At 51.5% G+C, this 52,432-nt stretch overlaps 2 protein-coding genes across 2 annotated transcripts; one reads left to right on the forward strand and one right to left on the reverse strand.

The window, feature by feature from the left end:
• The first annotated feature begins 5,438 nt into the window (after positions 1–5,438).
• Positions 5,439–12,709, forward strand: S100B (S100 calcium binding protein B). The gene is made up of 3 exons (XM_051998376.1): positions 5,439–5,906; positions 9,517–9,672; positions 11,917–12,709. The coding sequence occupies exons 2-3, from the start codon at positions 9,535–9,537 to the stop codon at positions 12,055–12,057; spliced, it is 279 nt and encodes a 92-aa protein (XP_051854336.1). The 5' UTR covers positions 5,439–5,906; positions 9,517–9,534; the 3' UTR covers positions 12,058–12,709.
• A 9,578-nt stretch (positions 12,710–22,287) lies between these two features.
• SPP2 (secreted phosphoprotein 2) lies at positions 22,288–33,854 on the reverse strand. The gene is made up of 8 exons (XM_051998378.1): positions 33,683–33,854; positions 33,475–33,599; positions 30,664–30,786; positions 29,459–29,569; positions 28,762–28,813; positions 27,894–27,944; positions 24,974–25,053; positions 22,288–22,422 (listed from the first exon to the last, which is right to left on the reverse strand). The coding sequence occupies exons 1-8, from the start codon at positions 33,732–33,734 to the stop codon at positions 22,420–22,422; spliced, it is 597 nt and encodes a 198-aa protein (XP_051854338.1). The 5' UTR covers positions 33,735–33,854; the 3' UTR covers positions 22,288–22,419.
• Between the last annotated feature and the right edge of the window lie 18,578 nt (positions 33,855–52,432).

Raw genomic sequence — 52,432 nt, forward strand, 5'->3', positions numbered from 1 at the left:
CCTTTTCACCCCGCAGTATTTCGGTCTCCAGTTGCTGCGACATTGGATACTCGTCCAATGCCAGGAGAGCGGGGACGCCGTGGGCTCTGAGCGAGCGCCGAGCGCGCTGCGGGGCTTCTCTCACACTCTCCCAGTCCTGGGACGTCTCGGCCTCCCTGCGCCGCCGGGAGGGATGAGGACCCAGGGCCGCCTCCTTCTGGGCCAAGTTCAGTAAGTTCCGATGGCCCGGCTCCCCCATGACCAATGATACGGGCGTACGGCCCGTGGAGCTTTGGTGTTCGGGCAAGAATCACAGAGAACTCACGTGAAAACTCATGGAAGGGACCCGGGACCTGTCCCCGCTGGGCTAATTAGTGTTTGGGAACAACGCGGAACAAAGGAGGGACAGCTGGAGGTTTGCACAAAACCCTTCCTGAGAGTTGGAGGGCCCTGATTTAGGGAACAAATTGGAGGTGGAGCTAAGAGCTAATTGACTAATTGATGATAGAAATAATGTATTTCTATGAATTTATTAATACTAGAACATGGCCTCTTATTTCCTTAGAACTCAAGAGAATTAAAAAAAAAACGAGCCATTAGCAATGAACTCTCCATCTCGTTATACATGCGAATAATGAGCTCCTAAAACTTGCCTCCTATGAACTAAACAATTTACTGCAGCTGAAATAAAGCGCGGTCCTCCCTGACATTCCCTCTCAAAATTAATTTGTATAGTTTTGTGGAGCCCTGCTAGCGCCCATGGCGGTGCCCCCTGTTGTAGGATGTCAGTTCCACGGGGGCAGACATTTGAGCCCTTGTGTCTGCAGAGCCTCCCTCGGGCACTTTAAAAAGATTTATTGAAGAAACCATTAAATGGAAACAGGGCCTGGAAGTCATTCTAAAGTTTTATTGAAACAAGGAAAAAATACACAATTATAGGTCGTCTCATTTAAAGACAGATCGCTGATTGAAAGGTGACGGGAGCCTCGATTTCCAGTGGGAAAGGGCCTGCTCCTTTGATCTTAGGTCATTGATGGGGACGGTGGTAAGCAGCAGAGTCAGAATTCGCCCCTGACTCCCGCCCCAGGGTTCCTCACCCTCTGCCCCTTGGTCTCATGGGACTTCATCTTCTCCTAGAGAGAGAGCTGGGAGGGGACTAGAAGCTGTCTGCGTCACCCCTTCCCCCATTTTACAAATGAGAAAACAGAGGCCCAGAGGATGAAGTGATACCTTAAGGTCTCAGAGGTAGAGGGCAGAGCCCAGATCTGAACCTTGGTTACTCCTAACCTAGTCTGAGTCTGGGAGGCTTTCCCCTGCCCCGATGGTGAGGTATGGCCGAAGGGCTGCACGTCTGGGGGACTTTGCGACCATAATAAAATAAAAGTAACATGGATATTGTCGTAACATACCCTAAAGTCGCTACGAAGAGAAATCCGTCTGCCTGGGGACGTGACAGTCCTGTAATAACAAAGTGCATCCAAAATGGGGGAAAATTAGGTATGGGGTCGCTTCTTACCCTGTTACAAATAAAAGTGAAAGAAATGACTAAGAAACCCTTTTACTCTCTCTTAACCGGTGATTCTCAAGAAAGAATAGCTTTAATTAGAAGGGAAGTTTTTTAAAAGCTTAGGAATGGAACCCAATGTACACGACTTGAACTCAGAAGATGACAAGATTTCTCGCTTCCCCTTCCCTCTCCCCTTCCCTTCCCTTCCCTCTCCCCTTCCCTTCCCTTCCCTCTCCCCTTCCCTTCCCTTCCCTCTCCCCTTCCCTTCCCTTCCCTCTCCCCTTCCCTTCCCTTCCCTTCCCTTCCCTCTCCCCTTCCCTCTCCCCTTCCCTTCCTTCCCTTCCCTTCCCTTCCCTCTCCCCTTCCCTTCCCTTCCCTCTCCCCTTCCCTTCCCTTCCCTTCCCTTCCCTTCCCTCTCCTTCCCTTCCCTTCCCTTCCCTCCCTTCCCTTCCCTTCCCTCCCTTCCCTTCCCTTCCCTTCCCTTCCCTTCCCTTCCCTCCCTTCCCTTCCCTTCCCTTCCCTTCCCTTCCCTTCCCTTCCCTTCCCTTCCTTTCCCTTCCCTTCCCTCTCCCCTTCCCTTCCCTCTCCCCTTCCCTTCCCTTCCCTTCCCTTCCCTTCCTTTCCCTTCCCTTCCCTTCCCTTCCCTTCCTTCCCTTCCCTTCCCTTCCCTTCCCTTCCCTTCCCTTCCCTTCCCTTCCCTTCCCTTCCCTTCCCTTCCTTTCCCTCTCCCCTTCCCTCTCTCCTTCCCTTCCCTTCCCTCTCCTCCCCTCATCTTCTCTCCTCTGCCCCCTTCTCTGTCCCTCCCTCTTTCCCCTCTCTCAGAAGAAAAGACATTCAGGCAGGACACACCTCCTCGCTGGCGCGAGTCCCTGTGGTTTGTTGGTCTCCGGCGGCCACTGACCAACAACACGCAGTCTCTTTTGCAATTTGTTTTTCCAGCTTTTTTTTTTTTTTTTTAATACTATTTTTGTCCCTTTGCTCTGGGTTTTTCCACTTGAGCTGGGCTGAATGTGAAGGGGCTGAAACTAAACGCAACTTTATATTCCCAAGAGACCATGGGACATTTTGAATTGAGGGGACTGGAGCAGCAAGTGGAGAACTGTGGGAAGTGAGCGAACGCCACGACTCCATCTGTGCCTCAGTTGTGGAGCGAAGTCCCCTTTCTGTCCAGCTCTGGTCTAGTGCAATTTCTTCCTGTGAGAAAACTCCATTCATTTGGGGAGATGGGGAGAGAATTTTGCCGTGTTGTTTGAACTATCCCTGCGCAGCTGGGAAGCTGGACCCGTCCTCCCCACTGCTTAGAGCCCCCCCCCCCCCCCCCCCGACCAAAGACCTGGGTTATAGGTCAGAGATTGAAACAAGGCAATTTCTCACAGTCCCGTGCGTCTTATCTGAAAGCCGCCCATCCCAGTCAGTCAGTTATTGTTTCTATGTCCCTTTGCCGTTCTTTTTTCTGGATCCAAGGAATCCTATCCATTCCCTTTCCCCCTCCCAACTCAGAAAGCCCCCGGTCTTTCCTCCGACCAGAAATCGGGAACCTGATTTTGTGTTCTTGCTGTTTTAATCCTGTCTATGCAAACCTCCCTCCCTGGTATTCGAGTCCAGTGCCAAAGCTGGGGAAGGAGAGTGATCCCGGTCTGTTAGGAACGTGGCGGAACAAGCTGAAAAGATCTGAAGCGATGCTCTTGCTGGGATGCCCTGTGAGTCTGGGATGAGGAGGTGGGCCCAGAAGAAAGACACCCCCCCCCGCAGGTACCCAGAAAATAAAGTCGGGACCCGGAAGACTTCTTGTCCCCGCTCTTTAGGGGGCCGGGACCTGGGGATCTGACCAGCTCACTTGGAGGCCTGCCTGAGCGCCAGCTTTAGTGGGCAGCCATCTTTGTGGGCGCCTTGGTGAAAGACGGGTGACACAACGGGCGAGCATTTACCCAGTGCCTGGAGCGGGGCCAGAGACGCAAAGGCAGGAAAAAGTTCTTACTCATGGGATGCAGAAGCTCTGGGCGTGAGGTCCCGATGGACGCCGCGAGGACGCGCGTGGAGAGGTCCCGATGGCCTGGATGGGGAAGGCGCTTGGAACTTGCAGGATCTGGAGCAGGTCGTGCCTTACCTTTTCCCCACCTCCCCCAGAATTTCTGGTTGGCACAGGACGGGCCTTATCGTGAGTTCTTGGTGCCCTCGGAGGAGAGACGCGGATCAAGCCTGAGGATCCAAAGCTAGCCAAATTTAACTAGGGGTGGGAGGTCAGGCTCTCGTCTCAGGGGGTAGAAGGCACAAAAAACATTTAAGAGAATGATTTTGAAAATTCTTACATTGGCTGTGCATTGTAACATAATCAAACTCCTTAAATGTATAAAATTCAGGAATAGTTAAATTGGGGAACTATGGATTGTGTACCTTCTCCTCCCCAAAGGAGCTGTACCCCTTAGGAGCAGCTCTTTGATTCTACTCCCCATCTTCCTTCCTCCCCGGCAGGAAGCTCCCAAACCCTGGAGCCTGTCGGACATGACGCTAGCGTCCAAGATCTCTTCCCCAAGATGCAGCGTCCTGACGTCTCCCTTCTGCTTCTTGGGGACCTGCCTCAATCGCGTCTAAAATGAACAACTAACACTTAGAGAGCACTTGGGGATGTGCAAAAAACTTAGAAATGCCATCGCGGCCCTAAGGACAACCATGCGGGGGAGGCGCTGCCGGGACCCCCATTGATAGATGAGAGAACGGGCCGGCCCAGGGTGACCAGCCAGGGCCCCGCACTTAGGATGGGCCCGAGGCTGCTCCGTGGCTGCGTTCTATTGAGTCCCCACCCGGTGACTGGATTGGGAAGTGGGGGTGGAAGTGCTCCCTTCCCTGGGCTCCCCCATGTCTGCCTGGGGTCACAAGCAGGGCCAAGCTGGCTCCCCGAATGACCCACAGTTTGGCCAGATTGGGAATGAGAGCAGCGGGCTCCCGCCGAGACGAACGACAGCCCCGGCCCCTGCCGGCTCCGCCTAAGCTAAGAGTTAGGGGGCGTCAGTGGAGCTGCCTTCGTGACTGGGTCCCCCCAAAGCTGACCCAGTGAGGGGGGTGCTTTCAGGCAGCTTGCGTCAACTAGATTTCCTTCCCTCCTTTCCCAGGCCTGGTCCTTCCCAGAAGCCAATCCAGACGTTCTCCTTTGTTGGGGATATTAAAGTGACCCTCCAATCAGCAAGCTGGCAGGGGGGCAACTGATCTACGAGGCTTCCCAGGATGGGAAGAGACCTCGGAAACCACCTGGCCCAAGCCCATCTTCCAGCTGAAGGAACCGAGGCCCAGAGAAAGCGACTGATGGGCCCCAGATCACTCAGGTGGCAGTGGAGGAGGCCAGGTGGAAACACAGATTCTGGGGCCCCAAACCTGGTGCTCTTCCCTGGCGCTTTCTGATTGTTTGCGGTGTGGTTAGAAGCCGTTACCTGATCATACACAGTGTTTTATTCCTGACAGCTCAGAAATCATTGACTTTTTTATTTACCAAACATTGCCCTGGGCTCAAACAGCTTCTCCACCGAGTCAGGTCTGGGCTCAGAGCTAGAACAGGTCCCGAGGAGCACTAGTGTCTCAAGAGCCCTTTGGGGGCTCAAGTGGGGAGCGGGGAGCAAGTAACTGTCAGAGCCTTTGTCACAGGGAGCACTGAACTCTGAGATTCTGGTCAAGATTCCATTGCAATTGGATTTCCTTCCTTCCTTCCTTCCTTCCTTCCTTCCTTCCTTCCTTCCTTCCTTCCTTCCTTCCTTCCTTCCTTCCTTCCTTCCTTCCTCCCTCCCTCCCTCCCTCCCTCTCTCCCTCCCTCCCTCCCTCCCTCCCTTTCTCCCTTCCTCCCTTCCTCCCTTCCTTCCTCCCTCCCTCCCTCCCTCCCTCTCTCCCTCCCTCCCTCCCTTCCTCCCTTTCTCCCTTCCTCCCTTCCTTCCTCCTTCCCTCCCTCCCTCCCTTCTTCCCTTCCTCCCTCCCTCTCTCCCTCTCTCCCTTCCTCCCTTCCTCCCTCCCTCCCCACTTTCCTCTTTCTTCCTCCCTTTTTCTCCTTCCCCCTCTCCCCCTCTCTCCGGCCCTGCTTCCCCAGGGGCTGCTTTTCAGTTCTCATGGGGGGCACACACTGCACACACTGCACCCGCTCCCCGCGGCCGGACCCCAGAGCCTCCCGCCTTCCTTCCCAGGTAGTGGCTCAGTCCAGAGCCCCCGCAGCCTCCCCTGTGGCCCCCCTTCCCCCCACCTCTGTCAATGCTCTCTTGTGTGCCGGCCGCCCCCAGCTGGGCCCGGGAGCCGGGGGCGGCCTCCTCTTCGGGCCCTCATTGGCTGGCTCCGTCGGCGCTCATTGTGTCCGCGAGCCCTCTCCACCCCAGGCCAGGAATAAGAAGCGGGGGAGCGGCCGGCCCCGGAGACCAGTGAGAGGCCCGGGCTGCGGCGCAGGGAGGTGAGTGGGGGAGGCTGCGGGGGAGGTGAGTGGGGGAGGCTGCGGGGGAGGTGAGTGGGGGAGGCTGCGGGGATGCGGCGGAGGGCTCGGAGCTGTCCTGGCCGGGGCTCCTTTTCTTGCGGGGCGAGGCTGGCTCCGGGCCGCTCCCTCTCCCCGGACGGGCTGGCGACGCCCAGAGCCGCCCGGGGAACTTGCCCAGCGGGGCTTGGCCGTCTTTTGCATCCTGACTCGCGAACCGGGCTCCTTTCCTTTGAAACTTCCCGGGAGCCCTTTCTCTGCTCCTGTGCCCGGAGGGACTTGGGCGCTCCCGGGGTTTTAGGGCTTTGGCCCGAGCCCAGGGTCTCCCAGAAAGATTCTTTGGCGCGGAGGGAGCTGGGGGGCCTCGGGGTCCAGTCTCTCCCCGTCTGCTGGAGGAGGAAGCCGCGGCCCCACGGAGCCCCTGGGACACACAGCCCGTGATCAAGGACAGGTTCCAGCTCCCTTTTCTTGGGTCCCTGGCTGCGGGCTCTGCCCGAGCCTGACACCGCCGCCGGCCGGGCCCCGGGCTCAGTGCCCGGGTCCTGCCCAGGAGCCTCCGCGGCCCTCAGGACTCTCCGCAGGGCGGGAGAGCGGGGCGCTCCGGCTGGGCGCCCCCCCCCCCTCCCCGGGGAAGTCCAGCCTCTGGCCCACAGGCGGGCAGACGGTCCCTTCTCCCGCTGCAGAGGTCGGAAAGGGCCGCGGCCGCTCCGAAAAGTTCTGCCCCCCTCCCCATGCCCGGGGCCAGGTCCCCTTTTGGCCCTCGTGGAATATTTACTAGAGAAAAGGGCCTGGGGGGGGTTGGGGGGGCGGCAGCTCCTCTTCTAGGCTTGCATTTGTGGGCCAGGAAGACTCGGAGAACAGGCTGCGTGGGGGAGGGGGTCTAGGGACCGGTTCGCTGGGCCTGGAAAGGGATGTGAGATAGCACAAAAAGTGGGCAGGGCAGAGAAGGGCAGACAGGACTGGGCTGTGCGAGGCTGGGCGGGCAGGGCTCTGGGCAGAGAGGGCTGGATTGGGCAGGTAGGACTAGGCTGGGCTGTGCTCTGCTGGGCAGGACAGGGTTCTAGGCTGAGCTGGGCCAGGCAGGACAGGGTTCTAGGCTGAGCTGGGCCTGGCAGGACAGGGTTCTAGGCTGGGCTGGGCAGGACAGGGTTCTAGGCTGAGCTGGGCTGGGCAGGACAGGGTTCTAGGCTGAGCTGGGCTGGGCAGGACAGGGTTCTAGGCTGAGCTGGGCTGGGTGGGCAGGGCTCTGGGCAGGACTAGTTGGGCAGGACAGGGCAGAACCTCTGGCTGGTTCACACTGTGACTATGAAGACCACGAAGAGCCCTGCCAGACCAGGAATTGGGCGGAAGCTTTTCGGAGTGGGGGCCCACGGGGAACCTTCCCCTGTTGCCGGCCGTTCCTTGGGTGTTTCTCCAGGCATCGGGCGGCCCTGTCGTGGGTTTTTGCCATTTTATTTTTCCAAATCCATGCAGGGACAGTTTCCAACGTTCACCCTCGCCAAGCCTTGCGCCGCCCTTCCCCCTCCTCAGACAGCACGGGATCCGGTGCAGGTTAAGCACGTGCACTTCTTCTACACATGTTCCCACAGTGATCCCCCTGCCCCAAAATAATTAGATCAAAAAGAAACTATAAGAAAAAACAAGCAAACAGACGCCAGGGGCAAATGCGCCGTGCTCCCGCTCAGCCCCGGGGGCTCGGGGGCTCTCCCATCACGAGGCCCGAACTGGCCTGAGCCATCTCCTGTTGGGAGAAGCCGCCAGGATGGATCAGTCTTGTTGCCGCCGTGTACGTGATCCCGGGTCCCGCTCACCTCCCTCCGCCTCAGTCCCTGTCAGTGTCTCCGCCTCTGAAATCCGCCTGTGATATTCCTTACAGACAATGTTACTCCATCACTTACTGAGCCCTGACGGGCGCCCACGGGCGTCTCCACGTCGCACGTGCCGGGCCTTTCCCCCTTTGGGGATTTCTCCGGGACCGGCCCCAGGAGCCCCCGATGGCTCACAGTGGGAGCCCTTTGGGCTCCGTCCCAGACTGAGTGACCCGTTTTCCAGAACAGTAGCTGACCGCGGCCCCAAAGGTCTCCGGGGGCTTCACACATGTTAGCACCTGGGAGCCCGCAGCAGCCAAAGGCTCTCGTGGTTCCCCGGGCGTCCCACAGCTAGGACGCCTCTGATGCTAGATTCGAACCCAGCACCCTGGCGGTCCGGCTCTCTATCCACTGAGGCTCCCTGCCTCTTGGCTGAGTTTGAAGAGCACATGAAAGACTGGGCCTTGGGGGGCAGGGGCTGGGCCGGCAGCCCTTCTCCTAGGCCCGCATTTACGGTCCAGGAAGACTCGGAGAAGGGGCCGCGTGGGATGTCTAGGGGCGGACCTGAGGGGGATTCAGTGGTTTTAGAGAGTCCCCGTCCTTTGGTTTCTGCTGGCTCAGGCTGTCCAGGAGTGGGCGCCCACTGGCCAGGAAGCAGATCCCCCAGATCCCCCAGAGCTGCAGCAGCGACCAGTGACCAGCCTGTTGGCAGCCGCGTGCGAATCTCCAAGGTCCAGCTGGACATAGCAGAGGGGCCGGGGCGGGGGCTCATGGGTGGGTCGCACGCGGTGTCAGTCAGCCTGAGTTGATGGTGGATAATTTTGCTGAAGTGAAGGGGCCGGGAGGAAATGTAGCTAAGCAGGCAAAGCTTTGTGGGCGCCAGTTCCCCGTGATCCAGAGGCCCCTCAGCAGGAGTCTCGGCGACCACTCTGTCCCCCTCCCCGCAAAGGTCCATGGGTAAAGTCAGAGGCCAGCTCGAATGGCCGGTTCCTGGGGCTGTGGGATAAAGCCTGCGCTTGGGCTTCTGGGAACAGGCAGAGCCCGGGCGGGCGGAGGGGGCGGGGGTCTGGGCCCCTCCCTGTGGGACAGGGCCTGTGCTCGGGGCTTCTGGGAACAGGCAGAGCCCGGGCGGGCGGAGGGGGCGGGGGTCTGGGCCCCTCCCTGTGGGACAGGGCCTGTGCTCGGGGCTTCTGGGAACGGGCAGAGCCGGGGAGGGGGGAGGGGGGGTCTGGGCCCCTCTCCAGAGATGGGTGTGGGGGGGGGGCTGTTTCCAAGGGGACACTTTGGGGAGTTTCCCATTTCAATTCTGACCCTGAGAAGAGTAACTTCATTTTTGTCATAAAGGAAGACAATTTTCTCTAGGAAAACAGCGAATCTCTGGAGCCCACAGGCAGGACGTGGATTCTGTCCTTTGGGGCCTGGGGCATTTTCCCTTTTTCTTTCCTTTCCCTCCCTTTTTCACGAGGATTTGGTTATTCCCTGGATACTGGTGCAGTGAGAAGTCCCGGGTGCGAGTCCTGCTCCTTTTTTCTGTCACCCCCTTGGGGCACACGGGAAGGTTTGGGGCCCTGAGTTCTAAAGGTGGCTGGAAGGCTGGAAGCTCCCACGGGTTGGCGAGCTCTAGAGCACCCCTCCCCCCCCAAGGAGGACTTGGGCTCTCTGCGAGGGCCACGTGGCCCATTCAGAGACTGGGGCTGTGAGAGGGGCAGGTCAGGAAGGCCATCTGTGCGGGCGGGGCCGGCGGGGCCCTGACCAGTCGGGCCGTTCTCTCCCCTCGTGGGCAGGAGCGTCTGATCTTCACCATGTCGGACCTGGAGAAAGCCATGATGGCCATCATCAAGACGTTCCACCAGTATTCTGTGAAGGAGGGGGACAAGCACAAGCTGAAGAAGTCGGAGCTGAAAGAGCTCATCAATAATGAACTCAAGCACTTCTTGAAGGTGAGTGTTACCTCCCGGCCCCCCCAGAACCAGCGGGAGGGGCTCACGGGGCTCCAGGGAACGCGGCGGCTCCATAGGATGGGGCTGGCGCTTCTGGAATGGAGTGCCTGACATGAACACACATCCTCGAGGCTTTCCAAGAACTCTATCCCGGGTTCTATTCTTGGGCCCATTTTCCTGATGAGGAAGCTGAGGCTCTGTGCTCTCCCGCAGCTAGCTTGTGTCACCAAGCCCAGCTCTCCCAAGGAAATCCAGATTCAAACCCAAACATAGAGCTTGGGAGGGACGTGGGAGGGTGCTCTGTGCCCTTTGCCGCGGGCCCTGGGAGCCTTTCAGGCCCTTTCCTGCTGCCCGGGATGCGCCTGGTCACGCCCCTGCGCCCCTGGGGCACTTTCATTAGCCGCCCTCAGTCATCCTCGCCAGCTCAGGAGGAGCCGAGTGCTCCCTGCGCCCGCCGGTCCCTTCAGAGAGTTTGCATTGGCTGTTGCACAGACTGAGGGGAGGGGCTCTTCCCGGGGCTGGGGCAGATGCGCCTGTATCCGGCTGGAGCCTGAGAGGTCTCCTGGGCAGCGCCGGGGTCACCTCTGGGGGGAGAACGGACTGAGCTGTGGAGGCGCTTGGGACGCGGCCAGCAGAGCAGTTATGCAGTGGGGAAGCCTGCTGGGAGGGGGCTTCCTCCTCCACCGGGGGGGCCACAAAGGGAAACTGCAGCAAGTACTCCTGGGGGTCACTGGGGCCTGGGGGTCACCGGGGCCTGGAGGTCATCGGGGCCTGGGGGTCACCGGGGCCTGGGGGTCACCGGGGCCTGGGGGTCACTGGAGCCTGGGGGTCATCAGGGCCTGGGGGTCACCGGGGCCTGGGGGTCACTGGGGCCTGGGAGTCACCGCTTCTTCCCAGGTTACACTCAGGGAAGCAGAAAGACTTCAGGCGTCCTTCCTCCCACCAGCACAAGCTCCCTGAGCACGCCCGGGCCTCGAATGGCCGGGCATTCGCTGCCCGCTGAGGCCGGCTGTCCGGTCTGCGAGGGTCCCGTCCCCCCCGCAGCAGACTCGGGTTTCCTGGGCCAGAAGCGGAAGCGCAGGGGGCAGACTCCGGAGAAGGGGAGGACGCCTGGACAAGGACTCTTCCCGTTTATTTGGAGAACAATGGAGCGTGCACGAGGGGGGGGCCGGCCCCGGTTCAGGAGGTTGGGGGCTCCGGCCTGCTCTGGGGGGCTCTCGCCGGCTCCATCTCTCACTGGTCCCGGAGGATGAAGGAGCTCCCTATAGTCTGTAGGATGGAGAGGTGTAGACAGACAGAATAACAATGACAGGTGTAGACAGAACAACATCTCTAGGGCTTTGAGGTCCCCAAGGGCTTCACTATCTCGATTCCATTCACTTCTTAGTGTCCCTGGGAAGCTACGTTACCCCCGTGTGGCGGAGGCTGAGAGGGGGCAGACGGCTCGCCCGAGGTGACCCAGCTAAGTTAATGTCAAAGGCAGGACTTGGACCCAGCCTTCAATGGCTCCGCCACCAGCTGCGGGTCATAAATGAAGAGATCAGACGAGGAGAGAGTCCCTTCCATCTGGCGGCTGGGGACGGAGGGAGGAGGGGCCCCCTGGGAGCGGGGGCCGGGCTCGTGTCCGCGGTGGGCGCGTGCATCAGTGCAGGCTCTCAGGAACCTAGTCTGGGCCCGGGACCTGGCAGGGAGCCCCCAGGGGTGGGACCGCTCTCTCCCGGGCAGGGAGGTCTGAGGCTAGCCCTCTCTCGCTCAGTCACGGAGCCTCTGCGAGTGTGCGACCGTGGGAGAAGGTGAGCGAGGATGGGACGAGGGGCCCGGGGACTCCCAGAATAGCTTTAAAGACCCCGGAGGAAGGCGGTTCTGTGTCAGACGGGACAGGTCATGGGGGCCACTGGCCGGAGTCCTGCTTGCTGACAAGAGTCCAGCATCTGGCCCCGTGGCGGGTGTGCCGTGGCTGCCGGGTCAGGCCCGCAGCGAAAAGGGCTTCAGAGGCCGTGTGTTCGACCCCCTCCCCGTGGGAGGAAGCCGAGAAGCTCTAGGGCCGTCCTTCTGCGCTGACAGGGACGTCCCGGAGCCGCTCCCCCCGCTCACTTTACAGAGGAGGAAACCGAGACCCGAGCCGACTTCGGAGGCAGCAGAGCTGGGGCCGGGCCCGGGGCTCCCTGACTGGAGGGGCCCCTCCTCCATGAGGGAAGTGGGATCGGGGCTGATCTCTGCTTTTGCTAACCTTGTTTCCCTCAGGAGATCAAGGACCAGGAGACGGTGGACAGAGTCATGGAGACCCTGGACACGGACGGGGACGCCGAGTGCGACTTCCAGGAATTCGTGGCTTTCGTGGCCACGATCACCTCTGGGTGCCATGAGTTTTTCGAGCTCGAGTGAAACCCTAAGAAGTCCCATCGTCACGGAGGTCGAGCGAAGACCCCGTTGATGTTTTAAGCAAAGCAGCAAAGCAGAGCTTGGGGTCTGGTAGGACCCCAGCTGGCCAGCCCCCTAGGTAGCTTACTGAGTAGGAAGTTGATGCGCTTTGTGACTAGAAACAGGAGAGCTTCTGCCAGGGCCGAGAGTCGCCTTCATTCTCCTCGAAGCATTTCTTTGTAATCCCTGCCCGCAGAGGACCCAGGCTCTGCCCGCTGTGCCATCAGACCCCTGCCCAACTGCCAACTAGAACCCGCAGAAAGATCTCCCCTCCTTTTGTGAGTGCCGAGAAAAGGCAAGACACTTGAGCCTCCCGGGGGCACGGGGCCTGGACGGTGCTGAGCCAGGGCAGCGCTCCTGAAGACCACCAAGGTCCCCTTGAGGTTGCCATGGCTCCCTCTAAGCCGCCATCTTTATTTTATTTTAAAATATAGATTGTTGCTCTGGGGCAGCCAATGACTCACCTCTCTTCCCCCCCCCCCCAATTGCTTTAGCTGGGAAGGGAAAGCAGAGAAAGCAGAGAATCTCCCCTCGCAATGACATGGGCGGGTGAGAGTGGATTTTTCCATAACAAGAAATTAGTAATCAACTGAAAAATACAAAGTCTAAGGAAGCAGATCCAACTAAACATGCCTTATAAACTCCCACAGTGCTGGAGGGATGAACTTGAATCTGTCATAAGAATCCCCAGTCCTATATTCTTTCACTCACTCATTCATTCATTCACTCACTCATTCATTCATTCACTCACTCATTCATTCATTCATTCATTCACTCACTCATTTATTCATTCATTCACTCATTCATTCATTCATTCATTCACTCCCTTACTCATTCATTCAACAACCGTTCTTTTCGGGTGAGTCACTTGACTCGGGCTATCTCAGCGCTTTTTGGTGTTGAGAGCAGCCGGGCCGAGGCGGGGAGGAGGGCGGCGTATTACGGGGAACGTGCCCCTGCAGGGGTCAGAGGGGTCCCCTTCCCCTCGCCATGCTGTGTGACCGGGCGAGCCTCTTCCCTGGGAAGTGACCCCCGTCGGCCCCCGCTCCAAGCTTCCATCAACATCGGGTCTAGCTCTTGAAAAAAATAGAAAGGAACCAAAAACATGCAACGGAAGAAACCCCAATTTGTTCCGATTTCCCTCCCCATCGAAGCCTGAACCTCCATGGCTCCCCAGAGGCGGCGGGACCAAGGCGGAGTTGGGGCAGACGACCCGCCCGTTGCCGGAAGTCTTCACGCTTCAGTAGTTTCCCGCCCGGCAGGAGGATGTGCTGCCCTTTCTCCTTAGAAAGTAGCTTCCAGGCCCAGTTGTGGGAGCCGCTCCTTCAGCCTCGGGGACTCGCCCTCTGTGGGCTCAGCCACGCGGCTGAGTAAGTCGAGGCGAGGAGAGAGAGGCTCTCCTGTGGCCCCCGCTCCCCCCCACCCCAGAGGATCCCGGTCGGACGCCTCCTCCGGCAGCTTGCTTCCGACGGGGCCGTTTTGCCGTCCCAGCCGCAAGGAAGGAGTGATGGGAAAAGGGACGCAGGCGTGTCCTCAGTTGTTTGGGGTTTTGTAAAGGGGGGCGCCTTGGGAAGGCTCGGGGGGCTGACGATGGATGCTGTGCTCTCGCCCCATAAAGACGCCATTCCTCCATCTCTGCTCTCCGGCTCTTTTGAAGCTCCTGGAATAGGGAGTGTGTGTGTGTGTGTGTGCGCGTGTATGTATGTATGTATGAGTGTGTGTCTGTATATTTGTGTGTGCGTGTATAAATCAGTCGACAAGCATTTATGAAGCTCCTACTGTGTGCTGCAATAAGGAGAGAAAGGCAGTGGTGAAAAGGGTGAATCTCCGCAGGGCCTCCGTGGGAAGGGGCCCAGTTGCTTGCAGCAGCTCGCCGATTAAGACGGAGATCAGCTGAACATGACAGGAAGGCAGATTTGGGCTGAGTTCAAGGAAGAATCCTTTAATCATCACCCTGGTGGGACAAAGAAATGGGCTGAGTTTACAGGGAGTGAGATCCCCGTCCCCTGGAACATTCACGGAGCAATCACACGCCTCCCCGCCCCGCAGAGGCTGTGGAGGGAAGGGTGCGAGGCCTAGAGCTTGGGCTGTGCTCTCCGTGCCGCTCCCGGAGCCCAGGGTGAGGGGATGTGGGGACTGAGCCCTGTCGTTACTTGTGCTTGGAGGAGACATGAGCCTGGGAGGCGTTCAGGGTGATTGATCTCCAAGAGAAGTGAACCCCATTGACACGGGAGCCGTCCCCCCCTTGGTGCCTGCTGGGCAGCCCTCGGGACTCAAGGGAAGGAGCTTGCGGGGTTCTGCGGGCCAAGGGCCACTCCCGGGAGGAGCCGGCCGTGGGCCCCGGGACAGCCCACTTCGTGTCTGAGCCTCCTGCGTGGCTGTTCCGAGGCAGGCCCTGCCGATTTCCACGGAAGCTGCTGAACGTGCAGTCCGGCAGTCACGAGTTCAAATCTTGCCTGTGACCCTGGCAGGTCATTTAAGGGCTCTGAGCCTCCCTGAGGCGGTGACATTTATAGCGCTCATCTCCCGGGATCCAGGAAGCTCAAACGAGCTAATGCTTGGAAAGGCTCTGCCCACCTTGAAGGGCCCCACACACGCAGGGTGGTCTCTCTCTCTGACCAATGAGGAAACTGAGGCCTTGAGTATTTAAATGACTTGGCCATATCTGCATAGATAATTTGGGAAGGGGATTCAGTCCTGGACAGGTTTCCCTTTAGATGCTTTCTGGGCTGGGGAGGATCTCAGGGACTGGGGAGGATCTCAGGGGTTGGGGAGGACCTCAGGGGCTGGGGAGGATCTCAGAGGCTGGAGAGGACTTCAGGGGCTGGGGAGTCCAGCCTTCTCCTACAGAGGAGGCCCAGGGAGGCCACTCTGAGATTTAGGACAGGTCAGAGGTGGAGGCTGGGACCGGGGTCTCTCCCTGCTCTAAATCATCTCCAAAGTGAAGCTGCAGGGCCACGTGGCTGGATTTGTCTGAGACTGGCCTTGGGGCCATAGGGAGCAGGAGGTCGGCTGGGGGGGCTGGGGAGGTTGGGAACAACCCATGTAACCTCAGTCTCCTGCAGAAGTTCTAGAAGGCTCTGGCACAGGCTGGGGGGGAAGGGGGTGGGAGAGGGGCTGGGAACGCCCCATGTGACCTCAGTCTCCTGCAGAGGTCTCAGACGACTCCGGGGCAGCTGTGGGAGGGGGACTTGAGGGGGGGAGGGCGGGAACGCCTGTGTGACCTCAGCTCCCACAGAAGTCCCAGAAGGCTCTGGCAGAAGCTGCGAGGGGAGGAAGGCTGGGAACGCCCCGTGACCTCACTCTCCCACAGAGGTCCCGGGAGGTCCCGCGAGGCTCCGGGGCAGCAGCGGGGCCGGAGCTGGGCCTTTCACTCCGGGGCCTCCCAGGCCACGGGGCTGTCGTCGCTCCAGTGTCTGCCGGTCCTCCTCTTCCTGTTCCTCTCGGCCATGACGACGGCGGCCACCACGGTGACGCAGACGGTGAAGGAGACCACGAGCACGGTGACGGTCTCGGCGGCGCAGAGCTGCGAGTCCCCCAGGGCCAGGGCCGCGCCCCGCAGCACGGGGGGCTCCCGGCAGCTCACGTTGCCGTAGGCGTCCACGCTCAGCCAGGGCACGGCGCGCAGCTTGCCGAAGGCCCTCTGCAGGTCGCAGTCGCACACCCAGGGGTTGTGGGCCAGCAGCACGTGCGTGGCGGGCGCGCGGATGGCCAGGAAGCTGCGGAAGCGGAGGCGGCCCAGGGCGTTGCGCGCCAGGTTGAGGAGCGTCAGGCTCCGGAGCGCCGCGAAGACCCCGGGCGCGAGGCTCTCGATGCGGTTGCCCTCGAGGTCCAGGACCTCCAGGTGCTGCAGCGCGGAGAAGAGGCCGTCGGGGAGGCTGCGGAGCCGGTTGTTCTGGAGCTGGAGCCGCCGCAGGCGCGTCAGGCTCTGGAAGGCGCCGGGGGCGATGGCGGCGATGGCGTTGTCCCGCAGGCTCAGCGTGCGCAGGTCCTCGCAGTGGCGGAGGCCGCGGGGCCCGAGCGCGCGCAGCCGGTTGGAGGCCAGGCTGAGCTCCCGCAGCGCGCCCAGCCCCGCCGAGAAGCCGCCGCCCAGCGCCGCCAGCCGGTTGCGCCGCAGGTCCAGCCTGCGCAGGCTCTCCAGCGCGCCGAAGGCCCCCTCGCCCACGCCCGCGATGCCGTTGTCCCCCAGGAGCAGCACCTGCAGCCGCCACAGGGACCTCAGGGAGGAGCTCGGCACTCGCAGCAGCTGCGCCCCCGACAGGTCCAGGCGCTCGGTGTCCGGGGGGAAGAGGAGCGGGCCGGTCAGGTTGGCCCCGGAGCAGTTCACGGCCCGGGCCCTTTCCTGGCAGAGGCAGGCTCGGGGGCACGGCTGGGCAGAGCCGGCGTCCAGGGGCCAGAGCAGCGCGAACGCCCAGCACAGGGAGAGGCCGGGCATCTTCGGCCGTGCGCCCGTCCCGGGAAACTGAGGCGCGGAGAGCCCCTGCACCTGAAACAGTGCGCGGGAGTTAGCGCAGGGCCCTTTATTGTAGCTTCTGCCAGCTCTCGCGCGAAACTCACTGTTTCTCTTCCCTCCCTCCCTCCCTCTCTTCCTCCCTCCCTTCCTCTTTCTTTTCTTTTCTTTCTTTCTTTCTTTCTTTCTTTCTTTTTCTTTCTTTCTTTCTTTCTTTCTTTCTTTCTTTCTTTCTTTCTTTCTTCTTTCTTTCTTTCTTCTTTCTTTCTTTCTTTCTTTCTTTCTTCTTTCTTTCTTCTTTCTTTCTTTCTTTCTTTCTTTCTTTCTTTCTTTCTTTCTTTCTTTCTTTCTTTCTTTCTTTCTTTCTTTCTTTCTTTTTCTTTCTTTCTTTCTTTCTTTTTCTTTCTTTTTCTTTCTTTTTTCTTCCTTCCTTCCCTCCTTTCTTTTTTCCTTCCCTCCTCTCCTCTCTCACTTCCTTCTTTCCTTCTTTACTTCTTTCCTTCCTCCCTCCCTCCCTCCTTCCTTCCTTCTAGCACAAGCGAAATTTAACATGAATATAACCTCATTTATCGCTTTATTCCTTTGCAACTATAAAATGTAGCAAGCAAGCTGGCAGCCAGACCGAAAAACTGGAACTTCAGCTAGAAAGCCAAGAGCAACGTGTGAAAGGGAGAATTGTCACCAGAATCCGGAAGGCTGCACACTGCTTGGAAAGAACACGGGGTGTGGGGGGGTTGGGGGAGGGTCTGAGTAAGTCTTGTAGGAAGTCAGGAAGCCAGGAGAAGGAGGGAAGATATTTCAGGCATGGGACAAAGCCAGGAGCGATGCGAGGACCTGGGTGTTGTGCAGAGGAGCAGCAGGGAGGCTGCTGGAGCCAGATGGTAGAATGAGGGGAGGGGAATAAAGATAAGGAGACCAGAAAAATAAGATGGGGGAGAGCGGATTGACACACCCTATCCAGGAACAATGGCGGAGGTCATCTGAGCTAGCTTCGTGTTCCTGAAAGCTGGGCTGAGCAGGAGGAGGAGGAGGAGATGTCTGGGGAGTCAGGAGGGAGGGAAAACATACTGGGGTTTACCCAGAACTAGTGTTTCCGGAGAGGGGGTCCCCAGTCTGGGGGCCCCAGGGCAGCAGCAGGAGAGGGAGGCGTGGCTGGGAGCTGGGTGGGGCCTTTCCCCCTCCTCCTCAGCCAATCAGTTGCCACATTTGGAAGTTCTCATCTTCCACTCACCCTCGTACCAGGTTCCGGACCTCGGCGCCTCCCCCCGGTTATTGACTTCCCTGGCGCAGATCTTTATCCGCTACAGAGCATCACACACACACACACACACACACACACACACACACACACACACACACATTTCCCCCCACCCCCCCACCCCCTCCCCACCCTCAGGCTGCCAGCGATTCTCCGGAAGTGCCGCGGTCACCATATCATCCCCCCCCAGTTCCTCTGTCCAGTGCCGAACCCTCCGCCACCTGCCGCGTCTGCAGCCTTGCTGCTGGTCCCGCGTGCTGCCCCATCTCTCCTCTCCAGGCTGTTGCCCCGGCAGTACCTCCTGCCTGGGACGCCCTCCCTGCCCACCTTTTCCTTGAAGACGCAAGAATTCTTTCCTGACTCCTCCCTGGCCGCGCCCCGGCGCCCCCTCGCTTTCACACCTGCTTTGTCCTTTTCCTTTACTCGGAGGCTGTATTTACTTGATACCTGTCCCTGTTGTCTCCCTTTTTGACTTTGAGCTCCTCATGCCTTGTATCCTCGGAGCCCAGAGTGGTGGCTGGTACACCGTAGGTGCTTAATAAATGCTCATTGAAAGCTTACTTGGCCACCTCAGCTCCAGTATATAGGTCAGTGACTCCCTCCCTCTCTATCTCCCTCGGGTGAAGGCAGACTTGGCTCCAAGGATCTATGGGCTCCTCTGGGGAGTTCTTCCCACAATGGGGAGTGCTGAATTTGGAATCCGAGGAGCTGGATTCAAATCCTGCCTCAGCCGCTCACTCCAAGGACCGGGGTGGGTGAGGGGGCTGGCTAAATGGCCCCAGGTCCCTGTCTGTCTGTGATGCATTTCCTACCCAAACAAGTGTCAGGCACAGGAACAGCAGTGGGAGTGTTGGAGGCGGGTGGAGAGGTCTCCAAGCCTCCTTACCTTAGTTGAGTCCTGCAGGATTCGAGCTCTTCCTGGAACTGCAGAGATGGGAAGGAGACCGGTGGGAGCTGGCCGAGGGCCGGTGCTGAAAGAGCCGCTGACACCGGTGAGTGATCGCCCTGGAAAGTGTGAATAATTTAGAGAGCAGAGGCGGGAGGGCAGGTGGGAGCCGGCACCTGCAGGCACCTGGGAGCGGGCTGTGCCGTCACCTGTGGCATCGTGTGGAAAAGGAAGCATCTGGAGGGCGGCCATCCTCTGCAGGGCTGGGCTTCACGGGGGTCTGCAGACCGCTCTCCTAGAGCCCAGCTCCTGAGCTCTGAGGCCGGCTGGAGTCCAGACAAGGTCCAAAGCTGGGTCCTGCTGAGATCCAAAGCTGGGTCCTGCTGAGATCCAAAGCTGGGTCCTGCTGAGATCCAAAGCTGGGTCCTGCTGGGATCCAAAGCTGGGTCCAGCTGGGGTCCAAAGCTGGGTCCTGCTGAGATCCAAAGCTGGGTCCTGCTGAGATCCAAAGCTGGGTCCAGCTGGGATCCAAAGCTGGGTCCAGCTGGGATCCAAAGCTGGGTCCTGCTGAGATCCAAAGCTGGGTCCTGCTGAGATCCAAAGCTGGGTCCTGCTGAGATCCAAAGCTGGGTCCTGCTGAGATCCAAAGCTGGGTCCTGCTGGGATCCAAAGCTGGGTCCTGCTGGGATCCAAAGCTGAGATCCAGCTGAGGGGCATCCAGAGCTGGCAGGTGATTACAGAGAAGGGTCTCCGGAGCCCAGGCTCCGCTGCCTGTCAGATATTACTGTGGATCCTTGGGGAGAGAAAAAGAACTTGGTTGTGGGAGCAGCTAGCTCCGCTCCCTCACTGTGACCTTGGACCTCAGGTCCCTCACATGAAGGCGTCCTCTTCTGTTACAGAGGAGCCCTCGGTTCCGTCCATCCCCAGTCCCAGGTGGGGCAGCCTGGGAAACGTCAGACTGACTCTCTCCAGTCCGGGCCGCCAGCTCCTGGGTCTCTGTAGGCCCGAGTCCAGGCCCGGCCGCTCCTGGCTGTCCCACGGCCTTGTGTAGGGCTCCCTGCGCTGTCCCACGGCCTTGTGTCCCTTCAGCCTCTCCTCGAGTCTATCCCGGGGAGAGTTCGGAGCGCCCTGACCCTCCTGAAGACTAGGCCGCCGTCCTTGCGGCTCAGAGCTCGCCCGCGCCGCCCACTCCTCCCCGCGTGTCCCTGCCATGGCTCCGGGTCCGGCTGAGCTTCGGGCCGGGAAGGCGGCAGCCGCGGGGCAGCGTCTCTGTCCTCCGAGCCCGGCTCTTTCGGGGGAAACCGCGCAGGGTTGTGTAATTGTCGCCATTTGCAGGCTGGGAGTCACCGGGGAATTGCCTACGGTCACATGGCTGAGGGAATGTGTGAGGCAAGATTCGAATCCGGGCTTTCTGAGCGGAAGCCAAGGGATAATCGGACGGGAAGAGTTCGGGGAGAGGGGCGCTAAGGCGAAGGGGGCGCGTCTGTGAATCAGTGCAATGGGAGACTGACCCGAGGGGAGCCAGGAGTCAGCACAGACCGGGCAGGAAAGATCGGGGGGCGCCCGGCAGGGGGCGTAGTGCCTCGGACCGTAACTCGGGAGAGAGGCATTGCCTTGTGGGCGGTGCCCGCTATGCCCGGTAGCTGCCTTGCACATAGTAAGCGCTTAATAAGTGCCTGCTGCACAGCGGAGAGTGCCTGCTTTCCACCCCGTCACAAATCCCACCAATTGGCGGATTTAGGCGGGATCCCAGCCAAAGTTCTGGCCAATCAGCTGGTCCCGTGGCCAGCGCCGAGCGGCAGGGGGAGCACGGTCCCATTCTGGCTGATGGGGAAACTGAGCTCTAACAAGGCTCCCGACAATGCCGGGGCTTATTCCTTCTGCGGGGCCTGATTCAGTCCCCGTGTTTGGCCGGGAGGGGGCGGCCCTGGGGCCGCTTTGCCTCCTCCCGTCAGCAGCGGCACCTTTGGGAAAAAGGACCCGATGAAAAAGAGGAAAGGCTAGGGAAGAGCTTTGTGAGTGTCGGGGAGCAATGTGGGCGCACATTCTGTGGCCCTCAGGGGCACGTGACGCACTTGACCCTCCCGACCACCCTGGGAGCGTTTTACTGAGGAAGAAACGGAGGAAGATGGAGGTAAAGGGAGACAGGCAGAGGCCTGGGGCTCAGCCTTCACCACTAGGGGGAGCCAGGAGAGGAGGGAAGGAAAGGGCCTGGGGCTCAGCCTTCACCACTAGGGGGAGCCAGGAGAGGAGCGAAGGAAAAGGTCTGGGACTCAGCCTTCACCACTAGGGGGAGCCAGGAGAGGAGCGAAGGAAAGGGCCTGGCACTCAGCCTTCACCACTAGGGGGAGCCAGGAGAGGAGGGAAGGAAAGGGCCTGGGGCTCAGCCTTCACCACTAGGGGGTGCCAGGAGAGGAGCGAAGGAAAGGGCCTGGCACTCAGCCTTCACCACTAGGGGGAGCCAGGAGAGGAGGGAAGGAAAGGGCCTGGGACTCAGCCGTCACCACTAGGGGGAGCCAGGAGAGGAGGGAAGGAAAGGGCCTGGCACTCAGCCTTCACCACTAGGGGGAGCCAGGAGAGGAGGGAAGGAAAGGGCCTGGGGCTCAGCCTTCACCACTAGGGGGTGCCAGGAGAGGAGCGAAGGAAAGGGCCTGGGACTCAGCCTTCACCACTAGGGGGAGCCAGGAGAGGAGGGAAGGAAAGGGCCTGGGACTCAGCCGTCACCACTAGGGGGAGCCAGGAGAGGAGGGAAGGAAAGGGCCTGGCACTCAGCCTTCACCACTAGGGGGAGCCAGGAGAGGAGGGAAGGAAAGGGCCTGGGGCTCAGCCTTCACCACTAGGGGGTGCCAGGAGAGGAGCGAAGGAAAGGGCCTGGGACTCAGCTGTCACCACTAGGGGGAGCCAGGAGAGGAGGGAAGGAAAGGGCCTGGGGGAGATCGGGTATTGAGGGAAAGGTATCGCATCTGTCTCTGAGAGGGCTTCTCTGGGAACTGCAAAGGCGCGGACTCCAGAGACCAACAGGGTGACCCGCGGGGGCCGGGCTGGGCCTGGAGAGGGGCTCTTTTAGGGAAGGAGGACATTGCGGAGCCCATCATCCACATGACACACAAGGGCCTAGTGACTGGGGGCAGAGCGCGTCAAATGGAGCACGGCTTCTCTCTCTACCCATCCATCCATCCGTCCATCTGTCCATCCGTCTGTCTGCCTACCCATCCATCCATCCATTCAGCTATATGTCTGTCTGTCCGTCCATCCATCCATTTAAGTTATTTTGTCTCCCCGGCACTTAGCATAGTGTCTAGCACATAGTAGGTACTAAGTAAATGCTCATAGGGTCACTCACTGCCACACGCATAAAGCGCAGTTGCCTTAGAAGGGAGAGGCCTTGCACCCATTTCTTTACTTTCCCTTTCCCCCTCTCCCTGTAAGTCTTCAACCAGGGCTGCAGCAGCTTGTAAGGAGCCTGTAGAAGGGCTTCCAATCTAGCTTTAAGCTAAGGAGCCGTGAATGGCGCTCCAGTAATTCTAATGAAGTTCAAGTTTCATTTATTTTAAGCACAGTGTGTAATATCTAAAGACCATTTTAAACAAAGTCCATAGAAACAATGGAGGAGGAGGCCTTTATTGTGGAAGGGAGGTGACAAAACCCACAAGAACCCGGCAGGCCTGAACTTCGGGGTCAGGGCCTTGTACCGCCTCCGCGCTCCTTGGCACCCGTCCCGCTGCCGCCATTTCACTGGGAATAAAGACAGAGAAGAATGAGAGCGGGGAGAGGTGGGGGTGGGCATTCTGTAACTCGTCACTCAGTGACGGATTTGTTCCTTCCTGCGCGGACATCCTGTGGGCACACGGGATCCCCCCGTCAAGTCCCGGTCTCCGGGCGACCACCACAGACAGGCCCGGTGGCCCGCCCCGCGGGACCGCTAACGGCCGTTCGGATTGGCCCGGCCCTCACCCTGTGGTGCCAGCCCCGGGCCCGCGCCTGGGTGGGGCACGTGAGGCCGGGTATGTTGCAGTGTGTGCGCACGTGTAGACAGAGAATCACTTTGGGCATCCCGGGCACGGGCCGAAGGCCGTCCAACCTCCGAGTCCTTTCTTTTACCGTGTGTATGACCGTGTGCATTTACATTTCAGTATATCACGGCCGCCATCATCGCCGTGTCTCTGTACATCCATGTACAAATATGTGTCATAGACATCGAGGGGGAGAGGGCGCGCCCCGAGGGAGGACGAATGCGACCTAGACTTTAATCCTCGTTCCCCGTTTTATTAACTATGGGCTATTGAGCAGATTACTAACACTCTTTGAACCTCAGTTTCCTCATCTGGAAAAGGGGGCTATGTTTGTCTCATAGGATCCGTATGATTCGGAGCTAAGGAGGAGCATGGAGAACATCTGTCCGTCCCTCCTCATTGTACAGATGATGAAACTGAGGGCCAGTGGTTTCAAGTCCAAGGTGACTTAGGTCATGAGTTACAGAGATGAAACTCAGCTTCAAACCAGGGCTCTCTGTGCCAGGTTCAGTTACCACGGAGATCAGCTGGGTTGGCTGGTCTATGTGAAAGCACCTAGTGTGTGCCAGGTGGTGTGCTGAGCACTGGGGCTACAAAGGAAGGTAAAGGACAGTGCCTGCCCTCAGAGAGCTCCCGGGCTAATGGGCCAAATGAGCAAAAAAAGGAGCACAAATCGCTCTAGTTGGGATAAGTAGGAAATAATGATAACGGACCAGGATAAGGGAGAGTGGGGAAGGCTTCCTGGAGGAGATGGGCTTTTAGCTGCGACTTAAAGGCAGCCTGGGGAGCCAGGAGGAAGAGATGAGGAGAGAGAGCCTTCCAAGCGTGGGCGAGGGAGGGGCAGAGTCACCTCGATGGTGTGAAGAATAGGGAAGACTGGCCAGGGCATGTTGGGCAGGAAGGTGTATGAGAACTGGGAAGGCGGAGGGAGCAGCTTGGGGAGGACTACGAATGCCAGAGGTGCTCTATTTGATCTTCAAGAGGACGGGCAGAGCGTGGGGGTGATAAGGTCAGACGGGCATTTAGGTAGGTCATTTTGACAGCTGAATGGAGAGCAGAGTGCAGTGGGGAGAAAGCTGAGGCAGGGAGGTCGCCTTGCAAGAGTCCAAACCTTTTCCAGGGTCAGAGAGAAGAGGAAGCCCAGAAGAGAGGCTACAGATGGAAAACTGGCTGCCCTCAGCAACAGAGCACGTATGAGGTGAGAATGGTGCTTCCCGGGTGACTCCCGGGGTGCAAGGGCCAGTGACTGCAGGATGTCGGAAGAAGGGAAAAGACAATGAGCTCAGTTTGGGGCGAGTCAAGTTTAAGAGGTAGGCGGGGCAGCCACGCGGAGATTTATGAGTCTGCAGGTTGGGAGAAAGATGAATTCTGGATTAAATACTCTGGATGAACTCTGGATTCTCGATCTGAGAATCATCAGCGTAGAGATGACAATTGAATCCATGGGAAGTGATGAGATCATGAAATGAATTAGGAAAGAGGAAGAAGAGAAGAGGGCCCAGGAGAGTGTTGGGGGATGTCTGCAGTGAGGGGACGCAGCACAGGAGACTGAGAAAGAATGGCCAGAGAAGTAGAAGGAGAACCAGAAGAGTCACCGAACCCTGGAGAGAGCATTGTACCGCAAAGACTGCAGGGAGCGTTTAGGTAACGAGAAAGAGTCATCACCAGGAAAACCTGTTTTGGGGGCCCGGTCTTCCTTCCTGTGCCCCTCAGCTCCTTACCAGACTTTGCCTTTACTGACTTTGCTGTCTTGCTCAACGGGGGGTGATGGCAGAGTAGGGACCGGTAGAAGACATAGTGGTTGGAGTAGGCGGCCTCTTCCCCCACCTCTAGGGTTATTACAGTAAACCAATCCCCTCAACTTGGATCGACTTTGCTCTTCTCAGCAAAACAATGGTCTAAGACAATTCTACAAGACTGATGGAAAACCCCTTCCACACCCGGAGAAAGAACTATGGAGTCTGTCACTTTTTGTCTTTCTCACGGTTTTTCTCTTTTGTTCTGCTTATTCTTTCACAACACGACAAATATAGGCATGTGCTTATTAAGTCTGGACATATGTAATCTCTATCAGATTGATTGCCGTCTTGGGGAGGGTGAGGTGAGGTGAGGGAGGGAGAAAATGGAAATCAAAATCTCATCTAAGTAAATGGCAAAAATTAATACATTTTTTTAAATATAAAAAAGGAATGAATCCGAAAATTGACATGAACTATTTCTCCCAGGCTACAAACAGAGACTAAACCCCAAGATATTCCACCAAGGTCACTTACCTCATTATGGCCATTTAACCGATTTCGATAATTCTGGCGTCTTCTGCTTCGAGGAGGAACTATATACACGTCCCTGATACCTTAACGGAGAACGGAGACATTTAAGTCCTGGCAACTCCCAGGCTGTAAGCATTTAGCATGCTTTGTAAATGAAATTTATGTCTTCTAAGGGAACAGCTTGAGAAAGAGTGGGACTCATGAGGAGGGCTGTTCGGATCAGATTTTTTTTTTGAGATTTATGTTGCTTCTTAGTCATAATTTCTATAATCTTGCTTAAAAATGTGAGCTACAATCTTGGGTAAGATGATTGAATTTGTATTACTTTATTTTGGGAGATAAATATATGGCCCCAGAAAGTTCAGTATCTTTGGTGAAAAAGAACTGATCTTGAAACTAGAGAATGAGGTTCTGAAGTATTTTTAAGATGTCTGCCTGGTTCTGAAGTATTTTTAAGATGTCTGCCTGGTACACCAAAGGATTTTCTGTTTTATGAAACCCCAGTGCATTTTGTTAATGTCAAAGCCTATTATAGTTCAAGCGAATGAGAAGTGTACCTTTCCGAGTTCTCACTTACACCCTCTAAGAAAAGAACAAATTGGGTAGAACATACACCCTTGCAGAAAACTTTGGAAATGGAAAGTCATGAGCTTTCAGAGAGAAACAAGTTTCTTTGTATGGACACATTTCTGAGCATTTTGATGATTTTGATCATTTCATTCTTGGTGTAAAGCATCGGGATCATTTTAGACACACGTGTTTACCTGAAGATAGCAACTTTCTTCTAAATTTACGACTTTAGCAGTTCCCAAATGGAAATGCCATTTTACCATCATCGTGCCTGCTTTGGTTATATTTTTAATTTAGCCCATAGACAGGGCTGTGACTCCGCAGATAAAATGTCACCGAAATTTGAAGAATGCTGTTTATTATCTAAGCAAGCACGTGCAGGGCTTTTCACTCTTATAAAAGATGAATTTTTAAATGTTGCTTGTGCCTCGAGCTGCTAAATAGTAAAACGTGAAAGGGCTTGGAGCAAGAAATAAAAATGATTGAATTTGGAGTCAAGTGGCTCGGTTTCTAATCCTGACTCTGGGCAAGTTAATCATGCTGTAGGGTTCTGTTTGTGAAAGGGAAGGGTTGGGTTCAATGGCCTCCATGTAAAATTTATGACTCTATCATCGTTATTGTCGCAGTGAAAATAATCCTACGTGTCTGAGTCATCAGAGGAGAAAGCCAAGGATCAGGTGGTGGATCTACCAGATACCAGATATTGTCCTGTTCTTCCACATGGAACAGTTTGTGCCCGAGTTAAGCTTGTATTGACCAGAATTCTAAGAGAAATTGTTATTCTGGGTCATGGAATTGAAAGGGGGATGATCTTGAAGGGGGACAAGCTGTGGAGCGATACGGGCACTAGAACAGTTTGATGGTTAAGGCATGAATTTATCTGAACCATAAGCTCAGGTGGGGCCCAGATTCCGAATCCAAAAAGATAGGAGAGAAAAGAGTCAAAGGAGAGATTTCTAAGTTTGAAACTGGGAGTGATGGAAACTATAGTTGCTGTTGAAGAGTAATACAGCACAGAGCAACCCAGCAATGGAAGCATTTGTTTGGTCCAAAAGTTACATTCACCAAGGAACTGCTGTGAGGAGAAAAAGAACACTGAAACTTACAGTTCTAGACTTGTGACAGTTCTAGACTCTAGACACTCTAAGCACATGGGTTTTCTTCTATTGGGCTTCTCTGTCTGACCCTTTTTTCTTACAGTCATTGAACTGATTGGTGGAGAATATGGGTTGGGTTTAGATGTGGATTTTGTTACATTTATTTTTACCACATGAATTTGAATATATTTAATATGTAACATTAATAATATATATTTCTTTTACTTTATTGTTAAGTAAATGGTTATGTTCTAAAAGTGTCATCACTGTAAGTGGTCGATTTGTATAAATAAAACCACATCGGTGGGGCCCCCCCACAGACCCTGAGGGAGTTTGGGCGTGACCGTGGCCCTTTTCTGGAAACCCTGAAATGCCGGTGTGAGGGGAGGTGAGAGCGGGCAACCCCGACTTGGGGGTGAGAACAGGCATCTACGTACCCGTGTGTGAATGCCCGCCCATGACGTCGGGCCGGAACTAACGACTATATTCTCTATAATTATAACTCTAATTGGGAAATTGAACACATGCAGCTACACTTCACGAGGTTCATTATTCTCACTGATTGAGACTTAAATGAAGCATCATTATTCATGTAGATTTGGGTTCCCTGTTTGTTTGCAATGATTTACAGAGGAATCTGCCAATGGGAATAATGGCAACCAAGTGGTCTAGAGGAGGGAGACGAACCAGGAGTCGGAGAGGAGCAACTGAAGGTATTTCTTGGGATCCTGGAGCTAGGAGGGTTTTTAGAGGACATCGAGTCACCCCTCACCCCATTTGACAGAATGGAAACTGAGGCTCAGAAATGGTAAGTAACTGCCCAAGATCCCACAGCACTGAGCTGTAATTTGGACAAAGTCCTGTGAACTCTTGGCCTTTGACCCCAAGGTCAGTTGTCTTTGCACCATATCACACAAGACATGTCTAATTTGGGTAGAGCTGGGGGAGTGAATTAATTTACTTACTTGTTTATTTATTTGCAAGGCAATAGGGGTTAAGTGACTCACCCCACTAGTAGGTGTTAAGTGTGAGACCAGCTTGGAACTCGGGTCCTCCTGCCCACTGTGCAGCCCCTCAAAGCAGATTTAAACAAGTGACCTGCAAAGCCAAGCTGGCTCCCCTTCCTCTCCCATCAGTCGGCAGATCGCGGGCGGGCACCAGGGCTTCTCCCTCTCGTTCCCCCCAGAGTTCCGGCCATCAGGAGGACAAACATTCCCCCAGGTGTTTGTCACAGAGCGGAGCGTGCAGTGACTTACCCAGTGACCTCTGATAGAGGGGCTCACTGCTGGACTCATCGCTGTCCATATCTGCAAAACAAGGACACGCAGCCACCCAGGCTTCTCAGAGACTCCCGTCTCCTCCCCCGGCTCCCTACACCTCGGGCAGAGATCCTTCTACAGCCTCAGGAGGTCTGGGCTGGGAACTGAGGCAGCGAAGGCAAAGGTGAAAGGGTCCTTGCCTTCAGGAAGGTCACGTTTAAAAGAATCATCACCCGAGAGGTGATCCCTGGAGCACTCCCAAGGGCAGGATCAGGAGGAATGAGTGCTCACTGTTGTTCAGCTCATTTTTGACTCATCGTGACCCCATTTGGGGTTTTCTGGGCAAAGAAGCCAGAGTGCTTGGCCATTCCCTTCTCCAGCCCATTTTACAGATGAGGAAACTGAGGCATACAGAGTTAAGGGACTTGCCCAGGCTCACCCAGCTAGTAAGTATCTGAGGCTGGAGTTGAACTCACCTGGTGCTAAGTGAATTATGGCGCCACCTAGCTGCCCCTAGAGACATTGAAGACATTGGGAATGGACACTGGCTATCACCTAACCTCTCAGTCTTAGTTGCCCCATCTGTAAAATGGGGATAATAAGAGAAGCTATTTCCCCTGAGAAGCAAATTAGAAAAAATACTGTATGTAAAGTGCCTCATGAGCCTCCAGGGGCTACATAAACGTGAGGGAAGATGACCATGAGGTTGTAGAGGAGATAGGAGTGGACGGGCCTGCGGGACTTGTGACTTCCCTTCCGACCCCCGCGCCCTGGCACTGGGGGATTTTGAGTCACAGACACATAAGGCACAAAGGAGGCTCCTGCCAGAAGGTCGCCCCGGGAACGCCCCCCGCTCCCCGCTGACCTCTCACGTGGTAGCTTCTCCAGTTGTACGATCCCAGCCGGCTCCCAAAAATCTAGATGAAGGCAGAGATGGGACAGAGGCACAGGCGTTCAGCCAGCAGCGCCCGCCCGGGTTCTGGCAGAGCCATCATCCAGCATTTTGTCCCAGGGATCAGAGAGGGCGCTGGGGGTCCCCTCCTCCTCCCAAGGACCTGCAGAGGGCTGCGAGCACCCACTTGGAAGGACGGCGGGCAGAGGCTGGCGGGGACCAGGACCCGAGGTGCCTGAGCACAGGAGGACGGCACCCTGGATGATGGAGGCAAGCACTCTGCCAGACTTGGGCTGCGCCCATGAGTGCCGAGGGCATTCGTTGCAGAGGGCAAAGGCTCCAAAAGAAACCAGGCCTTTTTGTCTGAGGGACCTTGGGGAGGAGGGGTGAAGGCCCAAGCAACATGGGGCTAGGAGGGAGGAGGGTGCCCTGGGAAGTCCTGGGGGTTGGCAGAGGGCCACGAGCTTGTTCTCTCTCCGCTGTCTCAGAGTCAAATTGACCAAAGAGAATTTATGGGAAGCTGACCCGGGTGACTGACAGAGGGTGGCCCAGAAGCAGCCCCACGGCCTCATGGGTTAGTTCATTTGTGCAGTTGGGCGAGTCACAGCACTTTTCTCCTGGCGGGAGACACAAGCCCCCAGGGAGCTCCGTGTCCCGGGCCCGGACTCACCTCTTCGCTGCTACTAGAATCGGAGCCGGGGAAGGCGCGGTGGCAGCGCACCCACACGTTCTGCACCTGCTCCCTGGAGATCTGCACCGTGCTCCTGCAGGAGGCTGTTAGCTGTGGACAGAAAAGGGGCTGGGCCCGGAGCTTGCCGGCCACGTCCAGCCAGGGAAACCACTTCGGGAAAGACGGCGTGCTCCGGGACGTGAGGCAAAGGAAGGGCCCAAGCTGGCCACGCTCACCCTCTCCCCGCTGCTGACCCTGACTGTCCCGGCCTCCCCAAACGCTCCTTTTCAGCTTTTTTTATGTGCTGGCCTTCCCCATTGCAGTGGAAGCTCCTTGAGGGTAGAGATTGCCTTTACTGCTTATATTTGCATTCCCTGGCTCAGTGCCTGCTGTATACTAAGTGCTTAAGATATGCACAATCTCTGCCCTCTTCTATTTGTCTATCTCCTATCTCCGTCCATCATCCCTCTGTCTGTCTGTCCATCCGTCTATCTGTCTGTCTGTCCACTGGGGCTGGGGGTATGTGAGTATTAATCCACCAGCGGGTGTTTTATCCCAGAGGTTCCCCCCAGCCTTTGGTTATTCAGGACAGGGGCACCTCATAAACTGAAGAAAACAGCAACCCTGAAATTGCTAATCTGGGGAGTCTCCGGTCCCGAAGCTGGTCGGAAGGACACGGGCAGCCTGATGTACTGGGCCCTCCAGGGGCGCAGAGCTCGGGGAGCACCGAGGCTGCAGTGGGGGAGCACCGAGGCTGCAGTGGGGGAGCACCGAGGCTGCAGTGGGGGAGCATCCAGGCTGCAGTGGGGGAGCATCCAGGCTGCAGTGGGGGAGCACCGAGGCTGCAGTGGGGGAGCACCCAGGCTGCAGTGGAGGAGCACCGAGGCTGCAGTGGGGGAGCACCGAGGCTGCAGTCTGGGGCAGGCAGCTCCTTAACCTGCCTGAAGAACACCCCCTCTCCTTCCCAGTTAATGGTCCCATGGTGGGGCACACATAAGTACCCCCAGACCATGTCGGGGCCAGAAGCCCACACACCAGGCCGGGCTCCTGTTGCCGGACCCAGGCTGTGCCGGGGTCGGCCCCTCCGGTCCCGTAGCCACAGTCTCCCAGCCCCAGCCCCTCCTCCGGGCGAGCTGCCTTTGCCTTTGGGACCTCGTGGGGAGAAGAGCGGGAGCCCAGCACGGGCTTGGCCCCCGCCGGCTTACCGCGGAGCGGTCCCTTCGGAAGGCGCAGGCGCTCGCCGGGCCTCCGGCCTCCTTCCCGCACTCGGTCTCGCGGATCCTGAAGTCGATGTCCATGGTCAGCTCGTTCTCATTCACGAAGTTCACCTTGGGGGAGGGGAGCGTCAGCGCCCGCAGAGAAGTGGGGGTCGCCCCCGGCTGACGGACGCCCCCCTTCCCTCTCCCTCCGACCCGGCGGATCCGGGCGTTCCCGCTCACCAGCTGCTCCGGAGACTCGGGCCCGGCTGGATCTCCCTGTTTCCCAGCTGGATCTCCCTGTTTCCTGTGGCCCCCGGGGGCCACCCCACGGAGGGTCCTTACTGTCCCCCTCTCACAGCGTGGAAGCCCCGACAATTAGCCAAGAGCCCCGTGGGACAAAGTCCGAAAACGCTTCGGAGCAATTCGGCCCCCCTCCCCCTCTTTCCCCCTCCCCCTCTTTCCCCCTCTCCTCCCTTGGCCAGTGCTCCCCCTCCCCCACCCCAGCTGATCTCTGCTTTGTGGAAGATGAGCTTTAAGGCGCTTCTCCTCCTCGCCAGCAGGGGGAGCAATCGCTCTCACACCAGCTCGCGACTGTCTGGTTTCCCGCACTATTTCTGGGCTAGTTTGAGCGGCATTCTCTGGTGTGCGGCCCTCCCAGGGCCGGCCAGAGGTGACTGAGGCGCCGCCAGAGCTGCGGTGGAGAGCAGGGCAGGAGCCCCCAGAAGTGGGGTCATGGGGGGGGGGTCAGCCCAGCTCCATGTGCCCCAGAGGCTGCCTTTCCTCCGTTACTTCTCCATCTCCCGCGGATCTTTCAGATCTGAAACTAAGGCAGCTCAGAGGCTCCCGGGCTTTGTGGCGAGCACTGCAGGCTCGGGACCAAACAGGCCATAAGCATTTATTAAGCACCTGCTGCATACCAAGCACTGGGTTAAGCGCTGCTGTTGTTGTGTGGCCAATGACGTCATGGGGCGATGTCTAGACTGGCAGTGAATTGGATTGAAGAGAGGGAGGGCTGTGCAGAGTCACCTGCCTCACTTTCCCCTGCGGAGCCATCTGGGCCCAGCAGCAAGATATCGATCGGGGCGGCTGAGATGGCCCCGAGGCATCGAGAGACCTCCGCCCTTTTAAGCTAAAGTCTCTCAGGTTTCAGCCTGACTGAGGCAGCTGCCATTTAGTGACCAAGGCCAGCGAGTGAAGGAGGCAGAGAATGGCCCCTGTTAGCTAGGTAAAAAGCGTCCCAAACCCCCAAGCTGGGAGATCTTGCAGGGTGTCCGTGATCACAGTGTACGGCCCTCGTCCCTCGGTCAGAGCACTCCCAGGTGCTCCCTGTGGGGATAGAGGGGAGCGAGGAGGGAAGGGGAGGGAAAGAAAAGAGAGGGGAAAGGGAGGGAAGGGGGGGAGGGCAGAAAAGAAAAGAAGGGAAGGAAAGGAGGAAGGGAGGGAGGGAGGGAGAGAGGAAAGGAGGAAAGAAGGAAGAAAGGGAGGGATAGAATAAAGAAGTGACAGATAGGAGAGAAGGAAGTAAAAAAAAGGAAGGAAGAAGGAAGAAAGGGAAGTAGGGAAGAAAAGAAAGGAAGGAAGGGAGGGAGAGAGGGAAAAAGGAAGGAGGAAAGAAGGAAGGAAGGGAGGGAAGGATAGAAGAAAAGAGTGACAAATAGAAGGAGGGAAGGAAATAAAAAAGGAAAGAAAGAATGAAGGGAAGCAGGGAACAAAAGAAGAAAGGAAGGAAGGGAGGGAAAGAGAGAGGGAAAAAGAAAAGGAGGAAGGAAGGAAGAAGGAAGGGAGAGAGGGAGGAAGGAAGGAGGACCTGTGTTGCCCAACTGGCCAGTTCCAGTTGGGTCCCCATTGGGACAGCTGGTCATGCTGCTCATGCTTTTCACTGTGTTAAGCAGTAGGGATACAAAGTAAAAGCACAATGTTCTCTACCCTCTAGGGTCTTAATTCAAATGCAGGAGATGACGTGTGCAGAGTATGTGCATACAAGATATAGGTCCACACATGGATTATATACATTATATATAGTCTGTCTGTCTGTGGACCTGTGTACACGTCTGTGTCTGTGGGACAGGGGGAATCTCGGGGGCAGGTCTTAGCGGCTCGAGGGACGAGAAAAGGCCTTTCAAAGGAAGCCAGAGACATAAGAGGCAGCCCTGAGGAGGAAGAACACAACAGGGAGGGGGGGGGCAGCCAGGGCAAAGGCCCGGAGGGAGAGATGGCCCCTAATGTTCGAGGAACCGCCCGTGGTTCTGGTTCCTGCACTGAGCGTGGAGCACCCCAGACTCTCAGAGACGGGCGTGTGACGCTGTAGAAGCTGCCCTGGCTGGGGGAGCGAGAGCCCCAGGCCGAGCTGCGCCACTGACGCACTGGCTGGGACTTCTCCATCCCAGCTTCCTTATCTCTCTCTCTGCACTGAAGGAGCTCCTCCCAGCCCTGACCTTCCGGGTCATTCAGTCCATTCCTCTGTACAATCTTTTGTTGAGCTTCTGATGAATCCCTCCGATGACAGGAGCCTCGTTATCTCAAGGAAACTAATTTCTTAAATCTCATTTTTGGACTCCTTTCTTCCTTGATGCGCGCTGGCTGGGTGACCCTGGATATGCCCCGGGCCACTCACGGAGACTGAACTGCAGAGCAGGCGTCTGCACTGGGAGAGGAAGCGTCTCACTGGGGGCTCTCTATTGGGCTGTCCCCCCCCCACAATTAGAGATTGGTTTTAAATTATCTCTACAGATGACAATATTGATGAAAAGGAAATCGAAATGTAGGAAAGCCTGCACAAAGTGACCCCAGCCCAGGGCACCGTGGGGACCTACTTACTCTTTTGATTGAGCTCGTGTACGCCCGGAACAGGTTTGGGCTTTGAGACTGGGAGTTCACTTTTTCCACGGAGGCCCGGAGAGCTTCTCTCATCATTGCTGGGTCGTAGTCGTACACGGGGAAACCTGAATGGCGGAGGGAAGACAAGGAGTCACCAGCCGATTCGACTAGAAATGATCGGAGGCCGCTTGCATCCGGGGCATCCCACCTGCGCCAGCCCAGATGTTCATGGCCAGAGCGATTATCGCCAGCGCCTCCATGACTGCCGTCTGTCCGGCCGCCGAGGGCCGATCGGAGCCGGGGGCTTTGCCGGGGGGCTTCCCAAGGGACGAAGTGTCCCTTACGGTGCGGCCTTCCTTCTGCCTTTGGCCCGGCCCGTGTCGCCACTTTTCAGCAAACAGCGCCGCTCACATTGACCCGGGAGCAAATATTTGCTGCCAAGTCTCTCTTATGAAAATGCTACTGTACGGAGCGGCCTTTGGAGTTTAGACCCCAAAGGGGGAATGTAGCAGCTCTGACCTAACCCCAGGACAAGGCCCCTTTTTAAAGATACTCGCAGGATCTCAGGGACTGAAGGGAGCAGAGGTTGTCCAGTCTAATGTCCCCATTGTACTGATGAGCAGAGGGAGTCCCGACTCAACATCCCCCAGGAAGTTAGTGTTGGAGGCAGAACTGGAACCCAAGCCCCAGGGCTCCAGGGCTTTCCCATGGAGCAGCCCCTTCCCACAGAACGTTTGCTCGCACGGCGGAGCCGCGTCTCCTCGGCCACCAAGGTAGATGTTTTTGCTGAAGTTCAGCTTGGATGTTCCGAGGGCTGTGGGTTCTCGTAGCCTGTGCCAGAAGGGACGACTCTGACCGGCCCTGCCAGACTCCAGGGGCTCAATCTCTGTTACCCCAGAACCAGCCTAGAGAAGCACAGAGATCCAGGCCAGGGCTACAGCCAGGAAGCGTCCGGGATGGCAGCGGAACCTGGTCTGCCGTACCCGAAGCCCAGGATTCTGGGCTTCATGCTGCCCCAAAGGCACCAGCTGAGAGCGGAACCCGGGCCTCCAATGGAGCACGTGAAGGCAGGTCTTTTCTTCCTGCCTGGGAGCCTCTGGCCAGGCAGCCAAATTATTCCAATCTGTAAAGAACAGCCCCCAGTCTTCTCTCTGCTGGCGGTCCCGAGGCTTCCACGTGCTTCTATTCTCAGGGGCTTGGGAGACTTCTTGGGGCATCTTTTGGGTGTTGGCTTTCATTCCATAAAAGTTCAGCTTCCGTCCTGATCTTGCTAAGGGTCTTGCTCCATTTCCCCTCCTCCCTCCTTTTTTCTTTTCACGATTGCATTTGGGAGCTCACAGAATTCATGGTCTTGGGACTCGCCGCATATATCTGAGCTAATGTCGATAAGAACTTTAACATTTATAGAACTGTTTTGGGTATATGTTCTTAGCCAATCATAATTTCCTCAGAGATGTCCATGGGTCTGTGATTTACTTATTTTGCTTCAGTCCTTTATGAGAGTTTGTATGTGGGAGAGAAAAAAAGAGGGAGAGGGAAAAAGGGGGTTCCCGGAGAGATACCAAGGATCCTTTATTGCCAAATGAACCTGAAAGTTTCAGGGAAGGATTGGAACTTTGAATGGTCAGAGCTCCCAGAGATGTCTCTCTGCACACTGTGTCTCTCATGAGGTTTTCTCATCCCCCAAGCTGGAAATGATTTCTCTCTCTATGACCCCACTAAGGCCACAGTGAGCTGCAGCCAGAAGCGAGTGGAGTCCAGGGCCATCAGGGCCTGCAGGAAAAGGTGGCAGAAACCTGAGTTTTCTTTCTGGGGGTATGGCAGTAAGTCACACCTTCCCCGACTTTCTCTTTCAGTCCATATTGTAGAGCTGAGTAGTGCACAGGGCTTTCACCCATTCCCTCTTGTGGGCCGAGTCTGTGTAGTGGAGCTTTTTCCTCTTCACACTAACGATAGGGAGCACAGAGGAGGCCTAGGAGGTTACCAGGGCAAGTGACTCCATAGAAATAAACCGCATAAAGCGCACTCTTCCAAGTCTGATTTTGTGAAGTCAGTGGGAAGTGAACTGAGAGAGGAGAAGCCAAGGACGGGGTGGGGTCTGAGCCTTGAAATAAGAGAAGTTTTGATATTTTAATATTTGAGCAACGTTCTTTTCATTTCCTAGATTACAGTCAAACCCGGTCCATGAGGAGCTAAACCCTCTAACCCTCATGTGGCCTTGCTGGTGGAGGATCGGACTGGCTGTTTTCTGGGCACTCACCTTGGATCGCCAGCCAGGAAGCTACAGCCTCCTAGAGAAGGGCCGTCGCGGGGTTTTCTAAGAGAGTAAGTGACAAGCGGTGGCGTGAGCAGTGCCCCCGATGGGAAGCTTAGAAAGTGGGCTCATCCCTGGGCAGTGAACACATGGACACACCGTCTTTATAGAGGTGGAGCAAGAGTACTTGTCAGGTCGTGAAATCCACAGGGCCTATGTGGACCCCGATGGCATCCATGAACACTGCTCTGCCTTCTCCTAGACTGGGAAATCCAAGGAAAATCAAGTATTATTCATCCGTCTCAAACATGCAGAACGCAATAAACATGTTACATATGTGTATATACATGCACACACAACATACGCCACACCCATATAGCCATATATCCATCCATATACACACATACATGCATATATATTCACATATCCATCCATGTATACATTACATGCATATGAACACACACATATATCCATGCTTATACATATACAATTCATATACCCACATATCCATCCTTATACACACACACATATATATATATAAACACACATGCACATATCCATGTATCGTACAGTACCCACAGATTAGTGACCAACAAAAAGGGGGTTTCTGTGGCCTCTTTGATCTTCAGACTCCAGATTCTTCCTCCTAGAGGGGATGTTGGGGGCGATGAGTAGTAGTGCCGGCTCCCTGCCAGGCTGCCAAGGGGTTAAATGAGGAAGGAGCTGGGCAGTTAGAAAGCAGGCTGTCTCTTTTTTTAAAAATTTTTATTTAATAATTACTTTATATTGACACTCGTTTCTGTTCCGATTTTTTTTTCCCTCCCTCCCTCCACCTCCTCCCCTAGATGGCAAGCAGTCCTTTATATGTTGGATATGTTGCAGTATATCCTAGATACAATATATGTTTGCAGAACCGAACAGTTCTCTTGTTGCATAGGGAGAATTGGATTCAGAAGGTATAAATAACCCGGGAAGAAAAACTAAAATGCAGATAGTTCACATTCGTTTCCCAGTGTTCTTTCTTTGGGTGTAGCTGCTTTTGACCGTCATTTATCAATTGAAACTCAGTTAGGTCTCTTTGTCAAAGAAATCCACTTCCATCAAAATATGTCCTCATACAATATCGTTGTCGAAGTGTATGATCTCCTGGTTCTGCTCATTTCACTTAGCATCAGTTCATGTAAGTCTCGCCAGTCCTCTCTGTATTCATCCTGCTGGTCATTTCTTACAGAACAATAATATCCCATAACATTCATATACCACAATTTACCCAGCCATTCTCCAATTGATGGGCATCCATTCATTTTCCAGTTTCTAGCCACTACAAATAGGGCTGCTACAAACATTTTGGCACATACAGGTCCCTTTCCCTTCTTTAGTATTTCTTTGGGATATAAGGCTGTCTCTCTTAAGCCAGAGGACCTGCCTTCAAATTTCAGTGTTGCTGGTTACTAGTTTTGTTGCTCTTGGGGGGTCACTTCACCTCTCTAGGTTTCAAAGTGTCAAATGGGAGGAAGCAAAGGTCTTACCTTCTGAAGAGGGAAGACAGCACATAAAAGAGCAAAAAAGTAGTGGTGGGAAAGGAATTGGGGAAAGGAGAAATGTTGGGAAATAGTCCATTGAACCCTATGATCACTAAGGCCTTTCAGCTTAAATCTGATGAACTAGGAACAGGAGAATTTTTCATCTGTCATGCTGCCAATTATAGTGCGGTTTCAGCAAACCCAAACCAGTCACTGATTCACACCCCGCGTCTTCCTGCCACCGTACCTTTGCAAATTCGTCCTCATTTCCCACGCTCTTTTATACCGATTAAAACCAGAGTCATTCAAAGCTTTGTTCAGGTATCACCTCCACTACAAAGGGCTCCCTGATCCTTTTACTAGAAGCTGGCTCTTCCCTTTGAAGAATCCCCAAATTCAGAAAGGTAATGTTTTAATAGATTACACTACATTGTTATTTCATATGAGTGATCACTTTATATAAGGATATATTTCAGATTTTTGCATGCATTTCTGTTTTATTTGTTTTATTCTGAACTTAAGAAATAAAACAAGCATTTCCATGACAGTAGAACAGAAAAAAAAAGTTATTGCATATGAAACTGCAATTTTTTATGTACAAACTTGTTACTTTTAAATATATAATAAAATTATATGACTTTCCCCTTTCCCTTTTTTCATCCTCTCCCCCCTACATGGTTATCATTAGACACAAATTTTTTTGTGTGTATATTTACATGTACACACATATATACACAAACATATATACAGACATATACATATACATATACACACACACACACACAGAGGCAGCCATGGCTACTATTAGACACAAATTTGTTTATTTATGTATACATACATACGTAGAATCATTCTATATATACTATCAGTTCTTTCTCTGGATGCAGAGAGCATCTTCCTTTTTATGTCCTTTGTAGTTCATTTCGGTTTTTGTAATAGACAAAATGATTTAGTTGCTCAAAACTGTTCTTAAAACAACATTGCAATTATTCTTTATAATGTTCTCTTGGTCTCTGTTCATTTTGCTCTTCATTATTTTGTGCAAATCTACCTATATTTTTCTAAGATCACCAGGCTTATAATACAGTAGTATTTCTTCATGATTATATACCATGTATTGTCCAGTCATTCCTCAAATGATGGAGAATTTCTCAGTTCTTTGCCACCACAAAGCGAGGTGCTCTAAATATTTTTAGAACATACAGTTTCTTTTCCTTTTCCCCTAATTATCTTTGGAAGTAGATCCAGTAACGGCATTTCTGAGTCAAAAGGTATAGATAATTAGGCATAATTCCAGATTTCTCTCCAAAATGATTGTATCAGTTCCCAGTTCCACCAACAGTGCATATTGGTGTCTCAATTTTTCACATCCCCTCCAACCTTTGTTGCTTTCCCCTTCAATCCTTTTAACCAGTCTGATATTATTTCAGGAATAATTTACCAAGATTCCTATTACATCTTTCCTTTTCTCTAAAATTCTTACAAATCCATTTTTTTCATACATTTCCTTAGGCTCTAGAACTTCTTTTTTGTTTGTTTAAATTCTTCAATTTTCAAAATACCACTAAAATCTCTTCCTATTAATGCCTTCCTGACCTGGTCTTTCTGCATTTCACTCAATGTTTCCTTTAAGTACTTGCTTGTTATGCCATTATAATAACAGGACAGTGAAGAATGATGTCTTTTTTCCATGGTGCCTTTGTTATGGCAATGTGCTTTACTTGATTGCTTCTCTTGATGATAACTCATTTTTTCTCTTTGCCTTGGTCAAAGTCATGCTGTATTTCTTTGAATTCATCTGCTCATTCCTGCTCTTCATTTTAAAATCTATGTGTATACCTCTATTTTAGCTATATTTCCTGTTAAGTACCATATTGCTATATTTTGATCCATTTACTTTCAATAACACTGGTCAATCAATAAAAGTATTTATTAAGTGCTTGTTATGCACTATGACATGTACTGGGGATACACATATAATCCTGCCTGCCTTATAATTGTTAAGTTTGGTTTTCCCTCTATTATTGCTTGTAGATCAGTGGATAGAGCACTGAACTTTGATTTACAAAGACCTCAGTTCAAGCTCTGCCTCTGACACAAACTCATTGTGATGATAAGAAAATAAATTATCCTCTCCCTGCCTTAGTTTCCTCAACTGAAAAAAATGGCGATAATGAAAAAATCTGCTGCATAGAGTTTCCTGAAGAGCAAATGATACATAATGTGTGTGATGTCCTCTGAAATCCTTTCTTTCCTTTCTCTTCCTTTTCCCTCCACCCTTTATTGGTTGCCAACTTTTGGGTTTTCCAATTATTCCTAGATTATGCTTATTAAAACTCTGTTTTATAAGTGGAACTTCAAAGATATAAATAGATAAAACATGTATTAAGCATTTACCATATTCTAGGCACTTGTCTCAGGGCTGTGGACCCAAAAGCCCCCCCCCCCCCCAAAGATTGCTCTCGTCCTTAAAGATCTTTCCTTCTAAAGAGGGAAGATAGCACATAAAAGAGCAAAAAAGTAGTGGTGGGAAAGGAATTAGGGAAAGAAGAAATATTGGGAATTAGTCCATAGAATCATGAGCTGAGCCAGATTGAGAAAGGTTGGTATGGGACCTTCAAATAAAGGACATTAACTAACAAATGATCGATTTGTCATTAATTTACATGTCAAAAATCCTGCCCAAGGTTATTAGTATTGGTTCTCCCTCCCAGGAAATGATATATTTTAAATATATACACATGCACAATATTTTAAATATTTACCAATAGACATAATACACATGTATAGTGTGTTTGTGTGCATTGTATGATTCTTCTTGACAGTAACTATTTATCTTTTGTGGTGACCATTTCTATTACTTTTCAGAAAGGCACATATTAGCTTATTTTTTTAATTTTTTGGTCTTGGCAAAAAATGTAGAGTGATTTCACTTGGAGCTTTTTCATTTGAGAAATGGCTCATCTGAGTTGCTCATAAAGTCCTCTCCAAATCCCAGAAACTGTAGATTTTGTTGGTGATTGAAACTCATGGTTTCTATATTTTTATTTCTACTATTATTGTGTCACATGGATTCTATCAACCTTTACTTTTTCCTTCTTTATGTAATACAAGAAATTTCCTTTTATGTGTAGCAAGGCTGTTCTATCCCAAACTCTTGTTCAGACTGATAATGTCCGAAGGGCAACTTCAACATCTCTCCTCAGACTGTAGGCTCTGAGCTCTTGGGTTTGGTTATCTGGTATTATAGTTCATGAACTGCCATTGGTGTGCTTCCCCCATTGATTATAACAATATTAATTAACCACATGAACTCAATTAGCTTCTAATTAAAGTTATTTGCTTTACTCCAAAGTCTGTGATATATTGCTAAAAGCATATATTTTTAAAAGTATCCTCTGAGGAAAGTGGGTTCAAATTACAGAACTTATGTGGCAAAGGGTCATAGAACAGCTCTTGATTATTGGAAATCCTTTATTTTCCTTTGTGGAATCCTCATGAATTCTCCTTAGTCACAACGTAGCTTTCTATTAGTCTCTTTGTAGAATCCTGCAACTGCCTTTTTTCTGTCTAATTTGTCCTTGTTCTTGACGCATACACTGCTCCCTTCTATTATTTCAGGGACTTTGCTAGGATACCTGTTAGAATTCTCACCAGGTGCTAAGTCAGTTATCTAATTTAGCATGGTACTTAACAGTTCTCTAGCTCACTAATATATTTAGTACTCCTTGGAGTTCTACAAGATTCACAAGTCAGAGAGGACTCTGGGAGATTCACGAGTCAGAGAGGAGTCCAGGAGATTCATAAATCAGGAAGGACAAGCCCACTAACCCACAAGCCCACTCTCGGAGGTGGAGTCAGGTCCATTCCATATTCGCCCCCTGTGCTGGCTGGAGGCACTTGGAGGGAGGTGGAGGCTGAAGCTGGAAGAGGCAAAAGACTAGTGGCAGGAACCAAGGGAGAGGTAGGCCTTTAAGAAAGCTAACCGAGCCCCAGGAAGGAGATTCAGAAGCTGGAGATAATAAAGGATTTGAACTTTTAACAGCTGGCTGCATTTGAGGTGATTATCACTCTGAACTGAAACTAAGGCTGCCTCCAGAAGCTCCCCGAGAAATCTGCTCCCGGAGAACGAGTATATTTAAGAGATGGGAACATTACAGATACCGATTAGAATTTTGAACATTTTAAAGTGTGTAATGTCTCCTTTTGGCCAAGGAGCAAAGGAAGCAGATGCTCTTCTTTTCTGTTTGCCCTCTCCATCAATTCCCCATCAAGTCCTTGGCTGGAATGGCTTCTTCCATGAATCTGGTCAGACTCTCAAATTCGAGGTTTTGAATTGACTTGCATTTTGATCCAAAATTCACTGAACGGACTCTCTTTAGCCATTCATGGAATACTTTCTGTGTGGCACAATTTCATTCATCCAATGATTTGGAGCATTTTTTTCCTTCCGAACTTTGATTATCCAAGTTTGTTTGCGCTTAGTTCAATGCCCTTAACAGACTGATTCAACAGAAGTTTTCTCACTTGGCAAATGGATAAGGTAAGAGAAATTATTATTTTCTATTATATTAATAACCAATTATTAAATTTGAATTAAGGCTTTTTCTATTTCTACAATCAGGGACCAGCCCCTACAAGTCAGTCTCTGAATGATATAGCTGATAGATGCGATTGCCCCAGTCCTTCAGGAACATGTGCCCCCTCAATCTTAGGTGGGACCTCACCCAATTAGGAGACATTATTTCTGTTTAAATTAGAATTTAATTTAGGTGAATTCCATTCCTTTGCACCTCTCCATTAAAGTTTTAGGATAACCCGGCTCATGAAGGAGAAAACAAACCAGAACAATCTGGGTATAGATTGCTTTGTTCAGTTTGTTGGAAACATGAGCCTCATGATTCAGCATCAAGAACTGAAGGCTTTCAGCCCTCCTCCTCATTTGAAAGTCTACCTCCTCATTAATTGTTCACCAATCAGGGTTGATTTTCACCTATCGGGGCACCCCCTTTCCAAAGGTATTTAAACATTCAGTGATCTCCATGATTTGGTCTTTGGTTACTTAGAGAGACCACTGACCATCAATTTTTTAAATTATCAGATAATCTAATTAATAACTTGATTATTAGCTACCCAGAAACTATCTCCTGAACTTTTCATTTTCATATCTTAAAAGGGCTAGAATAATTTGTTGCTTACTTTAAATTGGGTGGGATGATTACTTAACATCCCTTCATACTTATTTATGATTTACTGAAATTATTATTAAGACTTTAAAAAAAGTTTCTTTATATTTTATAAGGAAAGTGACAATGCTCAGATTATCCTTCTAAGCTCTACTGAACATCACTAGTTGGGAAGCTTAGAAATATTCCAGGTCTATTGTTCTTGATTTTCCTTTATTATTTGTTTTTGCCATGTTTGAGTACTGGTTCTTTATCCAGGCAATTCTATTCTGAGAATCTGTCTATTTAGTGTGTGTGTGTGTGTGTGTGTGTGTATGTGTGTGTGTGTTGGGAAGATGATTTTTCCTTGTAAAGACGGCTCACCTTGTCCTTTTTTTGCTGTCTATTGTATTGGACATTTGTTACTACTTCCAAGAAGGAGGGAAGTCGGGCTTGGACATAACCATCCTCTCAGACATGTTGAAACCCTCCTTGGTTTTGCTTTGTTTAGAATTAGGCACTTCTCAAAGTTTTTGATCGTTTCCCGATATGTCCCGTTGGCTGGTGTTCCCCAGCTGGTCTCACTGAAGTTGCTGTCAGAGTCCTGATCAAAAGCACGGCGGGCTTTCATGATTCTGTGCTGTGTCTAAGTGGACTTTGGGCATTTCGAAGTATTGCTTATGCTCAGAAATTCCACAAATAGAGATTCTCTGAGAAAAATGTCCTCTTAATTTTCTCTGAAACGAGTTGACTTTGAAACTTCAAATATTTGCATTTGCTCTTCTTGCTTGTTTGGGACTTTCAGGAGGTTGTAGAGAGGGAGCAGATGAATTCTTTCAGCTTTGCTATAGGATGGCCCACATTAACCGCCACCTGTTTTGGATTTTATGCATTTCTCTTTTCAGAGGTTCATGCTCACAGAGTCTACACCCCTCTTCCCAGACACAAGTCTTGATCTGTTCAGTTTACCTTTATTTATGCCCTCATCCACCCCCCACTTTTCTACAGATGATCAGATTAGCTGAAGCTATCATATAAGAGGTGGTGTGGTCCAGGAGAAAGGGAGGGAACTTGGAATCATGGGATCTGAATTGCAATCCTGACTCTGCCATCTAATATCCGCCTAGGTTCCAGTTTCATTATCTGTAAAATAAGTGTGTAGACCTGGATGAACTCTGAGGTGGCTTTTTGTTCTATGTTGGTGATCTCATGAGCTTTTATTTCTGGAATTCTTCAAGGCTTATAAAATGTTCTTCTGATAAACACCGAGTGAGGTGTAAAAAGCAAACAGTTTTTGTCCCATTTTGCAGATGAGAAAGTTGAGATTGTGATATGTTGATGAACTTGGCTGAGGTCATATAACCAAACTAGGTCTTCTGACTCCACCTAAGCTTTGTCTGCTCTTGAGAAACATTAACCTTTATGTGGCACTGTAGCATTTGCAAAGCACTTTATCAGTCTCATTTGTTCCTCACAACTCTGAGAATTCTTATTGTCATTTTAAAGATGAAGAGACTCAAGTTGAGGCAGGTGAGTGACTTCTTGTCAAGTCTCACATACATAGTATGTGTCATGGCCAAGACTAGAATCAAGTCTTCCTGAATCTGAACTCAGAACCCTTGTTGCCTATTACCCCAACTCTCCAGCATTGGCTTTTTAAAAATAATTTTTATTGATATCTTTGGTGTTTTTTTTTTTTAACATCACCACAATCTCTTCTAGTGACCCTTCCCTTACCAGGAAGCCATCCCATGTAACAAATAATAATTTCTAAGGAATAAAATAAAACTAAGCAAAACTGATCAATATATCAAAACATCTGAAAGTATATGTAATGGTCCACATGTATAAGGCTTCCACCTCTGCATTGGAGTCCAAGTGTCTTGTATCTCTTCTTTATGATTGTGCTTATTCTTAGTAATTTGTAACATTCATTTTTGATTATTTTGTTTACATCATATCATCATGGCGTATGTTCTTTCTCAGCTCTGCTTCCTTTACTCTAATCAGCTTATATAAATCTTTCCATACTTCTATGTATTCATTATTTCTTATAGTATTCCATGACATCTCTATTCCACAGTTTGCTTTACCATTTCCCATTCAATAAGAACTTACTTTGTTTCTAACATGTTCATTGTCTTTTCTTGTATAATTAAAATTATTTTCCCAAATGGTCGTATTAATTGCCAGTTCCACCAACAATGTGTTGTGACTAAGTGGACTTTGGGCATTTCGAAGTATTGCTTATGCTCAGAAATTCCCCAAACAGAGATTCTCTGACAAAAATGCCCTCTTAATTTTCTCTGAAATAAATTGACTTTGAAACACCTGCCCTCCCACAACTTTATTTTCATTCACTTGTCTTATTGCCAATTTCTTGAGCATAAGGGGAAGCCTCGGGGTTATTTTGATTTGTGTTTCTCTTATTATTTGTGATCTGGATCACTCTCTTACATGACTGTAAATAGTTTGCAATTTTTCTTTTGAGAACTATTTTTTCCCATATCCTTTGATTACTTATTTGTTGAAGAACTCATCTTTGTTGATCATATCTTATTCTTATGTTACTAAAAAAGCTCTAAGTGGGGAGAGAGGTTTTATATTTTCCCGAGGTTACAAGAGTCAGCAACTAATCTTATACCAAAGAAGGCTCGAAAGGGACTTATCTATATCATGAAGATAGACACATTTTGCAGCGGGTATCGGGCACACATTGTAGGAGCCATGGCACTTGTAAAGATGGAGGGGGTCGATCAAACCAATCAGTCTCTTCATTTCACTTAAAGTAAAAGCTTTAATCAAGTAAGGATGCATCTATTCAATCAACCAATCAGTCAAAACCATTAAACTAAGTACTAAAAATCCTTAATTAAGTTTGAAAAAAAAAAGTCATTGAATCAAATGAAATGATGTTACACAGGAAGTGTATTGGGATTGTCTGAAGAGATTCGGCCATGTCCTGTGCATCTTAAGTAAAACAAGAAAGTCAGTTGGAAAGCTGCACCTTCAAGTGTCTGGACAGCCTGGAAGACAGAGGCGTCCAGCCAAGCCTCCGAGAAGGAGCCACTTGGCAGGAGGTAGGGCTAGGGACAAGAGAGATTGGCCTTGTGAATTTTGAAAGATCAGTGTCCCTGGAATAGCTGATAGGAGACTCTTTATCAGCAACTCCAAAGACACAAGTTTCCTTGAGAAAAGGCAGCTTGAGGACTTTCCCAGGATCCCAGGAGAAAGTCACACAATGATTAAAAAGAACTTCATGAAGACACCTTGGATGCAGGAGAGGATTCATCCCGTCCTGGCTGTGGATTTGCCATCTCTGATCCCTAAGCACATGGACATGGCGCCCACCTTGCCTTGGAATCTGTACTTGTGGGCACATGTGGCCCAGACTTTGCGGGGATATTTTATACTATATCACCAGAGGAAACAGCCAATTCTAAAAGCTAAGTGTCCGGCTGGATAATTGATAAGTGTCTGGCTATGGAAGAAACCATAGCAATGGGCATTTGTGAGCAACAATACTAGATAAATTATCCTTAAACTCCACCTTTAGAACCCTGGGAACTAGTTTGCCGATACAAAAGGGATGTGACATGGTAGCCTTAGAGACTTCCCCACTTGTCTGACTGGAAAAAGGCAGGAAAAAGCTTATATACCAAGAACACAGGACAGCAGAGGGAGCCCAAACAGTACAAGTCCCCCTAGAATGTTAAAATGTGATAGGAAAAACATATACACAAAAAGTAAATATGGGGCCACTAATCAAACATTGTTGTAGGGGACCTCAGAGAGCATTGTATTAAACCTTCCGATTTTACAGTTGAGGAAACTGAGGCCTATAAAAGTGAACGACTGCCTAGAGTCATACAGGTAGTATGTGGCAGAGCAATGGTTTCAATTCACACCTTGGGATTCTGAGTCCTGCATGCTTCCCACAGCATCATCCATACAGAAAAAATAAAAAAGGAAGGGCACTGACAGCCAGGGAATTTAGGGATTGTATTGGAGGTGGTGCTTGAGCTGAGCTTTGAGGGAAGCCCAGAATTAAATGGGTTCCTTGTCGGGTTGGGTTGAGTCGGATAGAGATAGAAATTTAACTGATTAAGTTGGAGCTACAGAAACTGAGGATTGAAAATAAAAAAAAGAAATGGGGGGACTTTGAATTTCCCCAAATCTATTAGTTTTTAATAATCATTTCGTTCATTGATTAGACTATACAGAAAACAAATATTTGTATGGGTTTTACTACCGGTTAGTTACTGACTTTGAGGAGCAGCATGGAGATTTATTATATCTGCTCATCTGCTGTTGGCTTGGGGGAAGGTACTTGACAGGGCAGGTTCTGCTTTTAACAAGATCAGGGGACAGGAAGAGACCCTAAACACAGGCATTGGATGGAACAGTCTATTTACATAAAGATGGAGAACATTATATAGGGAGAATCAGAGACAACATTGATCGCTATATCCTATTCATTGATGGATACTGTCAATGAAGATTATTTTTAAATGTTTGATATAGTAATCTCTTGGCTCACACCAGGTTGGCTGCAGGGATATAAGATAAGCTGAAACAAACAAGAAGCTATGTTAAGGAAATCTGCGATTAGGAAGAAAGAAAAACAGATCAGAAAGAAACCATGTAGGGAAAAATTATTCAATTGAAAATTTAATTTAGAAGGATTGGACAATAGTTGAATTTTGGATTTCTAGAAGATGGAGAGGGAGATTAGGGAATGTAGTTGTATTTGCCATCCGCTGTCTGCTCCTATTTACTGAGACTAGAGAAAATCTTGAACACATTGGAGCCCCTACAAATTTATGTCACATAGTTTCAACTGGGTCCTCATTGCTGAAAGGCAAACCTTTTTTTTTTTATTTTTATTTTTATTTTTTATTTAATGATTACTTTATATTGACAACATCATTCCTTGCACTCGTTTCTTTTTCAATTTTTTTCCCCCTCCCTCCCTCTACTCCCTCCCCTAGATGGCAAGCAGTCCTTTATATGTTGGATAAAGGCAAACCTTTTACAACTCATAAATCAATTCACTAATTCCACTCACCATAGCGGTTCTTCCAAACCCTTCCATCTTTCCCCAAACTATCTATGGTTCCCTCTCTCACCCCTCTCTGTGATGACCGCGTATTTAAAATCAGGTTAAGGGAAAAATCTTCAATCTTTATTCTCAGTAGAGGGGAAGAAGGATTGCGATAGCAGTATGGGCAGCTGGGACAAGACGCCAGCCAGCAGTCTCTCTTTCCGCTTCCCTTTCCACTCCTCTGCCTCCACCCACCAAAATCGTCATTTCTTATATAACACATCAGGACTTGCACAAAGAGTGGGCGGGGGCCATTCTTTCTCCAAGCTTATATATTAATAGAGAATGGTCCAATTACTACTTAGCCTCATGTGCTTGGGACCTCAGTGCATCAACTCAAGCCTCAGCCCACTACACTTCTCAGCTGAGAACATTGCCTCATTGTTTTTGTTGAATCATTTAGTTGCATTTTTCTACCCAGACTCTCCCCTTTTTTCTCTTATTGTAGAGGATATCACCACCATCCCAGTCATCCAGGATCAGATCTGATTATTAAGTATTAACTTGGGTCTGGGTCGTTTGTGTGCACCTGAACTGATTTTTATTGCATTGTGGTTTGGAAAGGATTTTTGCTATTTATGCCTTTTACACACACAGATTATATATTCATACATGAGTGTGTATTTTTGTTGACATTTTTTGTGTGTGTGTTTAGTGTCATAGGGGCTACAGTAAAGTTCACTCCTGCTACCCTGTCAAAAGCAACCAGAGTATTTTTTTTTAAAATAGGGTTTAATAAAGCAGACTTTCTAAATGTTATTCAGGGTTCCAGAATGCATCCTCATTCTTTAAAATCACTCCATTTAAACTGGGGCTTTGATTCTAGGCCTTTCCATCAAAGGATATCTTAAAATCAAACAACTCCGTGAAGTTGGGGGGAACGTCTGCTCCCCCTACTGGAGCCAATCTCTTCCTACCTTTGGTGTGTGGAAACAACCAAAAGACAGGGAAAGACGGGACTCAGTAATTATAAGTAACTGATGCGTCAAATTGGGATCTGTGACCATTTTTTGGTTTAAATAGATTCATACCTATTTCAATATAATTGGCTTCCTTGTATATTTTATTTTCTGTGTCCTGTGTATTTTGTTTTTCTGCCTATAAAAACATGATTCTGAGCAGGGGTCCATAGATTCTTTCTTACTGACTGCCCAGGGGCCCAGGATTCAAAAAACATTCAGAAACCCTGGAATAAATCCACTGGGTCCTGGAACCATTAAGGAGGAGGTGCCCCTGGAGAAAAACTATTTCCAGAGGGGCTTCAAGTTAGGTAGAAGATTGCTGTTGTACTGTCGCTGGGGGGTGGATGGGATCATCTTCAAGCCAGAGGCCCAGAGCTAGAGTGGGGGGAACCTCCCAACCCCACTTGCCATCAACACTCTCATTGCCTGCTTCCATATCTAGCCCTTTCCTACCTGCCAGAGGAGGGAAAGAGCCTGAAAAATGAGGGAGGAAAACCATGTCCCCTTTCCTTCCCTTCTTCTCCTTGCTTCTCTTTCTCTTCTCCAGAGTCAAGTTGCAGAGTTCCAGTTGGGGCCCAAGTAAGTGTGGTTGTATGGGCATTGCTTGGTGAGGTGCACAAAATGGGGAGATGCTTCTGTTCACTCCCTCCCCCTATTGTCCCTTATCCCTTCTCTGTGGTGACATTGCTTTAATCCCTGCTCCTCCCCCATTGGTGTTCATACCTTCTCTCTTCTCTATAGTGACATTGTTCTCAATTTGCAAATTGGGCCTGACTTTTAATGCTAGACCTTAATTTCCTCCTCTTTTAACGAGGGGGTTTGACTGATGGGGGACTAGAAGGCCTTCCCAAATCGAACTAGATGGTCCTCCCACATTGGACTAAATGGCCCTCTCATATTAGACCAGATGGCCCTCCCAAGTCTTACTATTTGATCCTATGATCTGTCTCCTTCCCTAGTCCAGAATGCGAGTGGGGCATCTTCCTCCAGGGCCCTCTTGTTGTTCTTGACTCCCAGGAGCAAAAAAGCCATAGGTGACTTAGTCCCTATCAAGTGAAGGAAATCCTCTTCTGTGCTTTGGGCCAAACTGGGTCACTTCTGTCCCAGGGCTCCGGTCAGTGGGAGCTCTGGTAAGCCGTGCACTTTGACTTCTCACGAAACAAATGCACAGTAGAATAGCTGGACTTAAAGAGTGCCCAAGCCAGCATTTAAGTCAGTGCTTTAAGGTTTGCCTGTCAAGTCAACAAGTATTTGTTCAGAGCTGACTTTGTGCCAGACCCTGACCAAGTCCTGGGGAGATGAAAAAAAGGCAAAAACTGCATCCCTGGCCATGAAACACTCATAGTCTGATGGAGAGGGCAGCTTGCAAAGAGCCTGGTGCAAACCAGAAAAAATGGAAGTGATCAGAGCGAGAGACACTAGACTGAAGGGGACAGAAAAGGGAATTTTAGGTGAGACTAAAGTCACCCGTTCTACAGAGCAAAAATCGGTAGCTAAGAGTCAAAGCAAAGAGATTTCCCTAAAGTCCCCCAGAGAGGAAAGAACTCAAGCAGATTGTTATGTGCCCTTGGTGACTAGAACAGTGCAGGTTCTAGACTAGGGAGCTCATGCTTGGGACTTGGGAGCCTCCACCGTTAGAAATTCCAAGTTCTCCACTCAGAAAAAGAAACCAGGAGGCCACACGGTACAATTTGTGTAATATTTAATTCGGGGATAAACTTTTAAAGCCAAGCCACATTCTGTACTTAATTAGGTTACACGGTTATTACCAGTAATTGGACCGAGGCACACAGGAGCATCTTCTGTACAGGGATGGACATAGCACCTTGGGTTTGAGCTACTTTACAGCACTGTGGACTATCTTCTCAGCTACATTTGAAAAAGCCGGCCCTTTCCCACAAATAAGCTAGGCCATGTAGAAACCGTTCTATCATTTGAAGAGCTTTTCTCCCACGAGTGAACCTGGTTTCCCCCAGGGTGTCTCCCTACTGTCCCCTGAATCAGGGGTCACCTTTGATAGGGTGAGAAGGTGTCCTGTCCAGTAGGGCTACTCTTCTGCGCTTTTAGTCTTGGGTTGCTCACTGGTTTGAGAGTGAGTCTGCCCCATTTTCTCATCTAAAGTGGAAGTTTGCAAAGGAGAGTCAGCAAGAACATCAATGAATATCTTCAATCCAATCTGACTCAGTAAATCTCCATTAAGTGCCTACTATATGCCGACGCTCTGGTAGGTGCATGGGATCTGAGATTTAGGGCTTGAAAGAGCCTTAGAGAGCACCGAGCCCAGCCCCACTCATGTTAGAGTTGGAGAAACTGAGGCAGGCTTGCTCAGGGCCACCTTAGTTAGTGAGTGGCTGAGGTGGAACGTGAATCCAGATCTTCTTGCCTCTAAGCTCATTTATTCACTATATCTGTTCCTTGATACAAAGATACAGTCCTTGCCCCCCAAGGAGCTTACATTCTAGTATAAAGTTTAAAGACTGTTGACCGCCTCATCTGCTTTCCTGATTTTGTTAAAACTGGCTGTCAGCCGGTACCAGAACTGTCTTTTCTCTGGGGTCCACTATAAACTGCCTCGCCTAGGGCCTTACAGCCAGGTATGAAGATACTATGCTATGACTCTGGTCTTCTCATTTAGGCGGGTGTCTCAGTGCTCCGAGAAAAGGTGAACCCTGACAGTCTGGGTCAAAAGACCACTAAGATAACTCAGAAAACTTAGGAAAGCCCATTAACTCTTTGGGAGAGGTGGTGATATGTGTTTCAATCAAGTTTTGTTTCCAATCCACCCTCAGCACCTAAGATTGTGAAGTAGATTGTCTTCAAATCAGATTCATTTTCTGACTTCCTTGGGGGTAAAACAAATGGCTCCACTCTCCATGTTTGATCTTTGTAATTCTGTCTTTAAGGTTATAATTTCCCCCTAAACTTTCCCCCAATTTTTCTTAGGCAAAGACACATTTACTCTTTGAGGAGCCCTGAAGACAGCAGGAAAGTTTGCCTCATTAGCATTAACTTCTCAGCACAACTCCCTTGACCTCACAGTAATGAGGGCTTGGCATTTGTTCCCTTTTCATCTCCGAATTGATTGCTTTCTTTGAGCGTTTCTAGTTGCTCTGTGCCTGTAAATCCTATCTTCATCCTTGCATCTCATGAAGAAGAGCTCTCAGAGGCTAAATGGGAACAACCAGAAGAAGGGAGTTTCTGCCCAGAGTGTTCCCGCTTCTTGGACTCATCTTCTCGTGATATCCCAGCCTAGTAGACGTGGCTTTTCCATTCATCAAATGATAACAATCCAGTAATCCTCCCTTGATAGAAAATACATTTTTGAGAACAATCGATGCTCTTCTGAGCCTTGCTCAGAATCTCCTTCTCCTCCAGTAGGGAATTCTTGCAAATCTTATTGTGGAAAGCATAGCTTTTCATCTTTGATAAGGGGGAAAGATCCATGAAAATGAGTAGTGATTGTAGGATTAAGCAACAGGGCTCTTCTGGGTGCTGCCTTGGGACCACTGCCAAAAACCGATGGCTCAGGAGTAAAGCAGGAGAATGTGATGTGAAAGGCCGTCAGGAACACAGGAGCGAGAGGATCAGATTGCTCGAGATTTCGATCTGGAAAGGATCTCGGAGGCCGTCTTGGTCAAACAACTTATGGTATATTTGAAGGAAGAAATGAGGCTTACAGTGGTTAAGGGATTTCTCCAAAGTCACACAGTTAGTAAGCAGTAAAACAGGGGGTTGAATTCAATTCCTTTGACTAGATTCAACACTTTTCCCACTGCACCATCCCTAATCCAATGACAGAAAAAGTCTTGATCTAGCTTTTGTATAAGGGACTGTCCTGTGAGATACAGAAATCTACAAGTGCTTGAATAATAGGAAATCTTTATATGAAAGAAGAAAATATAATAAAATACTTGCTGAGAACCAGCCTAGGAGTCAAGGTTGAGTCAAGA

The sequence above is a fragment of the Antechinus flavipes genome, chromosome 4 (genome assembly GCF_016432865.1).
Source record: "Antechinus flavipes isolate AdamAnt ecotype Samford, QLD, Australia chromosome 4, AdamAnt_v2, whole genome shotgun sequence".
Classification (NCBI taxonomy): domain Eukaryota; kingdom Metazoa; phylum Chordata; class Mammalia; order Dasyuromorphia; family Dasyuridae; genus Antechinus; species Antechinus flavipes.

What these genes read in the sequence shown, in the direction of transcription:
- S100B (XM_051998376.1), top strand. Translation starts at nt 9,535, where the DNA reads ATGTCGGACCTGGAGAAAGCCATGATGGCCATCATCAAGACGTTCCAC. An exon ending in AACTCAAGCACTTCTTGAAG is followed by an intron (nt 9,673 to 11,916) that starts GTGAGTGTTACC and finishes TGTTTCCCTCAG; the next exon opens with GAGATCAAGGACCAGGAGAC.
- SPP2 (XM_051998378.1), bottom strand. Translation starts at nt 33,734, where the DNA reads ATGGAGGCGCTGGCGATAATCGCTCTGGCCATGAACATCTGGGCTGGC. An exon ending in GAACATCTGGGCTGGCGCAG is followed by an intron (nt 33,600 to 33,682) that starts GTGGGATGCCCC and finishes TCCGCCATTCAG; the next exon opens with GTTTCCCCGTGTACGACTAC. An exon ending in TCCGAAGGGACCGCTCCGCG is followed by an intron (nt 29,570 to 30,663) that starts GTAAGCCGGCGG and finishes TTCTGTCCACAG; the next exon opens with CTAACAGCCTCCTGCAGGAG.